Source organism: Aotus nancymaae, unplaced genomic scaffold (assembly GCF_030222135.1).
Source record: "Aotus nancymaae isolate 86718 unplaced genomic scaffold, 86718_ANA_hifiasm-v0.15.2.pri h1tg000029l, whole genome shotgun sequence".
NCBI classification, from domain to species: Eukaryota; Metazoa; Chordata; class Mammalia; order Primates; family Aotidae; genus Aotus; species Aotus nancymaae.
The window spans coordinates 84,666,842-84,728,630 of NW_026988442.1; the positions used below are offsets into that span (position 1 = coordinate 84,666,842).

A 61,789-nucleotide genomic window follows, 5' to 3' on the forward strand; every position below is an offset into this window, starting at 1 on the left:
AGACTGAATATTGTTTCAACATCGTTTCTCACTGGAAGCTCTTTATAAAGCAAGCCTTGCTAGAACTGGTTTAAGTATGATCCAACCTACCAGACTGACTTGCCTCACGACAAAAAAATTCACGGGGCAAACTTTGTCCTACACACTTGCACAGGCACTGGAGAGACAGGGAGAATGGGCTGACCTCACAGGCAGCCAGGTGGACATCTGCACCCACAGAGTGGTGGCAGTACACAGGGACTGGTGGCACTGCACAGGGACTGGTGGCAATGCATACAGCCCTGTACAAGGAGTGGCAACCCTGCATGGGTACCTATGTCCCTGTACAGAGAGTTGTGGCCTTGCGTGAGGGGTGGCAGCCCTGCATAGGACTGGTGGCACTGCACAGGGAGTGTGGCCCTGCACAAAAAGTGGCGCTCTTGCATAGGGACTTATGGCCCTGCACAGTGAGTTGTGGCCTTGCATAAGGAGTAGCAACCCTGCCAGGTACTGGTGGCACTGAACAGGGACTGGTGGCACTGCACAGAGACTGGTGACCCTGAACAGGGACTGGTGGTGACCCTGCACGGGAAGTAGTGGCACTACACAGAGACTGGTGACCCCGCACAGAGACTGATGATGCTGCACAGAGACTGGTGGCACTGCACAGGGACTGGTGGCACTGCACAGAGATTGGTGGCACTGCACAGGAACTGGTGACCCTGCACAGGGACTGGTGGCACTGCACAGAGATTGGTGGCACTGCACAGGGACTGGTGACCCTACACAGAGACTGGTGGCTCTGCACAGGGACTGGTGGCACTGCACAGGAAGTGGTGACCCTACACAGAGACTGGTGACCCTGCACAGGGAGTGGTGGCACTACACAGGGAGTGGTGGCACTGCACAGGGACTGGTGACCCTGCACAGGGACTGGTGACCCTACACAGAGACTGGTGGCCCTGCACAGGGAGTGGTGGCACTGCACAGGGAGTGATGGCACTGCACAGGGACTGGTGACCCTACACAGAGACTGGTGGCCCTGCACAGGGAGTGGTGGCACTGCACAGGGAGTGGTGGCACTGCACAGGGAGTGATGGCACTGCACAGGGACTGGTGACCCTACATAGGGACTGGTGGCCCTGCACAGGGACTGGTGGCACTGCACAGGGAGTGGTGGCACTGCACAGAGATTGGTGGCACTGCACAGAGACTGGGGTCACTGCACAGGGAGTGGGGGCACTGCACAGGGACTGGTGGCACTGCACAGGGATGGGACAGGTATACCCTGACATTTGAGGAGACTGAGGCAAGGATGTAAGTGGGAGAGAGTTAGAATTTAGAATTCTCAGACTCCTTGGGTTTCATGCTGGAACATGGTGGCATGAGAGAGCCAGGCCTTGGCCTGTGGCCCAGCTCCCTCCTCTTCCCACCCCTGCCCTGTCTCACCCCATGAGGGGCTTGCACACACATGGAGACCCTTCAGCTCTCATAGCCAAGCTCCTTGCACGTGGACCCTTTCCACAGTCAGTGCCCTTAGCTCCCCTCAAGCCTCCAGGTGCACACAAAGCCTCTGGGCCCTGTGCCTCTGCTCACCTGCAGGAGGAAGGACCTAGCCAAGAGTCCCAGTAGGGCCTGGAAGCAATCTTGATGTCACCCGGGCAGAAAATCCCAGGTGGAATACAGCCAGATAAAGATCTAGAAGGGAGAGCCTAGGCTTCAGGTTGAAGTGTTACTTGGGCTCTACAGATCCCTCAGGCCCTGGAGAAGGAGATGGCCAGAGGAGGACAGCAAGGCCTTCCAAAGTGCAGGCCCAGGTAACAGCCCCCTGGCCTGGGTCTAAGGACAGTGTCACTGAGGCTCTGGCAGTGGGAGATTCCAAGAAAAGGTGAGGAAGGGGTGGCCAGTGCTAAGACCTGTGGCTGGCCAAGAGGGCTTCCCAGCACTCTGTCAGTATAGAAGAGGCTGGGAAGGCCCTTCCAGGAAGAGGTTGTGGCTGGACAAGAGGCTGTGTGTGGAAGGCAAAGGGGAGAAGGGAGAGAGGGGGCTGGTGGCCAGTCCCTGCTTCCTGCCTCCTTACTTCAGCATCAGCCCTGCTCACATCCCTTGCTGATCTCCCACAGCGCTCCCTGTGTACACCTTCATTGCTCAAAGGATCTCCAAGAGCCAGGCACAGTGACTCTCACAAAGGTGGGAAGATCACTTGAGGCCAGGAGTTTGAGACCACCCCAGGCAACAGAGTGAGACTCTGTCTCTATAAAATAATAATAATTTTTGAGACAAAGTCTTGCTCTGTTACCCAGGGTGGAGTGCAGTGGCATGATCTTGGCTCACTGCAACCTCCTCTTCCCCAGTTCAAGCAATTCTCCTGCCTCAGCCTCCCACGTAGCTAGGATTGCAGGCACCCGCCACTATGCCTGGTTTTGTATTTTTAGTGGAGATATGTTTCACCATGTTGCCCAGGCTGGTCTCGAACTCCTGACCTCAAGCAATCTGCCCACCTTGACCTCCCAAAGTGCTGAGATTATAAGCGTGAGCCACCATACCCAGTCAATAATAGTAATTTTTTAAAGGGTGGTCTAAGATCACTGGAGCCCACCAGGTCAAGGCTGCAGTGAGCTATGATTGCACTCCTACACCCCAGCAATTGCACACCTGGCCCCATATACACATAGTCAAATAGAGATTATACATTAGTGATTGAAGCAAAAGTGTTGTGAGACAAAACTTACCCTGAGGACATGTGATAAGATCTGATATTTTAGAATTTTATTCTTTTTCATTAAAGAAGGAGCCCGTCGATCCTACCCTCTAATAAAACTGAAAGCCAACGTTTGCAAACCCTGCATGTCAGGGTGAGGTGTCACGGATCAGGGTGACAAAGCAAGACCCTGCCTCTAAAATAAATAAAATAAAATAAAATAATACAATATATATATTATATAATTAAACAGAATAATAAAATATTCTCCTGGCCAAATTGGCATCCCCACCCCCAGCAGCAAAGTCAGCAGGGCCAGTGATGGTACCTGGTGTCCACAGCAATGGCCACAGTGTCATGGCCAGGCAGTCTCTGCCCTATGACCTCAGCTGTCTTTCCAGCAGCCTGTGGATTCTGCCTGTTTCCCTGAAGCCTCCCTAGATTCGGAGAGGGGCCAGTGCCCTGCTCCAGGCAAGCAGAGTCCAAGTCTGTTGTGGGCAGAACACTGATGATCACTGCAGGGCTGAAAGGAAGGCTGGAAGGAGCATGATGCTGGCAGACCCTCCATGGCATCTGGGGAATTGAAGGCTGTTTTTAACTCAGTTCTCACTGTCCAAAGCAGCGTGAACAGTTTTCACCACACCTCTGTTCCTGGTACACACCTCTGCTATGACGCTTGTCACCTGGTATTAGCTGAGCATCTGCCTCCTTCATTTGCTGTGGGTATTTAGAAAGCAATCTGTATTTCCTCTCTGCATGCCTCAATTTCCCCATCTTTATTAGAGGAGACTGGATAAGATTATTTCTGAGGCTGTTTCCACGGGTGGTTCTGTGAGCTGGCCTGTGCATTCAACCAGTGAGTTGGCCATGAAACATGCATCTTTGCAAGGAACTAGGAGGGTTACATATAATGGGAAACCGAGACCCAAAGAGAAGAAAGATAAAGTGCCCATGGTTAAGGAGATAAAACCAGAAGTGCAGGTAAGGAAGGGAAGGAGTATTCATATTACTGCAGGAATCCAAATTCTACAAGAATGTATGCTTGTCCTTTAAAGGGAGCCCTCACTTTCTGCATTTAAGCACTTATTTGCCAATCAATAGCCATTAATAATTACAGGACATGGGCAAAGACTCTAGCAAAGGTCCTGAGGTCTTCCCGGATGCACCCAAAATAACAAGGACTCCCCCACCCGCTCCTCCCCTGCACCAAAAGTCAGAGGAGATGTTGAAAGCTGACCTTCCCCACCCTGTCCCTGCCCCGTCCACTCTCACCCACCAGCTCTAGGATGTAACGGTGAATCACTCAATACGTGGGCCACCTTGGGAAGTCACCTGACCTCTCTTCCTTTTCACTGTTAAAATGGGCATAGTCATTGAACAAATGCATAAATGAACCTCAATTTTCTCACCTCTAAGTGAGAAGGTTGGACTAGAATTAACAAGAGGATTCTTGAAGTTCTTCCCAGCTCTGACATCCTCATCCATTGCAAAGAGGCTGTGAAACTGGATTATGTAAGGTCCTGTGGCCTCACCAATTGTTTGTCACGTCCGTTCTTTTTCCCTAGCTAGATAATGATGTGGCTGAGGGCAGAGACTGTGCCCACACTCACCAGGTGCATGTGACTCAGTGTCTGGATTGTGTGGCCCCACTGGGGCTGCTCTGGCTACATTAGATGCCTCTTGTGCCCATCTCACACCCCTCAGCCACCCTCTGACCACAACATTGCCCAGACTGTCCCCTGCAGGCTTGTATTCTCCTGAAGCCCGAGGGCCTCTTTGACACTGTGACGTCAGTCACCTAGAGAAGCCCAGTCCCACAGGCATGCACAACTCAGGAGTGCGGGACTGTCAAGGACTCTTGCAGCAACCCTCAGCCACGAGGCAGATGTGTGGGGTGCAGGGTGGGGAGTCAGGGGCAGACACACTCCCCAGAAGCTTCCAGTGGGATGGAGATCAGCTCAACAGCACACTTCACTCCCTCAGCCCCTCACTCTGCCCCCTGAGCTCTCCTCCCAAATAAACTGCATGCAGGCAGGCACACATGCCCAGGCTATGGCTCTGCTCTTAATGGGATGCCAGGCAAAGACACCTGTCCTGGGGATTGGATCCTGAACCATGAACCAGACAAGGCAGGAGGGTTCAGGGCTACAGCCAAGAAGTGCTTTCCAGATGCTGAGTGAGATCCCGGGTAGGAGAAAGGGCATCTAACATGGAATGAGGAGGAGATAACACAGCGGTAGAGAGAACCAAGAAAGGGGATTTCTCTCAGATGGCTTAGAGATGCTCCCAGCCATCACTGGACTCACATGTCATAATTTTTGCCAACTTGATTTCACTGCCACCTCCCTCAGCCTCCAGTGGCTTGTCCACCCATGGCTCTGGCCTCTAACTGGAGAGGATTTTATAAGCTAGGAAAAATAGTGGGGAAGGTTAAGGGAGAAGGAAATCAAGTTCAACTTGGAACCATCCCAGAATGTCCAACAGGAAAGGCCCATGGATGTTATAGGTCACTACCCTCTCAGTGCTCAGAGGAGGAACTAGGAACAGAGAGGGTGACTAAGTCAAAGGCATCTAGGCCTTGTAGGGAATCCCATGTCCTTGCAGAATGCAAAGTGGATGCTTCTGAACCCTACCATGCCCTCAGGGTACACGTCAGAGCAGGTGTGTGGCTGGGACAATCCTCCATCTATGTTCCTCACTTACACAGGCTCCAGTTGATGAAGCCCAAAAGGCTACGACCAACCCACCACCACAGCGACCACGATGTGCTTGGTGACACCTCACCCTGACATGCAGCCACCTGCCAGTGTTTGCAAACATTGACTTTCAGCTTTATTAGAGGGTAGGATCAACAAGCTCTTTCTTTAATGAAAAAGAATAAAATTTTAAAATATCAGATCTTATCACATGTCCTCAGGGTAAGTTTTGTCTCACAACACTTTTGCTTCAATCACGAGTGTATAACCTCTATTTGGTTATGTGTCTATGGGGTTAGGTGTGCGATGTGCAAAAGCTTGGAAACCATTGCCTTATACCCATTTGACAAACAAAGCACCCAACAAAGACTTGAATACATGAATATGTATTTTTGCCAACCAAAAGGAGGGCTCTTGAGCCTGGAAGAAACATCACGATTCAAGTGCTACAGCACGAAAGAAGTTGAGGCTGGATTTGTATTCAGCTTGACTGTTCATAAAGCACCATGCATCATGCAACTGCCTTCAGTGTTTTTTGTTTTTTGTTTTTTGAGATGGAATTTCACTATTGTTGACCAGGCTGGAGTGCAATGGCACAGTCTCGGCTCACCGCAACCTCTGCCTCCCAGATTCAAGCGATTCTGCCGTCTCAGCCTCACAAGTAGCTGGGATTATAGGCGCCTGCCACTATGCCTGGCTAATTTTTGCATTTTTGGTAGAGACGGTTTTTCAACATGTTGTCCAGGCTGGTCTCGAACTCCTGACCTCAGGTGATCCTCCAACCTCAGCCTCCCAGAGTGCTGGGATTGCAGGCCTGAGCCACCGTGCCCAGCCTGCCTTCAGTTCTTACCACTAAAGGATTCATGTTCTCAACTGAGAAACGAGCATATGGAGGGGCTTCCTGCAGGGGCACTGAAGACATGAGACAGGTGCCTGTGGAGCACCTGGCACACAGGAGCTGCCCTGCAGACTGCAGCACGGCCAGTTCACAAGGGCGAGCCCCGGCATCAGCTGAAGGAGCACGCAGTCTTGCAGCTCCTCCCCCAGCACACTCACCCGCCTCGGCGCATGCAAGACCTCTGCCAGGAGTGCTTACGGCAAGGCTTCTGCCTCAAAAAGAGGGCTTTGGGGGCTGATGGGGAATGTAAGGGTAAAAGGAAAGTGTCCACTAGGCCCCCCCGATTGTTCACTGGAAATGAAGGGACAATAGGAGATTAATTGGAGAAAAAGGCCTAAAATGTATCAACATACAGAAACAAAGGGGGTGTACAAAATATGAGACTCAAAGAAGGGCCAAGTGACTGAGGTTTAAATAGCACCCTCTTCACAGGAGAGAGGGAAATGGGGGTAGGTAATTTTCAGGAGTAGTAAATAGTTTTGAGAGTAATCAAATGGACCCAGAAGGCAGATACTTTCCTGTGAATGTCCTCAGGAATCTGAATGGGACTGCAATTTAAGGGAAAGTGAGGGGTAAAACCGCACTGTGAGCAGAGGTTGTCTTATGTAGATAAAATCTCCCCGGCAATCCCTCAAAGCCGCCCTCAGAAGAATAAATGAAAAGTCTGTCTGGGCTTGGGGACAGCTTTTAGTCTTTTCTCCTTGCAGGTGGGTGGTTAATCTTTCCTAGTTATCTGATGAAATTTCTAGGGAGGGGGCCTTAAGACAGTTGCATTTCTTTTGGAAAGAAGTGTCCTTAGTCAGACGAGGAAATCCGAGAGAGCCCCGTTTTCCGGCACTTGGGCAGAAGACAGAGGAAAAACAAGGGAAGGTTAGAAAATTCTTCGTTCTGAAGCAGCAACTAAGGACTTGCATTTTCTCTCAATTCAAAGTGCTCAGCCTGCCAACGCTTCATACGTTGGGGTTTCATTCTCCGTGACCTCACAGGGGAATGGGGTCTGTCTTCGGAGCAGGGGGAAGGCCGAGGCAGCAGGGCAGAACCCCAGGGTTTTCTGGACCTGAGACTCAGTGGGGTTCAGGCAAGAGTCACCCCAGTCTTCAGGTTCGCTGCCCAAGCACGCACTTGAGGAAGTCTGTGGGGGCAGCTTCGTGTTTGCTCCTCGCTCTCATTTTCCAAAAGGCAGACAAGCTCTGGCCGCCTTATGCCCAGGACTCAGTCCACACCATGCTCCATGAGCACCCACGGGGAGGCTCCGCTCCAAAGTGCATTACCAGAGCCCGTGCTAAATTTTTCAGCAGCCGCTTGCCTCACTAATGGTCCTGGGACATAGACTGAGCCTCCATCCCAGACTAAGTGCTCAGGCCTCTCCCACCTCTGTCCTGCCTGGGCAAGAAGCCCAGCACCGCCCCGCAGCCCAGCTCTCCCTGCAGTCTTAGCTCCCACTGGCCCTCTGCCAAGAACTCGGGCCTCTGCTGTGAGGTGTGGTGCCTCATTTTACCCATAATTGTAGAAGGTCCCTGTGTGATGCCTGGGAAAGTACCAAGTTGTGTCTCATTTCATTTGGGATCCAGTTGAATTCCCAAATGCTGCCACTGAGCAGGAATCTCAGTGCTCAGAGCCCAGCAGTAGGAGGGGTCTGGCAGCTGGGTCTGGACACCGGGCCTCTCCAGCCTCTGGACAGCTCTGGCCATTGGTCCCCACCCTGGCCTTGGTGAGTATTAATTCAACACACTGTCTGGCTGATCCCTGAGTCAGAGCCAGGCTGGGATAAATGGGTCTCAGAGCCCACTAGCCTGTGACTCCCAAAGAGAGAGCACTCTTGCTTTATTTTAATAATTTTTATATATTTTATTGTTATTATTATTTAGAGACAGGGTCTCTCGCTCTATTGCCCAGAGTGAAGTACAGAGGAGCAATCATAGCTCACTGAAACCTTGAACTCTTGGGCTCAAGCAGTCCTCCCATCTCAGCCTCCCAGGTAGCTGGGACCACAGGCTACTTGGGAGGCTTGCCACCACACCTAGCCAGCACTCTTGCTTTCTAAGCTGAAATCATTATAACACAATCCCCTACTACCTTCTACCCAGAAACGTATCCCCTTACAAAGTATACGTTCTTCACCTACCCCAATCCCACCATCGTGATTTCTGAGTACTTCCCAGAAAACTGTCTCCACTGGCTCCCAAGTGCAGAGCGCTTCCTCCAGCCTCTGGAATGTCCACCATGTTGATGGTGCATGGAGGCTAATAACCCCTGGATGAGCTCTCTCCAGTGGGATTGTGAAGGGAGAATGGAGTCCCTGACTGCCCACAGCACAGCTGGGCCCAGCTGTGAGCTTGAGCAAATGCCCTCAAAGCTCAGAGTTAACCCAACTCCAGCGCTCTCCGCTTACACAGATGGCAACCCAATCTCTACTCAGTCCACCTCTGCGTCTACTTAATTCTCTGAAACTAAAATGGGGAATAGGGCCAGGCGAGGTGGCTCACACCTGGAATCCCAGCACTTTGGGAGGCTAAGGTGGGAGGATCACTTGAGGTCAGGAGTTCGAGACCAGCCTGGCTAACATGGTGGAACTCCATCTCTACTAAAAATACAAAGTTAGCCAGGCATGGTAGCACAGGCTTGTAATCCCAGCTACTCCGGAGGCTGAGACGGGAGAATCACTTGAACCCAGAAGGCAGGGGTTGCAGTGAGCGGAGATCGCACCATTGCATTCCAGCCTAGGTGACAAGAGCAAAAGTCCATCTTAAAAAATTAAAATTAAATTAAAATTAAAAAATAAAATAAAATGGAAACTAGGATGGGAAGCAAAGAGGTTCCAGCTCAACCCTCACCAGCAGATATTCTTGCATCCCTTATACCTGAGCCTTCAGGCCAATGCTCCCCAGGCCCAAAGGGGACCTCCCTTTCAAGTATAAGGCTCCACTAATTACTCACCCCAGGATTAACTTCTTTCCCAGATGACTGCCTTAAAGAACTTTTATTCCTTGCAGCAAGAAAACCCTACTCCCAACTCCCCACCGAGTATGGTCTGGCCTAGACAATTCTGCCCTAAGAAAAAGGCAAGAAAGACCCTTAGCAATTGAAACAGACTTTAATAAAGATGGGCATTCAAGCATTAAAAGAAAAAAAAAATTACTGAGCCAGGTACCAGGCCTAGGAACAGAGAGGTGCACCAGGGCTGCCATGTTAGGTAAGCCTGGACCCCACTGCTGGGGTCAGGAGGTATTAGAAAGAGTCTGGTTGGCCGGACTCACACCTGTAATCCCAGCCCTTTAGGAGGCTGAGGTGGACGGATCACCTGAGGTCCACAGTTCGAGACCAGCCTGCCCAACATGGTGAAACCCTGTCTCTACTAAAAATACAAAGTTTAGTTGGGTATGGTGGTGGGTGCCTGTAATTGCAGCTACTCAGGAGGCTGAGGCAGGAGAATTGCCTGAACCCCCCAGGAGGCGGAGGTTGCAGTGAGCCGAGATCATGCTACTGCACTCCAGCCTGGGCGACAGAGTCTGGAAGCTCTAGGTGACCCCATGCCCACATCTATACACACACCTTAGTACATTATTTATAGACCTGTGGCCCACCTATTGACTTTGAAATAACAAGGACCTAGGTTTGAATCTTGAGCCTCAGTTTTCTTACCAGTCAAATGGGAACACCAGGTAGAGTAAACCAAGTGCAGATGGTCCATTGAAGGCCTTGAACACATTGAATTCCCCGCCTCCCCTCACCTCAGGGGACCTCAGGCTCCTTGGATTGTTTGGGATGGAAGCTCAAGGAGGGGAAAGGTCTAGGGTCTCTGCCAAGCTGATGCTCCCCAAGGAATGACAGTGACCACATGGGCTGGAGCAGAAAAGGGAAGAGAACGATCCCCAAGGATGAGGATTTCTGGGGCATCAGGAAAGAGTGTGGAACTGAATGGAAGAGCTAAGGGAAGACTGGGCCTTGCAACCATCCAAATCAGGCCCTCCAGCTGGGTTCAGGGCTGAGGGAGACTGCAGCCTGGAAAAGACAGTGTGGAATCAGTCGGCAGCCTTGTATGGGATTCCGCTTCTGCCACTGCTGGCTGTGTGATGGAAATCTACCACATCAAGCCTCGTTGCCTTGTTTTATCAAATGAGGGCATTGTACAGAATCACGTGGTCTGCACAATGCCCAAGCATGTGCCTGGAATCTTCCCCTGTGGTGTCCCCTCGATGCCCACAGTGCTTTCTGCACAGGGTGCACCATGGCCGCTTACTGTCTCCTGCTGAAGTCTGCTGCGAAGAGGGGCTATGTGGAGGGAAGGCAGTGGGCCTCTCCCTATGAGGTCCTCAGGGGCTGAAGGCAAAGTCAGAAGTAAAAAAAGTGGGGGCACCCCATCCCCAACCAGCTGCCATCCCAGGGCACGCAGCCTAAGGCCACTGCATTTGCATGCTATTTGCATAAATCTGCATATACACTGTATTCCCACTGTGTCTTGTAGGTAATTATTGCATTTAGGCAGCTCTGCATTCTAGGAAGGGGCACAAGCAGAGATGTGACCTCCTGAGCTTCATGACAAGAAGATACTGGAAGCTCCTCTCCCAACTCCAGATGCAATGCCTCCCATGGGGCTGTCCTGTCTTGTGTTTGAACCCTGCTCTGGGGCTCCTGCCCACTGCCTATAGTGGGCACCATCAGAAGTTCCCGTTAATTGGGGATGGCAGAGTCATGATATTGCTACTCCTCTCTCACTTCTCAGCAGTTCTAATTTAAACCAGATTAGAATCTTCCCACTTGGTAGTCCAGTAGGGAAATTAGAGTTAACAATAGTTTATTGGCCAGAAGAGAACTGTAACATTCCCAATACACAAAAAAGATACGTGTTTGAAGTGAAGCACTGAAGTGATGCTCCAGTTACCCTGATGTGATCATCACATATTGTATGCAAGTATCAAACGATCACATGTACCCAAAAATATGTACAACTATGATATATCAATTCATTTTTTAATTGATTTTTTTCTTATTTTCCTGTGCAGTGGCAGAATCACAGCTCACTGCAGCCTCAACCTCCTGGGGCTCAAACAATCCTCCCAGCTCAGCCTCCTGAGTAGCTGGGACTACAGGCCCTTGCCACCATGCCCAGCTAATTTTTCTGCATGTTTTTGTAGAGAGGAGGGTCTCCTTTTGTTACCCGGCTGTCCTGGAACTCTGGGCTTGAGGGATCCTCCTGCCTCAGCTTCTCAAACTGTTGAAATTACAGGCGTGAGCCACTGGTTCTGGCCCATATATCAATTGTTTTTAAAAAGGATCTTTTCCAGGATTCACTGCAACTTCGCCTACATCAGGTGTGAGCGGTCCTCATCTGCAGAGACCTGAGGCTCCTTGGATTGTTTGGGATGGAGGCCCAAGAAGGGGAAGGTCTGGGGTCTCAGCCAAGCTGGTGCTCCCCAAGGAATGAGAGTGACCACATGGGCTGGAGCAGAAAAGGGAGGAGAAGGGTCCCCAAGGATGAGGATTTCTGGGGCTTCAGGAAAGAGTGTGGAACTGAATGGCAGAGCTAAGGGAAGACTGGGCCTTGCATCCATCCAGATCAGGGCCCCCAGCTGGGTTCGGGGCTGAGGGAGACTGCAGCCTGTCTCTGGCCATTCTCCTTTCATCCCCCAGGAGCTTCTGGAATCCAGGGATTTTTTTTTTTTTTTTTTCGCTTCAAATAGCTTCATTTCCATTTGGTCCAAGGCTTGTTAGGGTCATTAGAAAGCTGTCTAGTGGCTGGAGGGAGAGTCTTAGGCAGAAGCCCTGTTATTTTGCAAAGGCCCCTTCAGAAGTCGCTGGGCTCAGCAGGCTCTTAGTCGTGCTTCAGAGTGAGCCTTTCGAAGAGATACTCGCCCAGCCCACCCTGCAGGGCTGGCCAGCCTGCGGAGGTTGGTCAGATGGTCACCCATCTTCTTGATGATTTTCACTTCCTCATCTAGGAAGTGACTCTCCAGGAAGCCACAGAGATGGGGGTCTGTGCGGGCAGAACCCAGGGCATGAAGATCCAAAAGGTCCTGGTTCGGATTTTTCTCCAGGGCCATGGCGGCTTCCACGGCTCCCAGGGTTTTGCCCCACTCATCTTGAGCTGGCTTCTCAATGTCCTGGAAGAGAGCGCGGCGGCCACGCTGGTTTTGCATCTTCGGGAGACGATCACAGCCCTCGCAGTTCTCCTCGGCCGATTCACCGAAGCTCATGCCTTCCAGAGCCACGTCATTGCGGTCCAAATAGCCCAGAGAGAAGCAGGTGTAGGAGGCCTGCAGGTACACATTGACCAGGCGGATGACGGCTGCCTCCACATTGGTGGAATAATTCTGACGAATCTGGGAGCTCATGGTTGGTCGGCAAGAAGGAGCCAACCACAAAAAACGGTGTTAGCAAGTCCCCAGAAGCAGGAGGTGGCTGAGAAGATGGTCCCGGAGGTTGCAAGTGGAGAGGAAATCCGAGGCGGTTGGAGGCTGGAAGAAAGAGTCCCGGGATCTGTTCCGTCCAAACACTGTTGAAGCAAAAGACAGGTCTGCAGGACTGTGGAAGGACAAGGAACCAAGGGCTCATAGGTGAGGGGAGGCGGGGAATTCAATGTGTTCAAGGCCTTCAATGCACCATCTGCACTTGGTTTACTCTACCTGGTGTTCCCATTTGACTGGTAAAAAAACTGAGGCTCAAGATTCAAACCTAAGTCCTTGTCACTTCAAAACCTTGTTCTTTCTAGGTGTCAAAGTCAGTAGGTAGGCCACGGGTCTAGCAGCCACTTCTCTTCCTGGACTTGGCAGGCAAGAGACAGGACCTTGACTAAAATGCCTTTCTGCAGACTTTGCAGCCCCAGCTAGAGGCCTGCTGCAGGCAGCTGTTTGAACTTGATTAAATGTGCAGCCCCTGGCCTGGGTGGCAGGCTCCCAACACACAAGACTTACTGCGTCCCCTACCTAGACTTCAAGATACAGCCCTAAGACTCCACCTGCCAGTTGCCCATTAAGCCCATCCCAACCTGGCATCTTCCTTTGCTGATCCACTCTCCCCACGGCTATCAGGGAGAACGTCTTTCCAGAGATGAATAAGAGCATCCAGACAACAGAGATGTAGCAGTAGAGGGTGGAAGTGAAACAGACCCAGGAGTCTGAATCCTGGCTCTGTCACTTTCTGAGCTACGTCGCATCAGACAGTAACTTAACTTCCTGTGCCTCAGTTTCCAAATTCAAAAGCAGGAAAAATATAATATGACCATCAAATGAGCTAATACAGTCAAAATGCTTAGATCAGCATATGGGATGTATGTAGCAAGCACTCAAAAACATGTTAGCTATTATGATTAAACAGAGACGCATACCTCCTAAAATCTTCCTGGGCTGCTACTGCCAGCATGATAAAGCTTCGCTTCTCACCAAAGGCAAGCCAGGCCTCTCATCATCTGCCACCTCCCTCCCCAGCCCCATCTTCTGAAGTGACTCCTCCCTTGCACAGGTCAAGGCCTATTCCTAGCAACTCTCAAAGCAGCAGGGGAAGTTTCCAACACCAAGATCTCAGACACCTCAAGATGGCAAGAGTGTGAGGTCCAGCAAGAAGAGATTTTATGAGTCGGCCAGCCATGGGGGTGGGGCATAACCAGGTTTCCTGATTCCCAGACCAGGATGCCCACAACACCCATTGTTCATGTGAGAAGAGGAGGAGGAGGAGGGGCAGCTGGCATCTTGTGCCCACCTAGGGTTCCTCCCTGTGGGAGAGGGGAAGGCCAGAGGAAAGCAAGTTCCTTGCAGGTTTCTCAGAGAAGAGGAGGGTTTAGATCATCACATAGGATAAGGAAAAAGACCTTTCCCAAGGGGGAGTAGCAGAGCCTGCCTGGAGGTATATTTCCTTTCGGAACTGGCTTATTTAGTAGTTGCCTTCCTCTCTGAATGCCCTTTCTTGTCCTTTCAGATGATCTGACAGCCTTTTAATGAACACCTACTAAGTGCCCAGCACTTTCCTGGGAACTTAACTCTTACAATCAGCTGAGAGGTCTCAGACTCAGCGGAGAAGTGAAATTTGAACCAGGTCCATGTGGTTTCAAAGCCTGTGCATGTTCCTTTACCCTATGGAGGCCCCCAGAAGCCAAGGTCTCACCTCTCCTCTTCCCTGGAGGCCCCAGACCTGGCTAGCTGTGGCCCAAGACCCTTGAGGGAGGGTCCTGAGCCATTATCTCCCTTATCTTTCCTTGCAGGGAGTTGGCTTCTCCCAGGCTGCTATAACCAGCAAATGCCTAAAGATGGCTCTGAGATGATGGCCCTCTGTGTGTGTGTCCATGAAATCAGGTAATACCCCAGATAGAACCAGACTCTCAGTGACATGCCTGATATTCCACAGACCCGCATCCAGGTAGACACAATCAGTGGTTGGAACAGCTTGTAAGATCTTGCCTAGGCAGGCCAGGGAGCTCTGTGAGGAGGATTTGGGAGAAAATCCCCCAGGTTCATCTCCTTGCATGGATCACCGCTGCTGGGCCCTCACACCAAGCTGGTCCTAGTCCTCAGTACTGAGTGATCACCACAGGTACGTAAGCCAAGCTCACAGGAGCCCTCCACCTAGTGGGTCAGAGGTAGCAGAAGATCTGAGAAGCAGGCAAACCTGGTCCAAATCCCAGATCTGCCATTTCCTCACTGCATGATGCTAAAGAAGTCACTTCCTCATCTGAAAAATGGGGCTGCTCCCACCCATTCTGCAGGGTCTCAGTGGGGATTGAAGGGGGCTGATCTCATTGTAGTGCGGTCCCTGCCCCAAGTGGGACTTCAGCAAACATCACTTCCCTTCCCTCGCCTTGAGGGCCAAGACCCAGGAAACAGAGAACAGGAAACATATCCCAGCTCCACAGGGCGGATTTATCTCCACTTCTGATCACAGTGTGCCTGCGGATGACCTTGAGGCCAGTGACTTTTACACCTTGCCTATGCTGAGCTGGGCTGGGACCTGGCTGCGACCTGCCTCCCCTCAAGCCAAACCTCAGCTAACACTTGTCTTTCCACCACCCCTGCTGTGCTGAGTGAGCGCCAGCCACCTGTCCCATCGTTGCTGCCCCAGGCTGTGTGTGGAGAGTGGCCTGACAGGGAGGACGGCAGCCTGCACTCCAGATGTGTTGAGGTGGGCTCTGGAGGGCAGGGAGGAAGCAGGGAGGGGCATGATGTGAGCATCCTGTGCAGATTTCCCCCCACTGATTGGGTTTTCCTTTCTCAGAAACTCCTGGCAGAAGTCCAAGGAGGCCTCCTTCTCCCAAACCCTCTGTCCTTGGCTCAAGAATCCAGTAGAGGACGTACCACGACCATGAAAGGTGACAGCAGTCAAAGGGAAAGAGGGCTCTCTTACTGGAGTGCACAGAAGTTTCCTATTTATTTCGCTTACACAGTTAGCTTTTTCCAAAGGCTGCTTGGGACAGCTTACAACAAAAAGCTTAGCAATGAGGCTAGCAGTAGATCAGAAAATCATGGACTAGGGGAAAGAAAGTAGCATTTCAATATATTTTTAAAAAATGATTTAGTCGTGAACATGTGCCTGAGTATCCTACCACAGTAAAGGGGGAAATATGATCAGTTATGGGAAAAGAGTGAACATATTAGTCCTGTTCGTTTTTATTTTCTTTCCTGGAGCTTTGTGTAATAGGCACTGAGTATTGAACAGGATAGGGTCATTGACTCCATATTTGTAGAAATTCAGAAGATTATCAGACTATTTGTCTCATAAAGATCTTTTAAGAAAGCAAAGACTATGATATTGTCATGCGCCCGGCTGAGGGGGGTGTCATCCAGTTCTAGGTTGCTGTGGATCTACCTTGATGCAGGTGTTCAGGGAGTAGTGAGTTTCCTCGGTTGTAGCGCAGACCAGCGCTTCTCAAACTGAAGCATGTATACAATCTCCTAGGGGGTCTTGTTAAAATGCCATTCTAACTTGGGAGCTTTGGGTTGGGCCTGATACTCTGCCATTCTAAAACCCTCCCAGGCCGTTTCGATCACCACCTTCCAAGCAGCAAGGGGCTGAAGCCCTGGTGTCTCCCGTGATCTAGTAGTGAGTGCCTTTCTGATCTCCTCCAGCTGAAAGGCAATGCAATGTTATCACAGACAGGCAAGAAGAATCTCTTCCTTGGCTCGGTAAATGCTTCTGGGAGGTGCTGGGTCAGCCTCCCTCCGTTCTGGTTCGCCACCTTGGTCTAGTTACAAGCCAAGACCGTTGATCATACACAAAAGTTTAAGCACCTACTATGTGCCAGGGAGCTCCCTCACAAAGATGGCTGGTCCTGCCCCCTCCACCCCGGCATCTTTTATCCACTCTCCCTTCGACAACTGCCTTTATCAATGCTCCCTTGAGCCAAAATAAACAAATAAAAAGCAACTTCCTTTCACACCTTCTCCATAGTCTTGTGCTGGCCACGGTTACATCTCCCTGTGGATACACAGATTCTCATGACGCAGAGCTCGACCGCGCTTCCTCTCTGGAGGGCTCATGTTTCGAGACAGGACTGGAAGGAGGACAACCTTATGCTGCAGTAGAATTCCAAAATCTGGGGTACAAGGAGATGTGGTGTGTGTATGTGGAAGTGGGTGTCCTAATGCCCCATAAGCCACGCTTTATAATGCTGTGCAATATTGGCTCACAGTCATAGGCCGTGGAAAGTAGAGTCTGTACGTTTCAGTCCCAGGCCCCAGCACCCCTTTGCCAGCTGGCCTCCCCACTCAGTGCTCGCTCTCTCCCGCCACCTGCCCTGCCTCAGCTCTCAGCGCTGCTGATGTGCCTCCACCTAGCAGATCATCATGATGGCAAAGACAATGCCTCCGTTTGCCCGGAAGGCAGCCTCACACAGGGAAGAGCTTCCTACGTGAGGCTTTGCTTTTGCTGGGGGCAGGTGGGGAGTTTTGAGCAGAGAACCACAATCTGGCAAACATCTTGAAAGGTTGGCTCTGACTACTCTGCCCTTAACAGAGGACCCCGGAATTTGGAGAAGCCACGCAACACCTGGTCTAGTCGGGGAGAGCATCAGTGGGGAGCAGCACTTTCCTGGGGCCACGGCCCGCCACGGCCTGGGCAGGACCAGATCCAAGTGGCCTGGCTCCTGGCTAGGGTTGTCAGAACGCATCAGGGCACACATCTCATTTTCGTGAAGAATTTATTTTGTGAAATGGATCTGCTCTGTCCCAGCCTATAAATACTGGATCAATCCAAGAAGCTGAGGGTGAACAACATCCCTCTCCTTTCTGATCAAGTAAGAGATAAATCTAGATTTTTCTTCCTGGATACTGGTCTATTCTTAGCCAAATGGCTAGTCTTGTCTTCAAGGAAAAGGGCAATCCCAGGCGCTTTGTAAAAATTGAATATTCAGCAACTCCAGGTGCAGACATCCCTAAGTGCATGAGTGGAGCACCCCTCTGAATCAGCTTCGCACCAGCTGGGGGGCATACAAAGAAGGAGAGAAGAGTGAGCAGGAGCCGTGGGGACACCTCAGAGACGCTAAAAGAGGCGAGGAAAGCTGAGAACGGGTGTGCGTTCATGCAACAGGTATTTACTGAGCACCTACTATGAGCCAGGCAGTGCTCTAGCCATTAGAGATACAGAACTGAATAAAACATAAAAATCCCTGCCCCAAGAGGAGCTCTCATTTGTATGGGAGAAGACAGTTACTGAAAAACAGACCTAAAAACTCTGTTTTATAGTGTTCAAAGGTAATACAGGCTATGGGGAAAAAAAGAAAAGAAAAGAAATAAAGCAGGTACATGGATGAGGAATGGGGGTGATCAGGGTGGGCGGAACAGAGATGATGACCTTTCAGCAAAGACTTGAAGGAGGTAGGGAGGGTCCCTGGGGATGCCTAGGGTCCAGGCATGGGGAACGGCAAGGGTCGGCATCCTGTCAGATCTATCTGAGGCAGGACTGAGTGTGAGCCGAGAGAGGGAAACAGAAGACGAGGGTGGCGAGCAGGCCAATCACACTGGGCTGTGGCTATTGCAAGGACTTTACTTTTGCTGGGGGAGGGGGTGAGTTTTGAGCAGAGGAGAAATGTGATCTGGCAAACATCTTAAAGGATGGCTCTGACTGCCCTGCCCTTGGCAGAGGACACCAGAGTCTGGCCCATTGAAGGTGCTCAACAAAGCTCAGCACATTGCACTCCCCCACAGAGTAGGAAAAGGCTCGTCTGCTTTGGGGAACTTGGCCCTCTAGTTTCTGGAAACACTGACCCCATGCCAGGTGAGACAAGCTCACACTCCAGGCCCTCTTAGTCCAGGGGGCAGTGGACAGAGCAAGCACAGAAGGCCGATGGCGTGGCTGGTGCTCTCACTGCCAAGGTGTGTGGGTCCATGTAGGGCATTCCCCTCCCTCCCTCCCTCTCTGTGGGAAATTTCAGGCCCCTCAGTTTTTTCCAGCAGGAATTCATGTTCCTTTTAGGATAATCCTTTATAGACCTTTGCCACTCCCCCTCTCTAAAAGCCCCATAAAAAAAAAAAGTCTCCCTCCCTCTCTTTCTCTCTCTCTCTCTCTTACTCATGGAGAGCCCCATAAAAAGACACTGGTTCCCAGGGATTGTTCCAAAGATGCTGGAAGACTTCTCAGTGTTTGCATTTCCCAAGCTTGGTTTCCTCATGCTGTCCCTGGGCATTAAAGGAAGGATATTCAGAGAACCCCATTAGCAGGAGAAGACATCAAAAAAACAGCTACTGTTGGGGGGAGGGGAGCATGCTAGGGGCACCAGAGGGGGCTGGGAACTGGGTCTTGTCTTCTCAAAGTTTACAACCCACTGCAGGGGCCACTCGCCAGCCCTGGCACCCTAAGGGCAGGAACCTCCACTGGGCACCTGTGTCCCCAGCACTGGGAACACTGTCTGGCACCTGGGACACTGTGCACGTTAAATGGATAAAGGACATTGAGAACTGCCACAAGAGGTGTTGCCCTGGGGCAAGGTGGGAGGGAAAGTTCTTGCAAGAGAAAGGAGAGGCTCTGGCCTTGTGCCCTGGAGAGCCGGGAGGTGGGTATCAGGCAGGAGGAAGCTGTGGAGGGGAAAACAAGCAGCGCCTGCTGGTGGGTCTCAGCAGGGTTAGGGGTGGAGGGAGAAGCCCTCACCGCAGCACCCACGCCACAGGGAGACCAGAGCTCTGCCTCTTCCTCCCCACCGAGCTCTCTGGGGTCCAGTGATGGGGCCTTCCCTGAGGCCCAGCCCCTGCCTCTGGCCTCCAGGAGGCTTATCTCCCCAGTAGAGGCTGACTCCCCAGAAAAGAGGATTCTTAGACTTTCTAAAAATAACCTGAAGCTCCTTATCAGAGGCTAACAGAATATGCCTCCCCAGGAATACTCTAGAAAGAGTACCAGGGGTCAGGAACCCCCACTCAGCCTCCAGGAATCTGAACAGAAAAGCCCGGGTCTCCTCACCTGTAAAGAGAATACCTGGGGGCAGCAACTGTGACCATAGGTGAGAAAGGGCTTCAGACCAGGGCGCACATCTAAATAAAGGTGCCGACAGACAGCCTCACCTACTTACAAAGCCCTGCCTCACTGCTGTGCTGTGAAACCATCTGCATTGGAAGTGGAGAGGGCGGCAGGCAGTGCCCCAGGGCAGGGGGATGCCTTGCGGGGAAGGAAGGGACGGGTAGGGTTTCAGAGCCCAGAAGGCCTAGACAAGGAGGCAGCTCCAGGAGAAAGGTGCCTGCCGGTAAGGATAAACAAGCAACAGAGATGGGCGGAATCGCCACGGCCTGGGCGCAACCTTGTTGAGAGGGAAGGGATCCGGACCCAGACTGGCGCCCTGGTCTCTTCCCACCTGCAACTTTGGCTGCTGACCTTGGTTATAAAATGCACGAGGATTCGAGGTGCTCCTCAGGTTGAGGGGGGGCCTAGAGGTCACCCTGGCCTCGGCGCCCTCCCTTGCCGGGTTAAGAGGCTAGTCCCGGAGTTCTGCTCACTTCAGCTGTTTGCTGGGCACTGCAAATCAGGAAGTGGCGGGGCTGGCTGGGGACCTAACGCCTGGGGCCAGGGGAGGAGGGTGGTTGGACGCCGCCAACGCTGCCGGGGCTGCAGGGCTGGACGGGGAGCGAGGGCCTGGCGGCTCCCGATTGCGGCCCGCGGGGAGGTGGCCGAGCAGGATAAGCTGCGGCGGGCTGGCGGGCGGCCACCTAGTCTGCAGGTCCAGCCCTCCCGGGCGGGTGGGGCGCGGGAGAGGAGGAGCCTCGGGCCGAGCCACCGCCTTCGCCCCGGGCCTTCAGCTGCCGCGGTTGCTCTGAGCTGCGGGCCGCAGAGGTGAGTGACCCCTTACCCGGTCGCCGCGGGGCTGCGGGCTGCGCCCGGTCCCCAAGACGCCCGCCCGGTTGCACCCTGCACCCTCGCTGCGCGGAGCCCAGGTGCCGCCACACATCTGGAGACGACCCCCGTCCCCTGGACCGAGACACGTGCGCCAGGCGGCAAAGAAACCGGGTTCTGGCCCCCCCAACCCAGCGTGCTTTCCTTCCCTAGGCGCGGAAACCGCTTGCGCCACGCAGGGTGGGCAGGGCCGGCGGCGACAGTGGCGGGAGCAGGCTCCGGAGCCCCGGGGGAAGATGTGGGCGCCCCTCAGGGCGGCCCGGGCGGAGTCCACAGGTCCCTTGTGCTCCACGGCTGGGACTCTGGCCAGCGGTCCCAAAGGAGAGCTGGCAGTTGTGGGCGGGATCTTCCAGACTCTTCCTCGCCAGACTTCCCAGTGCCTTCGCAGCCGGGCAGGGCAGGGGCAGGGGCTGGGCAGGGGCGCCCGACCTTAGTCCCGAGGAAGAGTTCGGCTTGACCAGTCCCTGCCTCTGCCCGCATAGCTCTTGCCTGGCAAAGTTCCCCCTCCTCCTCACTTCCCCGAAATTTGGAGACAGGCTGCCCGGAGAGGTGTGGTTGGAACTTTGGTCACTCTGTGTAAATGAAAGGGAGGGTGTGCTCGGCTAATATGCCGCTTGGGGGCCAGGAAGCCAAATCTGTGGGGAGAAGCAGGAAAGTCCTGCTGGAGCCCTGGCAGAGGGCACAGAGAGGCCTCCTAGGTATCCAGGGCCACCTCAGAGATGGGCTCCAGAAGTGGGGTTTCTGGAAATATCCCCAGGGAGATATTTCTGTCCATCAGAATGCAGCCATAATTTAATTAACAGCAGACATTCCCATTTATGTGTGTCAGGCATCTTGCTAAGGGCTTTGCACACAGTATCCCTGTTAATCCTCACAACAGGAAGGCACCATGATCTCTTGTTAAAGATGGGGAAACAGCCTCAGAGTGTCCACATATTTTGCAAGGATACACAGCTAGCAAGTTGCAGAAGTAGGATTTGAACCCAGATTTATCTGACTTGGAAGCCAAGAGGAATTTCCCGGCGGGGTGAGACAGGCTATGTCCTCAAGAGGATTCCTGCAGCCCCAAGAATACAGTGTTGGGGGCCAGAATGTCCACAAAACCAAAAGGTCCCACCTGTCACCTGCAAGGTTTGTTAAAAAGAAAGATGCCCAAGTCCCACCCGAGGCTGACTGAATTAGCCCGGAACACCTGGAGGACCCGGACTGCGTCTTCTCATCTCTGTCCCCGGTCGCCCGCACAGGGACTGGCAGAGGCACTTAATCAATGTCTGATGGTTAAATGGCCGGAATGGGGTAGATGGTGTTACTAAGGTCCTGAAGGGGCTTGAATGGAACAGGTGGCCTCAGCCGGGCAATCTGGCAGAAGGTGTGGAAGTGGCACAGGCTGATCCTGGCCTCAGAGCCAGCAGGGAACTCAGGCAGGGCCACCTGCCCACCTGGGGGTTGAACAGTCTTCTCCAGGTTTGCTGAGGTCCCCAGGACCAGCCCAGGTCAAGCTGGACCACATATGTGCCCTCTCTAGCCTAGAGATATCAAACAGGTAGGTTCCTCTCCCATTTCTATCTCCGTTCCTTGGCCCACAGCCCTTCCCTCCTTGGATTTATCAGAGACCAGGGTGCTGGGTAGGGCTTCAAGTGGTTAAAAAGTGAAAGTTCCTGAGTGAAGTCCAAAGGCGCACACCTGAGCACTGGGTGGGGAGACTGCTGCTGGCTGCGTGTCAGGGAGAGTCTGGCTTTGGAGTCAGATGGACGCGTCCAAATCTCAGCTCCTTACTCCATGGCATGAAGCCCTCAGCTCTCCAAACCTCTGTTCATCTGTAAAACCTTTCCAAGGGCTTCGAACAGGATATCCCCATAAAACAAGGCTGCCTGCCTTGGGGTCTAAGTGTGTGAAGTGCTGAGTTTGAGGAGTGAAGTAAATATCAGATCCCTTTCGTCACCTCAGGTTTGTGCGTTAACCAGGCCCAGTGCACCACCAGACCGAACCACTGGGCATTTTACAGAAGGTAACTGAGGCCCAGAGAGTGGCCTCCAGGTTCCGTGTTCTGTGGCAGAGCTGGCCTTAGCTCCAAGCCCCGGGGTTCCCAGCTCAGTCTCAGCTGATGCCTCCCAGCGTCTCGGTCTATGCTGCCTGCTGCATTCCTTGTCCAGCTGCAAATGAACAACTGAGTGGGCTGGGGCGAGGTTCAGGCAGGCTGGGGCAGGGGTAGGAAGCAGCTGTTCAGGGAGTCGGGCTCCCTGGTCTTCCAGCTGAGGCTGGGTCCACTCTTTCCTGTCCACCCATTGTGCATGGTGCCCAGGTCTTCCCGGGCTGGGCAGGCCTGAGCTGAATGGGTTGAGCACTCTATGAAACTGCTTTCTAGCATCTAGACCAGGGAGGTGCCTCTTGATTTAAAGTGAGGATGTTTACCAGTTTAAGTAGTTATTACAACCAAAGGCCAGCTTGGCTCCTTTCCTCCCTCTAGGGGTTGGAGGGGTGTGTGCCTCTTTTTCCCATCCTACCCTACCCCTGCCAACTCTGTTCCAATTTGGATGGCTGTGGAGATTACAGAGCTTGAAGAGGAGAGGGGAAGGGATCTAGGTGGTTTTCAAACATTGGGCTGCAGAAGTCCTACTTCCTCCCATCTGTCTCCTGCAGCCAGGCCCACCCACCTGTCCAACACAGGCTTCCACGGGTCCCAGGCCTCTGTGCCATGCCACACCACCACCATCTCGCCTGAAATGCCAGTCCTCATACCTCACATTCAGCCTCCCATGTGCCAGCTCCCAGCCAAGCACTTTATCTACAGGAGCTCATTTGTACCTGGAGACTCTTAGGAGGTTGATAGTGTTATTCTTCCAACCATGTGACTTTCCAAGTACATATGGACCCCAACCTCTTTTTTCTACCCCTAACCTGAGATTCCTAGCCACTAACTAATAGCCACATTCGCCTGTCTAAATTCTGTCTCATTGTTTATTCATTCAACAAACACTTACTGAGCACTAACTTTGAGCCAGGCACTCTAAGACCAGCTGAAAGGACCTGCTTCTGGCAGGATGAGTGTCACTGTCATTAACCACCACACAAACACCCATGCTCTCTGCGTACTTGTGAATCTGAGTGAGGAGACACAATGGGGGTGACGCCCAGGACCTATAGCTCATGTGAGCCAGGATGCAAAACCAGAGACACGCCTCCCCTCGCCCACTAAGCTGGAGGGATCAACCACTGTGCCTGCCGTCAGGGCCGACGTGCGACTGCTTGTGGATCAGAAACTCTTGCGTTGCCACTTCAACCCAGGGGCAGAGTGTGTTCCTCTTCAGATGTGGCCGGGTCTCATGAGCACTGCTCTGAATGGGCCAGGCGTTGGTTGCTTCAGCACTAAGAACACTGTCACTGGAGAACTGTCCCATACTCAATTCTTCCCAATCAGTCTGTCTTCCGCATGCCCACAGTTACCCGGCAGCGTGGGCAACAGGTGAGCACTGAGTGTTCCGCAACCAGCCGGTGACTTACTCTATCCTTCCGCTTAATGAGAGCCAGGTGGGAGTTCAGCAAAGAGCACATGTTTAAGCCTTCTTATTAAACACATTAAAAAATACTGCCCCAAGATTATAAAGCAGACCTCGGCACATGTAGATTTGGGGCTGGTGTCAGCTGTCCCAGTTCATGTGTAGACAGCAGGACTCCCAAAGCCAGCATGCTGGAGTCTGTGAGGGAACAAGCGTCCCATTTCTTTCATTTATTTATTTGTGACAGAATCTCACTCTGTCACCCAGGCTGGAGTGCAGTGGTGCCATCTCGGCTCACTGCAACCTTTGCCTTCTGAGTTCAAGCTATTCTCCTGCCTCAGCCTCCAGAGTAGCTGGGATTACAGGTGTGCACCACCACGCCTGGCTAATTTTTGTATTTTTATTAGAGACGGGGTTTTGCCGTATTGGCCAGGCTGGTTTTGAACTCCTGACCTCAGATAATCAACCCTCCTTGGCCTCCCAAAGTGCTGTGATTACAGGTGTGAGCCACCGTGCCTGATGGCTTCTCGTTTCTATAAGCATCCAACTGGTGGGGTGGCTGGTAGACTGTGGGGAGCAGTGTGTGATTTTCCTGGTGGGCTTGAGAAGGTAACAGTATACCCCCAGTCAGGGTGAAGGTCTCTGAAGGTGAACTCTGGGTGCACAGCTGGAGGATGCAGTGGCTGTGAGCTGGACCCTCCCAGTGAGGTCTGGCCTACAGATTGCCACAGCGAGCTTGCTGGCATCTGAGGGGGCTTTCTGGGTGACTGCCCAGGCCTGCATGTGGGTCAGTACTACAGTGGATGCAGTGGGTCTTGAGGGGACCCACTACTGTCCATCGAATTGCCCCAACCTGGGTGTGAGGCCAGAGCAACTGTGGGAAGCCACACCAGGCCCTCTGGAGATGGCCCTCTGGCCCTTGGAGATGTCTCCGGATTGGCCAAAAAGAAGGTGGTGTCTGGAACTGGAAGGGAAGGAAGCAAGACAGTGCTGGGACCGGCAGCCAGAGATCGGGGTGATGGGCCAGTGAAGGGGCGGGTACTGGAGAAAGCCCTGCCCTCCTGGTGTTGCCAGATCTGAAGGGTGGAGGTTAGAAACCGTGCATCACTCATGCTGGTGTGAGTTCCAGTGGGGCTTCTGCTTGTCCTCCCGTGACTTCTAACATCTGGTGTGGCTGTGGGGCGGTGCTGAGAGGAGGGGAAGTCCTGCGGTTAAGGAAGCTCAGGGTGCAGCTAAGGTCTGAGCACGCCAGGGCGCAGGTGTCACAGCCTACCTGGAGCCCTCCAGGAACACGTACTCTCCAGCTCCTGTCGCTCAAACGTAACAGAAAGGTTTGCTTTCCCCAGATGTGGTTTCCTCACAGAGCAGCTTCTCCAAGGGGATCTGGAGATCCCCCCACCCCAGCAGCTTTGATAGGGAAACAGAGTCCCATCTACCCCACACCAATACACTGAACCAGAGACTCTGGGCCTGGGGCTTCCCAGAAACCCACCCACTTAAACTGCCCGGGCGATTCTGGTGTTGACGAACATTTGAAAGCACTGCCTGAGACCCGCTGGCTCAACAGGTGTCTACCAGCTTCACCTAAGCAGAGCGCGATGTGAGGGGCTGTGAGGACATGCAGGGGTGGAAGGCACGTAGGTCCCTCCCTCGGCTAGCATGCCTGAGTGACCACGGAGCACCCAGAGTAGCAGAGGAGCCACTTGCAGTGAGTGGCCACAGCAGAGCAAGGAAAGGTGCACACAAGAGCAGTCCTAAGGAAGACATGTGTTTGGGTTTCACATTCAGTGTTTAATCATCAGGACAGAGAGGGAAAGCAACCTGCCCAAGGTCACACAGCTAGCACGTGGCTGGACCGGAATTCACACACGGCTCTGTCCAGCTAGGTCCACCAACTAACAGCTGCCTCTCTGAATTCGAAGCAGGGAGAGATTGTTGGGGACGGGGCGCAGGGAGGATGGCAGGTGCCTTAAGTGCCCAAGGGCTTGGGCTGGATCTTAAAGGAAGGGGAATTGGGATGGACCAGGAGGATGTCAAGATTTGAGATGGAAGGAATGCCATTGGCTTTGTGAGGGCTGGAGTAGGCAGGGACTGGAAGGAGGGGTAGTGGAAGTCAGTTCCTGCCTACTGGCCTGTGCTGGACTCCTCAGAGATTCAGGAATCTAGCCCTGCCTACAGGAGCTTTCACTCTAGCGGGAGACAGGACACCCAGGGAGCCACAGCAGTCAGAGAACAAGGCTCTGTCCTAGTGTTTGGTGATGATATAGGAAACCTGCCCAGAACCTGTTTACCAGATGCTCAGGGATACTTAGATGTGCCCTATTCCAGGAACACTAGGTTCCAAACAAGTTGAAAAACAGAATATGTTTGTCCCTAGGAACGGACTTGGCATAATTCACTTTAACAATACAAAAGCCTCCAAACCTCCAGCCTCCTTTGAGGTGCTGATGGGCCTCTGGGGCCCGCTGAAAAGCCATCCCCAGCCAGGAGAAACATGCCTGTGTCTTCTTCAGCCCCCATCCATGCTTCGCCCTAGAGACAAGTGTTGTCATCTGTTTGTGGGTCTGTCTGTCTCCCCAGTGTGAGCACTGACAAGCAAGTAAAGATGACAATGAAGCCTTTGTGGGCACCAAATGCTGAGAGCATTATTACTAAGCCAGTGGCAGCCACAGTGACTGCAGTAAATTTCCCCCACAGAAATTGATAAATTGCCACTTTCTGCAGCCATTGTTTGCCTTTGTATCCCGAAGAGTAAACACCTCTCTCCCTTTCTTTCTCTCTCTCACGTGTGTGCGCACATTAGATGACATTTATTCATTTTATGCATCCTGGGTTCTACTGGTCGTCCCACCTCAGTTCCTGTAGCAAAGAGACTTGAGTCTGAGCCACTAATTATCACCAGTGAGGTTTCCTCCCCGAGCAGGAAACAGCAGGCCAGAGCTGCGCTCTCTCAGTGCACTCTCCAACCAAGCATCAGTCACCACTCCCAGGCCAGTCCCTGTGGCCAAGAGCTGGCGTGCAGGCTGGGGGAGGCAGCCGGCTGTGCAAGCCCCTGGCAGGCCCCTCGCCTTCTGAAAAACCAAAAATCGGAACCAAAGCCAGGCTGTCCTGGTTGTCCAGGTTGGAGACTGAGCCAGAAGGGGTACTTGCCTCACAGTGAGACTGTCCAGTGACCGGAGAGCCTCAGACCCTCCCGTCAGCCAGATGTCGCACCAGCCTGCTGTTGGTAAGTCTGTCTAGGACGCAGATCCAAGGTGGCAGGGGTCCTGTTCAAGCCCCTCCCACCAGCTCCCCAATCCCCTGACCCCTGGCCTGCTGGAGGGTGCCCCTCGAATCTCCAGGAGGTCCGAGGAACTCACATCTCCCAGAGATCTGTACCGCCTTGGGTTGCCCTGCACATTTTTATACTGCAAAAAGTGCAATGTAAAATGGGAAATATGTATCATCTGCACATTTTTGTGGACCCCTTTTGAAGAAGGGGAGTCCAGGTTATTAAGTCAGGAGGCTTTTAAAAGTAAAGGGTTCAAGGATTTGTCACACACAGTTGCCTTTGTGTGTGTGTGTGTGTGTGTTTAAAGATGTTAATGTTTCTGATGCATTTCTGTGGAATGCAGGCCTATGGGGAATTGTAAATTTTTCTTATGTAACCATTTCTGCATTGGTTTATCACGGAACTGCTGCTGCAAGTAATTGAACCGGATTTTTCTAGAATGATTTGAAAATCTAGATGTTTGTAAAAAGCTCTCTAAATTATTCATTCACTTTTATTTTGCAAAGTGGTGTGATGATAAACTCTTTTCCATCAGACCAAGCTTGCGTGCATGTGTATTTCTGTGGGGACTGGCTCGAGTGTGATTGAGCTTTCTGTATTCTCTTTTGTAGGAACTTCTCAGCCTTCCTTTTAAAAATACAATAATTTTTTAATGATGTCTAAATAATGATTCCAGGCAGTATTACAAGAAATATAACAGTAAAATGTTTGTAAGAGTCCATCAGAAAGGGAAAATGGCCACAGAGAAAATAGAAATGTACCAGTTAGATGTGTGTGGCTATAACTGAGCTTTTCAACTATGATTTCAGACTGGTGTCCTCTGTCCTCTCTCCCCTCAGGTCAGCTGTGGGAGGCTAGGGGTGGGATAGCAAGAGGGACCTGGGGTCAGCTGGGGAAAGCCCAGTGGGAATGAGGCCTGGGGGTTCTGGCGTAGGGGGCAGCCCTGGATTTGCAGAAACAGCCTGAGAAGGAGAGGCTGGAAAGTGTGAGTTGGGGCAGCTCAGTGAGGAGACAGAAAACCTATGAGGAAGAAAGCAGAAGACACCAGAGCCTTGTCCCGGCCAGGTGACCAGCTGTTACTCATGTCCTGAGCAACGAGCTGCAGGCCTTTGCCATCCCAGAGGCAGCTCAAATGCAGGGACTGGATGGGACCAGGGCACAGTAGATCTGGGGCAGGCAAGATTGGGGCCCAGAGAAGGTCCTTTAATCTGTCTGGACCTTAGTTTTCTCCTCTGCAAAGTAGAAGTAATGATAGCCTTCTGCAGGTCAAACCCTGTGCGAACATCCGCAGGCAGGATCCCTGACCTCGCCTCACCGGCACTTTGCTGCATTTGACTCCTGATTATTGCAGCTGTGCCCATGCCAGGCACTTGCTAGGTGCTGGGATGTGCCTGCCCAGCCCCTCTCTGTTGGGGAAGATGGAATTCATGCTGTAGGGGAGGCCCGGAGTTTCTACATGAGGCAGTCACCGGGTAGGGGACTTCCTGAAAACTTCTTATTTGCATAACATGTGCCCTGCTTTTAACTTATATTGTAAATTTCAGACCCATAAAATGGGAAGGACCTTGTAGAAGCTGTTATTCACTTTACCTGCCTGGGAAATGTAGACTGTTCCTATCTAAGGGTGTTAGTTTTAATATTAATATTAGCATGGGGAGGGGTGATGGAGATGATGGGGAGTACCCCCGGGACCTCTAAGGGAAAGTACACGCCATATGCTAGTTGCATCCTGTTACCTGTGCTGCAGAGCCAAGAGGGCCAGAGGTGGGAAAATTAATTCTACCTTATAGAGGCACTGGGCCTTCCTGTTGAATTTCACTAGTTGCAGGGAAGGCACTTTTCAGGCACAAAGATTAAGCCTGTGACCTAAGCAGAAAGAAAGCGAGAGCTCTAGGTGAGGAGTAGCCAGAGGCATAGACCAGGCAGGCCCAGGTTTGGAAGGGCCAAGCACGCAGCACATCTGCCAATGGTAGCAGCTGGGCCTCACCTGCTCTGACACCCCCACCTAATGGGAGACTGGGCAGACCCCTCCAAATGGTTGCTATGCCCTGACCCAGAAGCCTCCAGAAACCCTGAGGCCATTGACTCGGCATCCCTGAAGCCTCCTTCCATGAGTACCTCCATAGCAGCCTGCCCCTCAGTGCACCTTAGATCTGATGCTTGGTTTTCACCTTGACCAGAGCTGTAGCAGTCTCTTTCTTAATATTTATTTCCAGTGTTTAAAGTCATCTGTGCCTAAGTCCTCAGTGTTACTAAGTTTATCAAATAGTGAAATGCTTGGCCAGGTCTAACAATGTCACCAAGCTGCAGAAAGGATTAGAAATTCATAGTATTATTATATCATCACCACTGGGCACAGGAGAGCCCCAGCTAGGTTCTAGGGAGAACAGCTATTACTCACAAATACTCCCCTCCCAACTCACAAATACTCTCTTCATTCAAACCACAAAAATTTATTGAGCACTTACTGTGTGCCAGGCCCTGGTAGGTGCTAGAGGCACAGAAATGAGTTTTCTATTGGCCCCCATCCAATGAGGTGACACACAAGAGAACTAGTGTATGCAGCCAATGGTAATGTGACAAAAAGTGCAAAGTGAGTCCCAGAGTGTGAAGTCCTCCCTGTCCTAGGCCCAGGTAGAAGCCAGGAGCTGCTCACCAGGCTGCCTGGACCAGGCCTTTGAGCTCTTGGACTCTTGCCAACATCAAAGCTGTTGTGAAAGTCAGAGCTCTTGCAAAAGTTGGAGCTGGCCCGTGGCGAGTGGTTGGGAAGTGGCTGCATGACTTTCCCCATGCAGAGCAGTTAGAGGGTGGAGACCAACTTCCAGTATCTCTGGAAATCCAAAGAAAGAGGTCACTGAGGGGCAGGGGAGGGTCTCGCAGAGGCTTCCAGGAAAAGGCAATGCAGCAGCTGGACAGACCAGGAGAAAGTGTGCATCTCCAAGCCCAAGAATCAGGAGATGTGAGGCAGGCTGGGCTCCGTGGCAGACACCCTGAGCTGCCTCTGTGTCTTGACTAGCTCTCCCCTTTCCTTACCCCCATAGCTCGCCCTGCCCAGGAGCAGTGCTGAGGCCCATCCCTGATTCAGCAAATCCTATGCCATAACAAGGGGAGTGGTGGGGGCAGCCACAGCCCACAAGACCCACTAGTCCCAGGATTGGCAGCTCCAGGTCTCCCTGGAAAGCAAGAAACCACCCAGCTCCAGATGCTGAGACTGCAGATTCAGCTGCCTGATGGCCTCCAACCTGGCTGGATTAACAGGCCCATAGGGAGCTGGCTGCCCCCGCAAGTCCTGGGCAAAGTGAAGCCCTCCTCCCTGGCTCCACAGTGCCTGGTCGTGACCTCATTCCAGCATTTTGCTCCTTCCTGCATTGTGTAGCTGGCCTTTCTCCTAAGAGCCTCAAGAAGGCAGGTCATCTTTGGCCACCTGCATGGCCCCGGCACCTTGCTCGATGCTGGGTACACAGCAGGTACTCTGGGAAAAATGAATAAGAGAATTTCTCAGAGGAGGTTTGGCAGGACAGACCATTGCATAAAATTGCACAGCCAGAGGGCACTTTCCATAGGGATTACTATGTGAATGGCACCCCCTAAAGTTGTGCAGCATGGGGACCCTAGGGCTTAAGCATGCCCCATCCTCCTACACCGCTGCTTCAAGCCCCTGGCCTTGGTGCTGACTGCTGGGCTTTCCTCTTCCCCTTCCCAACTAGCGCTGACCACCATCTTTCCCATACGCTGGCAGTGGGTCGTAATGAACTGTCCCAGTGAGCAGTTCTCCCAGGTTGAGCTGTCAAAGCATGATAGTGAAAGATTCCTAGATGGCAGGCAGGCCATCTGGATTCTCGGTCAGCAGGAAACTCTGTCCTCTGAGAATGTCCTCCCAGTCAGGGTGTTAGGGGGCTCCTGGATCCCCAAGATTTTTACGATTCCCTAGAACTGCTCTTCTCCCTGTGGTGGGCCTAATGACCCACTTGTAGCTGGGAAGTGGTCCCCATGGGGTTTGTTTCATTGGCTCAGCTGACAAATGCCACAATGACTCTGACTGCCTTCTTCTCACCTGAAAGACCTAGCTCTGGGCGGCCAAAGGGTGTGCAGGGACAGGGCATATACATGTGACCCTCAAGACCTAGAGGAGTGCAGAGAGAGAGCATGGAAGCCCCCATTAGCAAGGAGGGCTTTCTAGAGGAAGTGGGCTGGGAGCTGGGCCAACTGTAAAGACCCAGTAAAAAAAGTCAAAACTGAGTTGCTCTTGCATGCAAATGATTGATTAGTTCATTCGCCCCTTCCATAGCGCTTTCCTGAGCACCTAGTGCAGTGGTTTTCAAAGTGTGGTCCCCACACCAGCAGCACCAGAAATTCTGGAGGTAGAGCCCAGCAATATGTTTTCATAGGTCCTCCAGGTGACCCTGATGCAGCTCAAATTTGATCTGATGTGTCCTAAGTGCTGGGGTTTGCAACAGTGAGTTTTACTCAATTCTCACCCTGAGGAGCTTGGAGTTGGGGAGAAGGTAGACAGGAAAGAAAAAAGTGCTGTCAAGTGAGACGGATTGCTCTGGAAGGCCATGCAGGCAGAGGGGCAGCTGGTGTGGGCTTGATCCTTGCAAGGGAAAGTGGCCCAGGTACCCCAATGGCATGAGGACTATCCCTGGCAGGGAGCCAGATGTTGGGACCAGCATCCCTAGAGGGCTAAAAGAACCCAGTGCCCCAGTCCCCAAACCCTAAGCAGTGGCCCTTAGCAGCAGACCCTCCTACTCTTCCCTCTACCCCAGATTTCCTGCTCTGCTCTTCCCCATTCTTCTTCCCATTCTTCTTCCCATTCCCGAGTCCCAAATAGCAGCAGGTCTTTTCCTCCAATTGTCTTGGGGAGAAATGGGTGTGTGCCTCCAGGCCATTATCTTGGAGCACATTTTTAGAAAATTTTAAAGTAAATTTTTCCATTAGGCAGAAAACACCATGTATTGATTCGGGTGCATCTATTTCTGCTTTACCCAGACAAAACGATTTACAAAAAAATCCTAGAGAGGAATAAAATGAAAAATGAGTAAATTTAACAGGCCCAGAGCACAGCACTTTGTCTCATGTAATCCTTGCTATCCCTCATTAAAGTGAGGAACATCACCCCATGGTGCAGATGAGGAAATGGGACTCAGGAAGGTGAAGTGACTTGGCCAGGCCACCAGCTAGCAAGTGGTCAGGTGGGATATGAAAGTCCACCCCTCTGCTGGGCCCTTGCTGGCTGACCTTGCAGTTTACTAAAGTGACTGAGCCTGAATAAATCCAGAGTGTTCTAACGTTTTCCTGAGCCCACGTCCTGATGGCTGCATTGGGAGTGGCCTGGCCTGGTTTGGGAAGCTCTCAGTGACCAATTATGGCTTCAGCTGTGTTAGAGAGTTCCAGGGGCTGATATGATCCCCCGCCTACTTAGGGAAGGGATGACTTTGGGAGGAAGAGAGACCTCATGCCCCACGTAGCAGATTTGCAGCTTTGTACATATTTCCACATGCACATCCTTCTATAAACCCTCAGCCATGTGGATGAGTAGCAGATGGTACCTCCTCCACCCCCACTGAAACACATCTGACCCAGGAGCTGGTGGGGTAGACCTCAGACCCCAGCACTTGGCACACACACGTTATCCCACAAACCCTGGAACGGCTCTCTGCTTGCATAGATGGCAAAGAAATAGCTGTGTGAGCAAAGGCCAAGAGGACCGTTTAGCCCAAGGCACCATCTTTACTACAACAGGTGACGGTACTGATGATATAAGCCTTGCTTGTCCAGAGGTCATGGGGCTTAGGAACCTCAATTATGTGGAAAACAAACAGGAAATAACTTCAGAAGGCTGCAGAGCCACTGTGTTAGTGCTGTCTTTGTGTTGCTTTAAAGGAATACCTGAGGCTGGGGAATTTGTAAAGAAAAAAGTTTTTTTTGGTCCATGACTCTGATGGTTGGAAAGTTCAAGATGAAGCATCTGCATCTGGGGAGGGCCCAGCCTGCTTCCACTCATGATGGAGGCAAAAGGAAGGCAAACATTTGAACACTCTGGATTTATTCAGGATCAGTCACCTTAGTAAACTGCAAGGTCAGCCAGCAAGGGCCCAGCAGAGGGGTGGATTCGCATCCTACCTGACCACTTGATAGCTGGTGGCCTGACCAAGTCACTTCAGCTTCCTGAGCCCTATTTCTTCATCTGCACCATGTGTGCAAAAATCACTGGAGAGAGAGGAAGCAAAGAAAGAGAGAGTGGAGGGAGGTGTCAGGCTCTTTTCAACAAGCTACTCTCAAGGAAACTAATAGATTGAGACCTAACAGAGTTCTCACTTGCTCCTCTGCCCTCCCCCTGCCAGGGAGGGAATCCATTCCCATGCCCTAAACAACTCTTATTAGGTGCACCTCCACTATTGGAGATCAGATTTCAACATGAGGTTTTGGGGGAACAAACCTCCAAACCACAGCAGCCACCAACATTAGTGTCACAATATCCACGCGATGACTGGGCTCATGGAGTCCTTAAGCTCGCCTCCAAAACACGTTTACTCTTAGTTTACACACCCACTAGCAGTCTGCTGTATCTCAGTTTCCTTTTATATTTTAAGTAACAACATTTTAAATAACTTTATTGAGCTATACCTCACTTACCGTGCTACTCGCCCATTTAAAGTATACAATTCATTGGTTTTTAGTGTATTCAGAGCTGTGTAACCATCAGTATAATCAACTGTAGAATATTTCCATCACCCCAAAAAGAAACCCTGTACCCGTGAGCGGTCACTCCCCATTTTCTCCAAATCCCCCATTCTGGGAACCACTAATCTACTTTCTGTGTCTACTGATTTGCTTATTCTAGACATTGATATAAGTGTAATTATGTCATGTCTGGCCTTTTGCAACTGGCTTCTTTCACTTAGCGTAACACTTCCAAGGTTCGTCCCTGTTGGAGCATGGATGTGCACTTAGTACTTAGTTTCTCTTTATGGCTGAATATTATTCCATCGGATGGATAGGCCACATTTTCTTTAACCACTTCTCAGTTGATGGATGTTTGGCTTGTTTCCACTTTTTGGGTATTCTGCATAATGGGTGAAAATGTTTTTGAGTGGATATACATTTTTCCTTCTTTTGGATAGACCTAGGAGTCAAGTTGTTAGGTCATACAGAAACTCTGTTTAACCTTTTGAAGAATTCCCAGGCTGTTTTCCACAGCGCCTGCACAATTTTACATTCCCAGCAGCAGTGTAGGAGGGTTCTGATTTCTCCACATCCTCCCTGTCTTTTAAAAAGAATTATCATTGTAGCCATCCTAGTGGGTGTGAAGTGGGATCTCATTGTGGTTTTCATTTGCATTTCCCTGAGGGCTAATGATGCTGAACATCTTCTCATGTGCATTTGTATACCTTTTTTGGAGAAGTATCTTTTCCAGTCTTTTGCCCACTTTATACTGAGGTGTAAGAGTTCTTCAGAAATTTATAAACAAATCCCTTATCAGATATATGATTTGCAAAACTCTTCTCCATTCTGAGTTGGCATTTCACTTTCTTGATGTTGCTCTCTCTTGATGGCTTGTCAGGAGCAAATTAGAAGGACCTGGGGGCTTTAAGAGGCAAGGAGGCGGCCGGGCGCGGTGGCTCACGCCTGTAATCCCAGCACTTTGGGAGGCCGAGGCGGGTGGATCACGAGGTCAAGAGATCGAGACCATCCTGGTCAACATGGTGAAACCCCGTCTCTACTAATACAAAAAAAAAAATTAGCTGGGCACGGTGGCGTGTGCCTGTAATCCCAGCTACTCAGGAGGCTGAGGCAGGAGAATTGCCTGAACCCAGGAGGCGGAGGTTGCGGTGAGTCGAGATCGTGCCATTGCACTCCAGCCTGGGTATCAAGAGCGAAACTCTGTCTCAAAAAAAAAAAAAAAAAAAAAAAAAAAAATGAGGCAACGAGGCAGACGGATGGTGAAGGCAAAGTCCTGATGATGAGAAAAGAGGCGGAGAGCCTATTCAAAGGCTCTGTGAAAACATAACATGAAGCCCAGGCTGGTTGGAGTGATCCCTGGGGTGCCAGATGAGCATCTGATTCTGTACTGCATTTTGGAAGGATTTCTGCCCCCAGAGGCAAGATAGTCTTCAGTGATGTACAGTCAGTCAGAGAGATGCACAGAACCTCTGCAGCGTGCTAGGCATGGCGTAGGGTTCTGGGTGCAGGTCGAACAAAACACAACCATCTTGCCCTCCCAAAGCTCAGGGAAGTGGGGTGGGGGGTGGACAATGAGCACATGAAAAGAAAGACCACAGGGGAGGAACTCCCAGAAACATCCCAGCCACAGAGCAGTGCCTTGGGTGTATACAGCCCTTGGCTACTTCATGCCCTTGAGGGAAAATTGGTATTTTCATTTTACAGATGAAGAAACAGGCTAGAGAGAGGACTGACTGACGTGTCCAGTACTTCTCACTGATGTGAGAAGATACTCAGGGTAGACCCCAGACCCAGGTCTTTCCTTCTTCCCTCTCTACACTTTTTCAGTCTAGAAAAGAGTTCCGTGCAACAATTTATTTTTTGTTTTTGTTTGTTTGTTTGAGATGGAGTCTCACTCTGTCGCCCAGGCTGGAGTGCAGTGGCGCGATCTTGGCTCACTGCAATCTCCACCTCCAGTGTTCAAGTGATTCTCCTGCCTCAGACTCCGGAGTAGCTGGGATTACAGGCATGTGCCATCACACCCTGCTAATTTTTGTATTTTTAGTAGAGATGGGTACCACCATGTCGGCCAGGCTGTGTGCAAGAATTTGTGTTTTCACTTGTGGCTTGCTCAGCCCTGGTGCTGGCTGTGGGCACATGTCATTCACCCAGGGACACGCACTGTTGACGGGTCTCTGCACTCCGGGCCGTCTTGGCTCCCCTCTGCTCAATACGGGCCCCTCTTTCTGAAGTGCTTTTCTTAGACTCACTCAATCTGTCAAGGCTCAGCTCAGGCCCACCTCCTGCAGGAATCCTCCCAGTCCCCGCTGTCTCTGAAGTCCGTGTCCTTGTCAGGAGACCTTGAACACTTTGGTCTGCTGCCTGGCCTGCCCACGAGTCAATGGTCTCCAGGGTGTGTGTGGACCTCCCCCGGGGCTTGTAAAGGCTCATTCTCTGGGAGCAGGGAGGACATACAGAGCCTCCTCCCTTGCATCTACATATGTTTGCACGTAATTTATACCACACACAACATTATAGGGCACTACTGCATAACTGTACATTTTAAATGTATTTTACTTATAAAGAAATAGAGCAGTAATAGGAATGTGTGCCCCCAAGTGTAATTTTACTGACCAGATTAAAAAAATTGTTTTTAATTGACGATAATTAGCCAATTTAATTAACATGGTGGCATGCACCTGTAGTCCCAGCTACTTGGTAGGCTGAGACAGGAGAATTGCTTGAACCCAGGAGGCGGAGGTTTCAGTGAGCCAAGATTGCACCACTGCACTCCTGGTAACAGAGCGAGACTCTATCTCGAAAAATAAATAAATACATATTTTTAAAAATTGAAGATAATTGTGGGCCGCTTGAGAACAAGAACTGGGTTATTTTCTCTCTCCTTGCTCAGTCAGCCCCCACATGGGGGGCGTCCGAGGGACCCCGTTCTTGGCCTGCAGGCTGCCCCTCCTCCATCTGGCTGCAGGGCGCCACAGCCAGCCTCTAATTGCCGGTGACCCCAGCACCCCCACCCATACCAACCTCACAGCAAACTCTCCGTAGCCACAGCTTTCCCTGGCCACCCATGTCTGAAAGATGGTCGGTGTCCATGAAGAAGAGGCCACATGGCTGTGGATGTCATGCCACTAACCATTAGTGGCCTGCACAATAGCAGACATGAGCTGGCAGGCAGGCCCATGGGCCAGGCGTGGCTCCCAGCCATAAACACAGGCTGTAGCCCTGCCGGGAAGAGGGAGGTGACAGACAACCCTGGGCAGAGACCCAGAGCGGGCCGGGACACCTGAGCCTCCATGCAGTTCTGTGCACAGCTTTGCGGGGAGGTGGGCAGGTCTGCGTACAGGAGACAGGCCTCAGTCCACAGAGCCGCAATCTGATCCCCGTCTGCTCCCTCTCCAGTTCTATAAATAGAACCCCCGGAGAACCAGGGCCTAAACAGGGTTAGTCACACCCTCACCTCAGCCCACAGGGACGGGCCTCTGGGACTTCCAGAACGTGTACCTCCTGTCCTGCCCCCAGCCCCTGCCAGCCCTCAGCAGTAGGGTTCATGCAGAGCACCAGGAGGCAGGAGGGCAGAAGACTTGAACATGGCCACTGTCCACGAAGAAGTTAGAGAATAGTACACACAACACACATGTGCACAAGAATAGGACACGTGCACACACATGCGTGTGCATACAAGATTAGGAAACACAAGTGCATACATACCAGTCAAAAAAGAGCCCTGAGTTTCTACACATATTATCTCATTTCATCCTCAAACAGCCTTTAGAGAGGTGTAGTTAGAGTCCTCATTTTACCCAGCCAGTGTGGTCCCAGCCCTGCTGCTATCGGGGTCATCTCCGCACAGCTCACTGTTCTGTCTGTGCAGTAAGAGGAGTGAAGTGCTGATTGCAGAGGCAGACACACCTGCGTCCTGCTCTTCCTTCCCTCAATTATCTGTGCTGCCTGAGGCAAGTTCCTCAGCCTCTCTGAGTCTCAGTTCACTCCTCTGTAAAATGGGGATGATAACTGGATCTACTTCCTGGGGTTCTTGTGGGGCCCAGAGGCCCATCACCGGAGAAAAGGCCTGACAGCAGCGATGGTGCCTGGTAGGCATCCCGCTGATAGGAGCTGCCACTGCTGCCTTGTAAAAGGAACAATCACAGTTTCGAAAACCTTTTAAGATTGCATTATTTGTCATCTGAGAGCAGAGATTGTGATCTCCATTGACAAAGATGGAAGCTGGAGCCCAGAGAGGCACACAGACTTGTCTGAAGAAACACAGCTGGTTCATAGCAGAGCCGGGTCCAACCTCCTGGACCCCCTGCCCTGCCTTTTCATCAGTCCCTGGACTCACTCCCTCACCTGGTCAGGTGTCCAGAGGTTCCAGGAGAGTGTTGTGGAAAAGTGGGAAGAGGCAGACACCTATGCAGGGTGTTGAAAGCCATCCCAGCTGCTCCACTGCTTCAGGATAGGAGTTACTGAGTCCTGTGGAACTCTAGGCTAGTAGAACCTGTGGACTTCTGCTCAGAATAATCTTCTTACATGCATCGAATAAAATAACCTAGGGTTACAGAGAAAACATGGTATGTGGAAGCACAGTGAAAATATTTTTCAAAAAAGATTATAGTAGCAGTATGTATGCCTCTTTATTAGCATATTAAACGACAAGATCTAGTGGCAGGTCTAATGTCTACCATAATTTTATCTTTACATTATTTTTATTATTGTTTTGAGACAGTCTTGCTCTGTCACCCAAGCTGGAGTTCAGTGGTACAATCACTGCAGTCTTCAACTCCTGGGCTCAAGCAATAATCCTGCCTCAGTCTCCTGAGTAGCTGGGACTACAAGCATGTGCCACTGTACTTGGCTAATTTTTTAAATTATTTTTTTAGAGACAGAACCTACCTATGTGGCGTAGGCTGGTCTTGAACTCCTGACCTCAAGCAATTCTCCTGCCTTGATCTAAAATGCTAAGATTACAGGTGTGAGCCACTGCATCTGACTAGCATGGTTTTAAATTTGTGCTGAATTTAAACAGCATTAGGATAAATTATTTACAGGTAAATTCATGATATGATCTTGAACAGTATTAACGAAAAATTATGTTGCCTACAAGGAAATAGCAAATTTTGGTTAGAAGTTTGTAATAATATATAATAATTTTCCCATCCAAGTTTACTGTAGACTCCTGGCCCCAGTCCAGGATTTCTTCCATATCCACTCATATCTCGGGTTCTGCAAAGAAGATCGCAGGGCATCCTCCTATCTCAGGGGCCCATTCATTGTCATGTCTCTCCAGTCCTGCCCTCAGAGAGCCAGGCTCAGTGTTCATTCATTCATTCATTCATTCAGTAAACACTGAGCACCCCTTCTGTGCCAGGCTATGATACACAGTGAGGTCCAAAGTCAGATGAGATGAGGTCCTGCCCTCGAGCTGTTCTCCATCGTTCAGGAAGAACAGAAGAAGAGCTGTTCCAAGATGCAAAATGTAGACAAGCATAGACACATGCTCACCCTTCCTGGTCGTCAAAGATAACACCCATCGATGGTGAGGTTGGGGTTACACAGTCACTCCTGGCTAGTGACACTGTCCGCTGCATAATCCTTTTAAAAAGAAGTAAGGCACTGCATCACATTAGTCATGGGAATTTCAGAGTCCCCTTTCCCAGCACTCAACTCTGCCAGTTTTTCCTGAGGAAATAATTCAGCATGAGGGACAATGAATGGAGGGCAGAAGTCCTTCTCCCTGCTCTTCCCCAGGAAGGGGCTGGGTCGTGGTCAGCTTGTACCCCTGGCGCTGACACATGGTAGCACTTGGGGAACACCTGCTGGGTGAATGTCTGACTGCCATGTTGTTACAATGTACAAGAGGAGGGGGGTGGCAGAAGGGGCAGTCCAGAAGCCCTCCGCTGACCACGTTCCTGACTTCTCTTGCAGCCACCAAAATGTCAAGAGAGATGGACAAGCCACTGATCAGCCTCCACCTGGTGGACAGCGATACCAGCCTTGCCAAGGTCCCCGACGAGGCCCCTAAAGTGGGCATCCTGGGTAGTGGGGACTTTGCCCGCTCCCTGGCCACACGCCTGGTGAGCTCTGGCTTCAAAGTGGTGGTGGGGAGCCGCAACCCCAAACGCACAGCTGGGCTGTTCCCCTCAGCTGCCCAAGTGACTTTCCAGGAGGAGGCAGTGAACTCTCCGGAGATCATCTTTGTGGCCGTGTTCCGGGAGCACTACTCTTCACTGTGCAGTCTCAGCGACCAGCTAACTGGCAAGATCCTGGTGGATGTGAGCAACCCCACAGAGCAAGAGCACCTTCAGCATCGTGAGTCCAATGCTGAGTACCTGGCCTCCCTCTTCCCCACCTGCACAGTGGTCAAGGCCTTCAATGTCATCTCCGCCTGGACCCTGCAAGCTGGCCCGAGGGATGGTAACAGGCAGGTAGGTCCTGGGGGAATAATATCCATCATGACAATAAATATAAATGGCTAATTTTCACTGAGGGCTGCCAGCATACCAGGCCTTTTTTTGGTATATTATCGTAGTTAATCTTGCATGACTGCAAACTTCCATTTTATGGAACAGGAAACTGAGGCTCAAAGATATTAATGATCTTACTCAAAATCCCATTGCTGGTGAGTTGGGGTTTGAACCCAGTTCATACGGATCTGAAACCTATGTTCTTTCTGGTAAATAACTGGGTTTCCTAGAAGGAAAGCAGGAAAATCTTGTTGACTTTTTGCTATTTGGAGCCAAGAAAGAAAGAGACTTGGGTCTCAGAATTGGACTCAGAAGGAGAAAAGTAACACAGTTATGTGCCAGGCCCTGAGGAAGGCAGTCATGTCTCAAACTTTATCTTATTTATTCTAAGGGCTTCCAAGAACTGATTTCTCAGAAAAGTCAACAGGTTTTTCTGGGGCTGGCTAATGGCTCCATGGAACAGCTAAGAGCTGCATACATTTCTTGACACGATGAGCTCTTACCAAGATAAGGTGGTTTTTAATGCTAAAAGGCCACCTGCATCTTCTTGGTGAAAAGAATGCCAGACTCCATGTGTGTAAGAACTCCCACCAATAAGTCCAGCCCAGGTGCCAGGCTCTATGAGACAGTTTAAAGGTGCCCAGCCGCACCTGACTACAGGGCCATAAATGCAGGCTGCATCATGGGGCGACCAGGAGGAACAGTGGGGAGTGTTGGGTGCAGGGCCTGGAGGGAACAGAGCAAGCAGGCTGGCTGGAGAAGACTTCAAGGAGGGCTTTGACCTGGGCCCACCTCATGCTGTCAGGCTCAGGGAGCCGGGAGTGCATTCCAGACTGAGGGAACAATCTGAAAAGGTGCAGAGATAAGAAACAATGCTCCTAGACCTCTGTTTTCTCATCTGAAAAATGAGGACAATAGTACCTACCTGCAGGCTCATGGCAAGGCTGAGAGATCATGTATGTTAAGCCCAGCGCAGAGTAGTGTTCAGTCTGTGTTTCGAGACTAGACTGACCAATGCAGTGTCAGCAAAGCCCACGAGTGCTTTAGGATCTGAAAACTCCCATGTGCCTGCAGTGGGACCTCATGGGCCAGAGCAGTGGCTTCAAAGTGGAGAGGGCAGGCTGTGACTGGCTTGTGGAAGAAGGCCTTATGCGCTGGCTCAGGGCCCTATGGAGCTGAGGGACATCATCAAGGGGCACAATTCCTAACTGAGGGATGGGGCTGCAGCCACGGCTGCACATCCTGCACCAAACACAAAACTTTTTTGCTGAGCAGCTCTCAGGGCAGGCCACAGCCTTGGAGGCAGCCATTCCAGGGGCCCATGGGGGCTGCCTGGATGACCATTTTGCTTGTGGCTGCTGATGTCCATGAGCTGGGCAAGATGCTTACTGTTCGCAGCTTCTCTCCTTGAGTAGTTGGCCTGGCTGGGCAGCTGGGTCAGAGGCTAGGAGACCCGGGAGGCAGAGAAAAGACCCCTGGCCTGGGAGCCAGAGCCCCATTGGCTCCCACCTATACCATTGACTGGCAGCTCACTTGGACAAGTCCCCGCCCCTCTGGCCCTCGGTTTCCCCAGCTGCTCATGAGGCCCTGCCCACTCCGGTGGTCTGTGACCCCATCTGACTGCCCCGCTCTTCCTCCCACAGGTGCCCATCTGCAGTGACCAGCCAGAAGCCAAGCGTGCTGTCTCGGAGATGGCAATCGCCATGGGCTTCATGCCCGTGGACATGGGATCCCTGGCATCAGCCCGGGAGATGGAGGCCATGCCCCTGCGCCTCCTCCCGGCCTGGAAGGTGCCCACCCTGCTGGCCCTGGGGCTCTTCATCTGCTTCTATGCCTACAACTTTGTCCGGGACGTGCTGCAGCCCTATGTGCAGGAGAGCAAGAACAAGTTCTTCAAGCTGCCCGTGTCCGTGGTCAACACCACGCTGCCGTGCGTGGCCTATGTGCTGCTGTCGCTGGTGTACTTGCCCGGCGTGCTGGCGGCCACCCTGCAGCTGCGGCGCGGCACCAAGTACCACCGCTTCCCCGACTGGCTGGACCACTGGCTGCAGCACCGCAAGCAGATCGGGCTGCTCAGCTTCTTCTGCGCTGCCCTGCACGCGCTCTACAGCTTCTGCTTGCCGCTGCGCCGCTCTCACCGCTACGACCTGGTCAACCTGGCGGTCAAGCAGGTACCAACCCCATGCCCTTCCTCCCTCTGGCACTCAGCACGTGCCTGTCCAGGGCCCTCCACCAACCAGGTGTAGCCGATACCCACGGGTGCAGTCTCACCAGTTGCCAACTGCAGATTCTGTTCTGATGGGGCAGCACCCGTGTCCTGCCCAAGAATTTGAGTATCAGTGAACAAAGCAGATGAAATTCCTGCCCCCGAAGGTACAGCCCAGTTGGGGCAGACTTAAGCAAAATACAGCAGTGAGTTATAGCGGGCATTGAAGAGGGTCAGGAGTGCTAAGGGGCAAAGAAAAGCAGGGATGGACAGTGGGGGTGCAGTTTTGAAGATGGCCCGGGAGGCCTTGCAGAGTGAGTGCTATGTGAGCAGAGCAGGAAGGAGGGAAGAGCGGCTGGTGGCCCACTGGGGAGGTGTTGCAGGCCACGGGGCAGACTCCTTGGGCAGAAGTGTGCCTGGCACATTGGAGGAGCAGCCAAGTTGCCCATGTGGCTGGAGCTGAACAAGGAGTAGGTGGCAGGTGAGGCCCGCGAGGTCAAAGCCAGTCCAGAAAGGGCTTCAGCCTTAGGCTCTGAGTGAAATAGGGAGCCAGCGAAGGTTTGAATTTAGGCGTTGATCTGCCTGACATTTTAAGCAGTTCTCTCTGGTTTTTGGATGAGAATAGACTGTAGGGGGGTCAAAGGCAGCTGCTGGGACCAGCGAGGAGGCCGTGCCAGCGCCCAGATTTGAGGCAGTAGAGGCTGAAGGCGGTGGGAGCAGTGGAGGAGCAAGGAGGTCCTGAAGGCACATGTGAAGCTGGAGTGCAAGAAATTGCTGCTGGGACAGGCCTAGGGTTTTGGAGCGTGGTCAAGGATGACTCTGAGGTTTGGGTCAGAGCACCTGAGATGGGAAAGGCTGCAGGAGCGAGCGCTCCGGGTTTGGGTTTGCTGTTGCTATTGGTTTTGTCTTTTACTGGGGGTGGCATTAATCATTCATTTAGAAAATCCATATGGCAGTTGTTTGCCAGCAGGATTCCTGCAACGTGGGGACCCAAGCATCAGCTGGCGCCTGTGCCCACAGAAACAGGCCCCTGATGCTCCCTCCTGGTCCACGAGCTCACGGGGCTTGATTCTTAGTCCCAAGCTTATGTCTTCAAGCAACACTGCCGTTCTTTACTTTCTCCAATTAAATTCCACCTCCAGTGCCCAGCCCTGGGGCTGGTTGGTGCATAGGTCCCGCCCACTCTAGGATGCTAGTAACCCAACATGGTTCGGCCCAGGTGCTTGTGAAATACTTCTCATCCACCCCTTGTTCCAGCCTGGAGGCCCCTACAGCTCCTGCTCCTGCTCAGGATGCAGGGACTTTGCTGAGGCTGGGCCCTCCCCTAATCACCTAGCACAGCACCATCCCCTCCGAGGATGGGGGATTGGCAGGACTGGGAAGCAGGGCTGGGCACCTCCCAAGAACCACAGACCTCAGCCCCTACCAACTGTCAGGGTTGCTGCTTCTCTGCCGGCAGCTACTCAACTGCTCTCATCCTTCGCAACCCACAGACACCAGCGTCATTGCATCTGTGGCCTCGGACTTTCCTAAGACAAAGGAAGAACCCCAGACTTCAGGCGGAAAAGCAAGATGCTTGACAGAAATGAGAGGAAGGGAAGAAATCATAGTCATGAACCCTTAACAAGAGCTTGCTGTGTTCCAGGAACCATTCTAAGAGCTTCATACATCACTGTGAAATCATTTAACTCTATCTCATCCGTGTAGGGCAGGTGCTATTCTATCCTTATTTCATAGATGAGAAATCTGAGGCACAGAGGGGTTAAGTAATTTAGCCAAGGTCACAAAGCCAGTAAGTAGCAGAGCCGGGATTCAGATCCAGCTAGTCTCCAGATCCATGCTTATACCCACGCTGCTTTCTACAGATTAACAGTTGAGTACATGATTTCAGAACTAGGTCATTCATTCACTCATTCACTGAGCACCTACTCTGCAAGGCCTTGGGGCCACAGAAAGGAGTAAGAAAGACCAGACAGTCTGGTTCCTTGCCTCAGCTGGTGTGGGGTGGTGTGAAGACCTCAAAGCCGGCTGTCAGTGACTGGAACGAAGATCCTGACCCTGAGCCAGTCACTGCCCCTCTTTTGTCCTCAGGGTCCTGATGTTAGATCAAGCTCTCTCCTAGTGCTAATGTTTGCGATGCTCTTTGATGATATTTTCTTACTGACTTCTACAAAGAGCCAGCCCCTTGGCAGGAGGCTTTGCCAGCTCCTTGGGGACTAGTACAATGTTGCTGCCCAGGAGGGGGCAGATCTGCGTGGAGAAACCCTCTCGCTGTATGTGGGAGCCCTCTCCCCTGAGCTGGCAGGTGTTTCCAGTGGCAGTGGGAAAAAACGGTAATGATGCCTAGTACCCCCCAGGGCACAAGACACACCACTGCTCCCTCCCTCCGCTGCCACCCTCCAACTGCCTTTGTCTAAATTCTCCACCCTGCCAAGGCTCTCCCTGATAATTCTGTTAACCCAATTTTTCCCTGATGCAAATACCAGGGCACAGAGGGGCTCATGCAAGGTAATTTTCCCCAAGTCCCAAAGCTCTTTAGGTCTGCAGACCCTGGTGAGGTTGCCAGGCAACCATCCCTCCCGCACGATGAGATCAGTCAGAGACACAGAAGGCCTCTCACGCAAAGGGGCTTACACTTGTTCTGCAGAGTTCTTGAGGGCAGAACCAGGGCTGATGTGGGTATATCAGGGGGATGGTCAGAGGGAGGCAGGGGCTTGATACACAGTGGCCCAGATATGGGGAGGTGGCCACACCTGGAGACATCCAAGCAGATACTGGATGGTCTGTGGTAAGCCGTGCCCTCGGTTCTGGGCCTGGGTACCTCAGGCTGTTCTGTCTTCAGCCCCCAACAGCAGGGCCTCCTGGGCAGCTCAGGCCCACTGCCAGCCTGTGGGCACTTCACCACAGTCTCCCCACATGGCCACTCACCACCCCGGCTGCCCACTGGGCCCTTTGGGTCAATGGAGCACATTAGTTCAGCCACAAGAAATTCCTCCAAGATTTCCTTATAGCCCTGAGTCTGCAGATTAGGAGGCAACACTGTATCCCAGCTATAGAGAAAACGTTTGAGACCATGTTAACAGACAGTACTATTACCAACGATAACTGATATTTGTATAGGGCGATTGGATTTGCTTGTGTATTCCCTAGAGATACACATTTCAAGATCAAAATCAAAGATCAAGATCAAAGAAATGTTTAACCTACACACTGTTCTCCTATTGCCTTCACTCCAAGCTACATCTGCACATGGCTGGCCTGGGATGGTCTGAAACTCTCATCTGACCATGTCACTGCTGAAAAGATTCAGTGACTCCCATGTCCTTGGGATAATGTAGAACCCTCACTATGTGGCTATACTCCCTCCGAAGCCTCACCATCTCCCCTTCTCCTTTGACGTGTCAACACTTGGGTCCCGTACTATCCTCTAAATAGACAGAGCTCATTCCTCTTGGCTTGGAATACCCACCCTGGAACACCTTGACAGCCTGCACACTCCTATTTCTCCTTCCAAACCCTACTTCTCTTAAGCTCCCCCAGCCTTACTTCTCCATACCTGCCTCTGTAATCTGTTGTATTTTGTAAACACGTCTATTATTTTTCTTACACACCACTTCATACCCGACTCAGAGGTCCCTGACTGGGTCTTCCACACCTTGGGGTCCATGATTCCTAACACAGGTTCACAGTCCATGTTCACTGAGTGACTGATTTTTAAATTGGTCCCCATAAAGCCAATACCAGGCATCTTAAGAGGAGTGCACGTAGAGCTTGGAGCAAGAACCAGTCTAACTGCCTCATCGCCACTAAGAACAACAGCCATTCATTACATTAAGTGCCCACTGTGGACCAGTCTCCTGCTACTCATTCTACAAAAGTAATCCGTTTAGTCCTTCAGTAACACAGCAAGACACAATGATGCTATGAGCCAGGAAAGGGACTGTCCAGGGTCTCATGACTTCCCACCAGTGGCAGCATTGGCATCAGAATCCAGGCCTGTGGTCTCTGTGCCCCCAGATTGCCCTTCCACACCCTGCCATGCCTCCTCTAGTCTGGCAGGCAGCGGGTCAGTACCACTCTCTTCCCATCCATCACCTGCTGTGAAGTCACGGAGAGGGGCTGATGCTGCAGCCTCACTGGTCCTTCAGTGTCTGGCCTACAACCTAGAGGGAAATCCCACACCTGAATGCTGTCTTTTCATCTCTTGTTGATGACCATTCTCGTTGGCCTTCTCGAGGTGGTGAACTTGTTCATCTCTAAACATAGAGACTTATTAGGGGAGCTGTTACACCTCCGTTCCAGTCAGCCATGTGCGGCACTGTCACCAGGGAGCTCTGAGCACAGGCTGTGGTTTAACAGGCTGGCCAAGAATCTCATGGACTCCTAAGGCTGACTTAGTTTCAATCCTCATGCGGGTCTTTGCCATCCACTTCTCCGTTGCCCACATCATCCCTCCCTTCCCACCGTCACTGCAGAGTGGAAATATTAGAGGAAAAAAACAAGACATTTTGCAAGCAAATGTGGTATGTGGGTAATCATCCAAACTCTGACTTGTGACATTAACTGCCTGATCTTCCCGAGACACAGAGAGGAATGACTAATGAAGAACAAACAACTTCCAGCGCGGAGATGACTTACTCAATTCATGCTGTGAGGTGTGAGTAAGACTTCTTTGGGCAGAGGTACGGAGGAGACCTCTCTGCCCCCTGCATGTCTTTCCAGTTAATGGTGACTTCAACCACAGCAGGCACACAAGCAAAATCAAGAGAATTTCAGACGTGATCTCATCCAAACCTCCTAGGTAGAGAAACTGAGGCCCAGAGACAGACTTATCAGAGTCACATGCCACTGGTGGTCAAAACAAGAGGCTGGGTCCCCAGACTCCTGGTCTCTTAGTGGCTTAAAGTCACCAAAGTGAGCCAGACCTGCCCTAACAGAGGCAATCGTTTTTCACAAATTGCAGGAAAAGTGCCCAATGGATGGCATTTTCTCTGTTTCTTTGAACCTTCTTTTACAAGCTTTACAACCGTTTTGCTCAGCCCGGTGGATCCACTTTTAATATTTTATCTGGTAACTGAGCTCATGTTATTTTTTTTTCTGCTGCGGAAGTTGTTTCTCAAAAAACCTGTATGAGTCATTCTGTTTTGAGAGGCTGCCTATTAAAGTGTAGTCACATTTTCTAATGGAAATACTGTTCCTTGTTCTGCTGATATTATAGAATTAAAGCATTTCAGTGTTTCACAGAGAACACCTTGACTTCCAGGAACTCTGATACCTGGTCTAGTTGCACCTTGATAAAAGTTTTTCCTCGTGAGGGCACTATGTGAGTGAGTAGCTAGGAGGGGGCTCAACTGCAAGGTGGGGACAGAAGGGGTAGAAATCTCCAGATTCATGAGGGCTCCCCAGTTTATGTGTCCTGGAGCTTGGTGAGAGCCTCAGATCTCTGTGAGGGCAGGATGAGGGCCGGTATCTTTATTTTCTGTAGCCCAGGCCCTGGCACACAGTAGGTGCTTCCTAAGTGCTCGCTGAACTGCTTGGTGAATGGCCGTCAGTCTCTCTTACCTGGCAAAGTTGAGCCCAGGCTGTGTGCCCCAGGCAGAAGCAGAGAACTGGGTAGGAAGAGGGGAGGCTGAGAGCTTTGGGTCAGGAAATGCTGGGGGGTCAGTGTCTGCATGTGTCTTTGTATGTCCTGAGTGTGAGCCAGTGACAGGGGCAGCATGGGGGCCCAGGAAGACAGAGGGCTCAGGGTGAGACAGGCTGGAAAGGGAAGCAGCCAGTGTGAGTTCATCGGCTGGGGGGATTCAGAGCTCGGAGAGCTCCTCTCTCCTGTCCTGGGATTTTGGGGCCAGAAAACCCTGCGACGGAGCCATGCCTATGAGCCGTATTTCTGGTTGACTCCTTATTCTGCTGCAGTGACTGTTCTGATTGGCTGATGTGTGAAAGACCCAGGGGCCCCGGTCATTGGCGCCAGACTGCGTAGGTCGTGATCCCAGCTCTGCATCTGTTAGCTACATGTGACCTTGGAAAAGTGACTTGATCTGTGTGTCTCATTTCCTCCATCTCTGAAGCGGAATAATAGCGATCTCTACTTCATGGGGTGGTTTTGAGGATTCGATTAGTTAGTGCCTGAGAAACGCTCATCACAGAGCCGGGTAGTGGCAGGTGGAGTGTGAGCGCCCGCCGTATTGTCTTTCTCGTGTCCTTCATCGTTGCCCGACCAGAGCACCAGCCTTTGCCACAGTGTTCATGGTTTTCCTTCCATCCATGTCAGGTCTTGGCCAACAAGAGCCACCTCTGGGTGGAGGAGGAGGTCTGGCGGATGGAGATCTACCTCTCCCTGGGAGTGCTGGCCCTCGGCACACTGTCCCTGCTGGCTGTGACCTCACTGCCGTCCATTGCAAACTCACTCAACTGGAGGGAGTTCAGCTTCGTTCAGGTAAAGTAGTCTCTCGTCTGTCAGGGAGCTTCAGCTTGGCCCTGGCCCACCTCTCATGAGCAAGTACTCTGCCTTCAAGACCTGTCTGAGCGCTGATCATCCACACAGCAGCCACTCAGTCAGATGCCAGGCCTTCCTGGCGTAGAGGGCCTATCCCAGCCTTCTGATAGGAGGCTGCCCACTACAAGCTTAACCTCCCAGCACATGAGGAAGCCAGACACAGGCATGTGAAAAAATTACAGACCAGAACATTGAGTCCTGGGTCCACCATTCTCAGCTTCTAGAATTCTTGAGCTTTCCAAACAAAATTGAATGACATGAAGTCATTGGACATTTTGCTGGTCTAGGTAGGAGTCAGTGCCTAGTGAATGAAAGAGCCTAGCCCACCACCCTCTATCCCTCATCTCAACCTGGCTCTGTTGTTCCCCTTAACCCCTTGATTCACGCAGGGTGGATGGGAGATGAGCAGTAGGACCCCAGTTTATAGGGGATGTGACACAGCTTTTTCCCAAAGACATCATTCGTATGAAAAAAATCCAGAAAAAAAGGTCTGTCGGCCAGGTGCAGTGGCTCACGCCTGTAATCCCAGCACTTTTGGAGGCCAAGGTAGGTGGATCACCTGAGGTCAGGAGTTTAAGACCAGCCCGGGCAACATGGTGAAATCCTGTCTCTACTAAAAATACAAAAATTAGCTAAGTGTGGTGACAGGCACCTGTAATTCCACCTACTCAGGAGGCTGAGGCAGGAGAACCTCTTGAACCTGGGAGGCGGAGGTTGCAGTGAGCCAAGATCGTGCCATTGCACTCCAGCATGGGGGACAAGAGGGAGACTTCCTCTCAAAGGAAAAGAAAAAAGGGAAAAAAAAAAGGAAGTCTGTCATCAAATAAACTTGAGAAAAGATTTGCTTCCCCCTAGGAGATCATAATGCACTTTGGCACATCAAAGATTCTAATAACATCTACAACAAACAAACCTTTGTCAACCAGGCCTATTGGAGCGTTAGCACCCTCCCCCTCCTTTTTTCCAAATAACAACTAACAACACTTCACAAGCTGGGCGCTGTGGCACATGGCTGGGATCCCAGCTACTAACAGAGGCTGAGGTGGGAGGAACCTTGAGCTTGAGCAATCCTTCCAGGAGTCAGAAGTTCAAGTATCTAGCCTGGACATCATAGCAAGACCTCGTCTCTCAAAAAAAAAAAAGAACACTCCACAGAACAGACTCTGGGAAATGCTGCTAGTGGCAAGAGTTTCTTTATGCATTTGTTCATTCAACAAACATTTATTGAGTGCTTACTGCATGCCAGGCATCCTGCTAGGCCTGTGATGCAATAGAGAACAAGACAGGCAGAGCCATCTTTCCATGATAAAGGGAACGGAGGCAGGGACATTGTTTACATTTCTTTGGCATCTCCCACTGTTCTCCACACAGAATCTGCAGTCAGTGTTGGCGGATTAACTCCTCCCCTCCCATGGGTGGGAGCTGACTAATGCTATATCCTGTCATCGTATCAGGGCAGAGAACAGCCATCCTATCCACCCCCACCATCAACAGAAATCTGTGCAGGGAGGACATGGTACAGGACTCAGGGACAGTGACAGCGTAATGCTCTTATGTAATCCAAATTAATTGCGCCTGACCAGGGATGCTTCGCATCCATTGGAACAACACCAAGTTGTAGCCGTATGTTTTTTAAAGTGTGTCTGTCTCCGAATCTCCCTGGCTCTGCTCATCTCGGAAGGTCCCTGGAGGAGTGCTCAGGGCTGACGCATGCTAGCATACGAGAGAGGAAGAATTTTAGTTATCTGCCACTAATCCCCATGTGTCTCACACCCAAATCTAGGATTTTCCTCTTCCCACCTGGAGTATCCGGAGTGCATGGTTTATCCACAATTAAAACGGACTGCAGGTTGCTCTCCTCACCAGAAACTGCTCCCTTAAGCAGCCATAGATTACATGCCCTGGCTCTGGCTGCCAGAGAAAGCCGGTGGATTTGATTTTGTTAGCAAGAGCTGACTGAGACCCTAGCAGCTGCGTTCTACTTTACATATTAAAGAGTCGAAATACAAATAGGACAGTCCTTTTGTCACTGCAAGAGCAGGGAGGGGCTTAGGTGGGTAGAAAGGCAGGATTTTACTTGTGGAAATCAAATCTTGCCTTCCATCCACAAAAAACAGATGCCAATATGGAAGAGGCACTGTCAGTGCCAGGGAAGCCTGGGTTCTAGCTTTTCCTCCCCACAACCCTGCTCTGTAACTGTGGGCAGAGCAGGTCTGCTCCAAGAGCCTCAGTTTACACCCCTGAAAAATGGAGTTAATGCCCTACAGGGATTTTATGAGCCACAGTGAGATACTATGCATAAAAGAAAAATAAAAAGCATTTTGCTATTATTCTTAGGGTATCTGGTCACATTTCCATTATCCCCGACTAAGCTGCCAACCATCCATTTCTGAGTACAGTGGGAGACAGTGTGATGGAGGCCAGGGAACTCCAGCCCTGGGCCTCAAAGTGGTCCAGGTCAGTGTTTGCAAACTGGTGGACACTCACTAGTGGGTCATGCCATTGATTCAGTGGATCACAACCAGCATTTTAAAAATGAAATAAAATAGAACAACAAAGAAAAGAGTGGAGTGTTTTGCATGTTGTAGGGATATTTTTTCAGTTACCTGGGTTTGCTAGTTATATTTGCAAATGTAGCATATCTGGCTGTCTACCACGCAGCAGAGTAAAACATTCTTACTGTGAGTCCCTGCCAAATAGGTTGAAGCCAGAGCTCTCTTGGAGAAATAGAGATACCCAGGCTGCCTCCCATCTATGGACTCAGATGCTGAGGGATGGCTCTGGCAGTCTGTTTTTGCAGCTCCCTGGGTGACCGATAGGTGCGCGTGCTGTGGTATGTGGCAACCTCCAGTGGAGGGAAAATGGGCAGTGGAAGTGTAATACCTGAATTTCAGTCCCAAGACCCCCACTTACCTGATCAGACAAGCGTCCTAGGTTCTCGGAGCTTCTGTTGCTCACTTGTGTCTGTGTCCACCCCATACGGTCATCGAGAGGATTTGAGCTGGACACGTTAAATGCAGGATGCGTGCAGCCATCAGTGGCATGCTGGCTTTTGAGGTAAGCTGCAACCCTCTCCTGTAAAGTTAGCACGGCCAGTGAGAAGTCACCTGAGCACCATCACCCTCCCCTACCATACGTGACCGCAGCAGACACCAGGCTATGGGGACAACCATGGTTCTTGAGGGGCCTTGGCTGACCGCTAGATCCAGATCCGTAATGTTTTTGTTACCAGAAAGGGGTCCCGATCCAGACCCCAAGAGAGGGTTCTTGGACCTCACGCAAGAAAGAATTCGGGGCCTCTCCATACTCTCCGTAAAGTGCAAGCAAGTTTATTAAGAAAGCGAAGGAATAAAAGGAAGGCCACTCCACAGAGCAACTGCAGGCTGCTCGGCTGCTTCTGCTTACTGTTGCTTCTTGATTATGCTAAACGAGGGGCGGATTATTCATGAGGTTTCCAGGAAAGTGATGGCAATTCCCAGAAATAAGCGTTCCTTACCTTTTTAGAACATAGAGGGTAAATTCCTGACATTGCCATGACATTTGTAAACTGTCATGGCGCTAGTGGGAATATCTTTTAGCATGCTAATGCATTATAATTAGCGGATAACGAGCAACGAGGATGACCAGAGGTCACTCTCGTTGCCGTGTTGGTTCTGGTCCGTTTTGGCTGGCTTCTTTGCCGCAACCTACTTTATCAGCAAGGGATCTGAAGCCGACCTCTTATCTCATTCTGTGACCAGCAATGTTTAACCTCCTGGGAAGGCAGCCCAGTAGGTCTCAGCCTCATTTTACCCAGCCCCCATTCGCAGTGAAGCCGCTCTGGTATGAGCATCTCAGACACTTTGTTCAGCCAAAAACCACTGAAACAGTGTGTTGATTCCACAAAGAGACGACTTATGCATGCATTTATGCTTTCCTTCCCAAGGCTGTTTTCACAGTTTTACATTTTGTTTTGTGTTTCTTTGGGTACTTTTTGTTATTGTTATGGTTTGGGTTGTTCTAAGTGTTCCAATTCAGCCAGCTAAATATTGTTAGATATTAGATTGCAAAATACCCCAGTCAGAGCAGCTCACCTGTGCAGAAAAATGAGGGTTCAGCTTTTAGAACCTACGTTCTCTCCCAGAGCTAGAGGAACTGCCTGTGACCTTGCCCACTGCAGCCACCTGCCTGAAATAATGACAAGACCAGCCTGACCCCAGCTTCGTGAGCCATTGTCCAGGGCCCCTTCGCGCCATAGTAATTGAGCACCAGCAGGAGCTACAACAACCTGGCTGTTTCTTTTTTACTAACAGGCTTACGTATAATAAAAACGGCCCTAGCTTGGGGGTCTTATTAATTGCTTCATGACAGTCCCTCTCCTTCTTGTGGGCTTCTTTGGGTTCTGGGATTTTTAAATTGTTCCCAAGGAGAGAGAGTTTTCAGAAACAAACTCTCTGGAATCATGCAGGCTTCCCACTGGGACTGGAAAGTCAAAGGCCCTTTGTTATTGGCTGGCCTTTGACTGTCAGCCCTTGCTATGAACCACTAGCCTGAGGCTGGAGCTTCTTGCTGTCTGCACCATGGGATCTTGGATGGCACAAGCATGAGGCTATATGAACAGGAGGAGCTGACTGCCGCTGGTGGGCCCGGGAATAGTGTCTCCACACTGTCCCCGAGCAAAGCCCAGAGTGTCCAGCAAAATTCATCACTCTCCAGGTCAGGGGCTAGGGACAGTGGCCGACACAGACCACTGGAGCTACAGGGTATATCACCCGAAGGAGATGCGAAGGTCTTGCTGGGGCCACTGAGGCTGGCTTTCCCGGTCTGCATGGGCTCCCATTGCCGCACCTTCTGGGAAAGCCGCACAACACAGAGGTGGACAGCAAAGGCTCTCAGTGTGGCTCTGTCTAAGGAACAGATAGGTCCAGACCCTCCCCAGTCAAGTGACCTGGGCAGAGGAGCCCATGTGGACTTTTCGACCTGAAGCTAGCCGGGTGTGGTGACGAGAGTCTCCTGAATGAGAGGTTTAGTCCTGGCTGCACATCAGCCTTCTCTGCTGAACCTTAAAAAGCAACAGATGCCATGTCCTGCCCCAAACCAATTTCACATGAATTTCTGGGAGTGGGGCTTGGGCACTAATATTTTACCCAAGCTCCCCAGGTGATTCTAATGTGTAGCAAGGTTTGAAAAACGCAGCCTGATAGCCACAGACTGATAAACTCTCCAGGATAAAGCGCATTTCCCAGCCATCTTGGCAACACCTGTAAGTCCACAAGGAGGAGGGGTGGGAGGGCCCACAGTTAGTTAGGGCTGCGCACCTGGCTGGGGAACAACAGGGTGATTGACTTCAAGACCTATTCCTGATGGTCAGTGCTGGGGACCTTTTTAACCACAGTCTTCCACACCAAGAGGTTAGCATTTAGAAAAGTTGGAGTGGCTCAAAAGTTGCAGGGGATTTGGAATTCTTGATGGACACTTCTGGAAATGGCAAGGATTTGTTTATGTGTGACTAACAGTCAAGGAGGGTTTTCTTTGGGCGGTGACCAATTAAAATGATATAAATTCACTGGGGGTGACAGCACAAAGCCAACCATGGCTTCTTCACGCTTCGTGGTGAACCAGGAAGTTGTTAAAGACAGGCCAAGAAGATTCCGGAAGTGGACACAAAGCCAAGAAGAATCAGAGAGGGTGACGAAGGATAGAGAAGGTTTTATTTGGTTATTATACCTGGGCCCAAGAATGTTGTATGTGAGAATCTGTCTGTGAAATTTTGTGCAGCCATTGGAAAATGTTTATTATGTTTGGCAAAAGCATTACAAGCAATTCTCCCATACCATGTTCTTTCACTCACTGACGTTCACCATCCTCGTGTCTGTCCTGGAGCAGGTGCAAACAAAGGGCCACACACACACCAGGGGGGAGCAAGAACGAGGCCCCATATGGAATCAGACCCACTTAGAAACACTTCTGAGGGGAGTGCAAATGAGACAGTGTCTCTCAGCCAAGCCTCTGGATTGACGCTGACAAGCTGGTTTGAAGAGAATCCAGGAGGCTCAATCCATACAGAGGACCCAGAGGTCTCAGTGTGCCGCCACATTTAAATTAAACCCTCGCAATGTCTCCTTGGAGAAAATGCCTATGTGTTCATTGCTTGGTGGGTCACTGCTATTTCCATCCCTGTGTAATAGACATGGAAGGGCTCTCCTGCCCCAAATCTCTCAGTGGCTCCCTGGTGCTCCAAAATTCAGTCAGAGCCCCCCTGTGCCACTCCTCCCTCGCCCTCGGTACCCTCTGCTGTGTCACTGACTGCCCTGTCTAGGGGACTGGATGGAGGCCGCTGCATCTACTCAGCACTCCCCCCACCTCTAGCTTTAGCTTTGGGAATTACTTACCTCCCTGAAGTTGACTAAGTGGCTTGCCCAGAGTTCATATCAGTTGAACCAGCACCAACAGTAGAACCTGGATCTCTTCCTTGAAAGTCCATAAAAACTCGTACATGCCAAGAGGCTGGAGCCACAGAGCAGCACTTTCCAGCCAATTCCACATTGTAGCTCCTACAGAAAGTCATGATTTGGGTGGTGCATGAGCTGTTCTTGGCTGGAAGTGACCCACAAAAGCCCACACACGGTTCAAGGGGTGGGAAGCTCCATTGTAAAAGGGCTGGGACCATTTCCATTTGGAGTTGGGGTGGTATCTTCTCCCCACGGTCACTAATCTCCTCCAGATGGAAGAGGATGCCTGGTGGGGTTTCCCCCTGGGATGTTTATAACCCAGCCTGGGGCAGGAGGTGAAGATCTGGTGTGCATAGAGAGCATCTGTGTGGTGTTCTGGGGCTTTCTATACGGTGCCAGTTCACGCAGACTGCAGGCCCTGTGAGTCCCCCTCGCTACTGGTGCCAAATCCATGTGCCATCTGTAAATTATTCACTCTGCATTTATCTTCAAGTTGATTTAAAATCAATCCACTTTTTATCTGATCTTAACTTAGGCCAAATGTTATCTGTGAAATGATTTTGGCAGACACCCGTTACTCTAATATACATTAAAATACACACTAAACTAGTAATAAATAAATATGTATGTATAGGTGTGTGTATATATATATATTTAGAGACAGGGTCTTGCCCTGTCACCCAGGCTGGAGTGCAGTAGTGCAGTGGTACGATCTTGGCTCATTGCAGCCCTGACCTCTTGGGCTCAAACGATCCTCCCATCTCAGCCTCCCAAGTAGCTGGGACAACAGGCACATGCCATCACAACCTGGCTAATTTTTTTGTATTTTTTGTAGAAACAGGATCTCACTATGTTGCCCAGGCTGGTCTCGAAACCCTGGGCTCAAGCAGTCCGCCCGCCTAGGCCTCCCAAAGTGTTGGGATTACAGGCAAGAACCACCGCAGCAGGCCTTAAATGTTTTTGAAACTTCTTGGAACTTAATTCCATCTGAAATCATCCAGCATCCTCCAGAAATACAAATAACAAAGTTAAGGAAAAAGCATGGTTACTGAACAGAATCCACATGAATTGCTCAGTCCTTAGACACCTTCAGCACAGAAGCATTATTCCCATTTTCCTGTTATGGAAGCTGAGGCACAGAGTGCTGAGATAGTTATCATAAGATCACACAAAGAGAGTGATAGAGCTGGGGTTCCAACCCATCACCGTATTAAAGCCACCCTCCTTCCCCTCTGCCAGGCCGGCAATGAGTCCTTGGCAGGATCGCTGCATCTGTCATCCTCGCCCTCACTGCAGCCTTCTTTTGCCTCCACAGTCCTCGCTGGGCTTCGTGGCCCTGGTGCTGAGCACGCTGCACACGCTCACCTATGGCTGGACCCGTGCCTTCGAGGAGAGCCGCTACAAATTCTACCTGCCTCCCACCTTCACGCTCACGCTGCTGGTGCCCTGCGTCGTCATCCTGGCCAAAGCCCTGTTTCTCCTGCCCTGCATCAGCCGCAGACTCGCCAGGATCCGGAGGGGCTGGGAGAGGGACGGTGCCATCAAGTTCATGCTGCCCACGGACAACGCCCTGGCCGAAAAGACGAGCCACGTGTGAGGTGCTTGCCTTGGGCTCTGAAAACTAGGCACACGAGGGGTGGTGCCCTGAGCCTGTTAGGTTTTCTTTTCTTGGTGGTGCAAAGCAGTATAACTGTGTACAAATAGGAGGTTTGAGGTCCAAATTCCTGGGACTCAAATGTATGCAGAATGACATACACACATATGTGATATGTGTGTGATATGTATTTACATATATTCCACATATATAACAGGATTTGCAATTATACATAGCTAGTTAAAAAGTTGGATCTCTGAGATTTCAACGTGTAGATTTAAAAGCAAGTGCTGTAAGTTAAGAGAAGAGCAGATCATGCTATTGTGACATTTGCAGAGATATACACACACTCTTTATACAGGAGAGGCTTGTGTTGTGGTAGGTTCGATTTATCCCCGCGTTCCCCACCCCCGCAACTCCCCTTTTGCTACTTCCCCAAGGCTCTTGCAGAGCTGGGGCTCTAAGGGGGAGGGAAGACAACAGCTCTACCCAGAGCCACACTCCTGCAGCCATGCACAGGACTGAAGAGCCACCAGTGAGCAGGGGCTATGGAGGCCTGGGGGGAGCAAAAGCAGGGAGTCAGCCTGGAGTCTGTGCCTGGTCCTTTCCCCCATGGTAGGAGGATGAGGGGGTTGGGCTGAAGCTGCTCCACCTCATCCTCGCTGAGTGGGGGAGACTTTTTCCCTCAAAGTCAGCAGTCACCATGGAGCCTGCAAATTGATCCTCCTGTGAGAGTGAAGTCACCTCCCTGCCAGAGCCGTTAGTGAACCCTGGCTTGAGAACAAGTGTTAATTTCCTTCCCTCCTTTAAGCTGGTGATGAGCTCCCTTTAAACCACTGTGCCTTCTCACCCTTCCCATCTTTTGTTTGAACGTCTCCCAGGAAGGCCTAGAACAGACCCTTTAGAAATCAGCCCAAGGAGGAGAGAGAGAGAAAACAGTCTAGGGAGTAAAGCTCCCTGGGCGTCAGAGTTGAGCCCTTCCAGGGACCCCGCCTGGGCTGAAGGACTGTCTTCATTAAGTCGGTCCTGGGGAAAAATACTGGGGACTCCAAGTGTTCTCTGGCAGAGGACCCAGAAAACCACACTGGCTCCAAATTCCTCCTCATGGAGCATTACATTTGAAAACAGTGGGGAGCAACTTTTCCACCAAAGCTACAAACCTAAAACGCTGCTGTCCCAAAGCACAAGAGGAGGGAGCACCACTGGAGCCACAGGGCATCTGCCATCCAGTCACATGCCATCCTCTCTGCTTCCTCCTGACTCTGGCTTACTTCCCCTGTGGAGAAGCAGGTGTTCTCAGCTGAGCCCCAACCCCCTGCAGAACCAGGTGATCTTCCATCAAAAACAGCATCTTTGAACACAAAGCGGGTGAGGTCTTGGTGAGTCTCCTGGGCCTGAAGGCATCTTCTGATGGAAGGAAGAGAGTAGGGCCGGTGAAGGCTGCCCAGAGAGAGTGTCACAAATGAGGCTGCCCCTGCCCCCCAGGGAGGCTTCACGAGCTCATGTCTATGGAGCACATGAGGGTCCGTCAGTAAAAAGAGGGGGAAGCCCACTGCAAGGTTAGCTCATTAGGCACATGACTGATGGAGGAAAGACCATGCCGGGGAAGCTCTTCCTGCAGGTATTCTCCATCCGCCGCGCCAAGGCTGAGCAACAGAAGCTTGTCTCATAAATTGGCACTGATGGAGCATCAGCTGTGGCCCACAGAGAGCCTCGCCAAGAAGAGGGCAGGTGATGCAGAGATTTTAGCATTGCCTTGGCATAACGAGGGTCCGTTGATTCCTACTAAAGAGAGGCAGGGAAAGCATGGGCAATGGAGACCCACCAATGATCCCCAACCACGGTGAGTACCGGCTGCCTGCCCTGGGCCAGGGAATGGCTCCTTATACCAAAGCTGCTGACACAGAGCAGAGCCCAGTGCACGTCCTCCCTGTCCCACCCACCTCTGGCTGAAGGTGCTCATCAAGAGGGACGCGATTCCAAGGTGGGTGGCAGGAGGGAACAGGTGCCACCTGCTGGACAATCTGCTCACGATAGGCAGGCGGGCTGTGTGCTGAGCCCTGAGTGTGCGTCCACTGCTGTCCTCCCTACCTCACCAGGCCACTGGCAGCAGCAGCCCCTGAGAGCACATCACTCCCTACAGCCTAGTAAATTCCATGTGCCTCTGGGTACAAAAGTGCCTCAACAACGTGCTCTGGAAATCCCAAATGCCACGGTCTGAGGTTCATGTCTAATATCTATGCCTTGGAAAGAGTCTGTGTACTTTTTTTTTAGCCTGGTAGATGGTCTAAAAAGCAGTGCAAATAAACACCTAACCTTCTGCGAACTTCAGGCTTTTATTTCTGCCATGTAGATCACATATCCATTCGTTCACTGATTTGAGAAGCCTTCAGCTTGGAGCCGGCTCTCAGTCAGGCACTGGCAAGGTCTTGGGACTGGCAAGGTGAACATAGTGATCTGTGCTACAGCTGGCCAATGAGGAAGGGCAGACATGCCAGGGAGGAATGGGCAAGATCCAGGCGACAGAGTGTGGGGTGGGGGCGAGGGGATGTGAAAGGAAGGCTTCCTGGACTGGTCTCAAGGGTGAGGGCTGAGTCTAGGTAAAAGCAGCAGTGCTTGTCCAATTACAATGTCCCTGGGAGTCACCTAGGAATGTGGTTCAAACACAGGTTCTGATTCATGGTCTGGGGTGAGGCCTGAGATTGTGCACTTCTAATAAGCTCCTGGGTGACCTGGATGGTGATGATCCTCAGATACTCTGAGTAACAAGAGCTTAGATGGCTTTCTTTGCCTCTGCTGTGCTGTAGTCTAAGGCATACTAATCAGTGCATACACATCTCTGCCCCCTCTATCCTCCCCATGAGCCTGCATCCCCTGGCAGCCCTGGCAAGGTACACATCTGCACACTGCTAGGACCCCTGTGTTCTCTTAAAGGCAGAGGGAGAAGCACTCCCTCCCAGAGCCACAGCCTCACACTTGGTGTGCTTCAGAGGGGCTGCAGCACATTGGCCCTGGGTCCATCAGGAAAACAAGAGGCGCTCTCTTCAGAGACCACCCACCTGTCATGCAGCTGAGCCTTCCTGCTGAAGCAACCAGACTGTCTTACTGTACAGGGCGAGGGGACAAGAAACCCAGGATAGAAAGTGGTCTAGTGGCTAAAACCATTTCTTGGGAACAATAACCAAAAGATGGCCCTGCCATTTTGAGTTCATGATAAGGATTTTCCAAAGAAAGAACCATGGCAGGAAGTACACTCACGACAATTTTCAAGGTGAAAAGCATCTCGTGCTTGGAGGTTTCCTTTTGCACTGTGTCCTCCCATGCATAAAGCTGGAAGAGTTTACTTTACAAAGAAGCAATCAAATAGATGAAAAATACCCCCTACTAAGGTAGCCCATGTAAGAACTAAGGAACAACCAAAATAACTCATATCACTCCAGGAAAGAAAGTTAGTCAACTTCTGACATGTCGAATCTTTTCTAAAAGCAATGAAGCTGGCTCTTGGAGTACAGAAGCTCTCTCGCGCTGGGTCACTTCCCTGGTCTCAACCAAGAGACAGTTGGCTCCACTACAGCAGAAATGCTCAGTCCCGTCGACCATCACTGACTTCTTCTAACACATATTTTGAAAATCTCTTTACTAATATCTGAAATGAAATTCAGAAATAATATAACCTACCCATGCATATAATTTTTTTTTCAGACAGTCTCACCCTGTCTCCCAGGCTAGAGTGCATTGGCACAACCTTGCCTCACTGCAACCTCCACCTCCCAGGTGCAAGTGATTCTCCTCCCTCAGCCTCCCGCGTAGCTGGGATTACAGGTGTCCACCACCAAACCAGGCTAATTTTTGTATCTTTCGTAGAGATGGGGCTTCACCATGTTGCCCAGGCTGGTCTCGAACTTCTGACCTTGTGATACACCCACCTTGACCTCCCAAAGTGCTGGGATTACAGGTGTGAGCCACCGCACCTGGCCTATGCATATAACTTTAAAAATCAATGTAAGGTCTAAACTGAAACACAAAGTAGAAATAATTTATACTAAAACATATATATATAAAAAAACAGTAATTATGAATAATTATTATATTAATAGTCTTACAATAAATAAATTGGTTTTTAAATACAGTGATATTTAACTAAACATTGTTGACTCTTTTGTAGCTGACATTTTAAGATAAACAATAAAGGTATGTGCGTGTGTGTGTGTGTGTGTGTATCTGTGTGTGTGTGTATCTGTATTGTGTCCACTGTGTTAGAAATTGTGTTGAATGCTATAAAGAAATCACATATGGTGAAGACCAATAAATGTCAACTAGATTTGGAAACATGAAAACTTAATGGTGAGAATTTCAGTGGGATGTTGAGGGTAAAATCCAGATTGAGTATGAATAAGAAGCAAATTGAGACAGTAATTCTGGACAACTCTTCTAAGATTTGGCTGTAAAGCAGAGGAAAGAGAAAGGATTGGTAATGGGAGGGATATGAGGGGTTGAAGGAGGGCTGGTTATTTGGTTGTTTTTTCTCATAGTTCTGACCTGAACATGTTTTAAATGCTTCTGGGGAATAAACTAGGTGA

General features: G+C 51.1%; 1 protein-coding gene and 1 pseudogene across 2 annotated transcripts; one reads left to right on the top strand and one right to left on the bottom strand.

The window, feature by feature from the left end:
* Positions 1-12,086: 12,086 nt before the first annotated feature.
* On the bottom strand, positions 12,087-12,606 carry LOC105728145 (ferritin light chain-like; annotated as a pseudogene).
* Positions 12,607-20,439: 7,833 nt separating this feature from the next.
* Positions 20,440-59,535, top strand: STEAP3 (STEAP3 metalloreductase). Of its 2 annotated transcripts, none has more exons than XM_012468394.2 (5): positions 20,440-20,512; positions 39,944-40,443; positions 42,126-42,653; positions 48,960-49,124; positions 56,931-59,535. In XM_012468394.2, the coding sequence occupies exons 2-5, from the start codon at positions 39,952-39,954 to the stop codon at positions 57,210-57,212; spliced, it is 1,467 nt and encodes a 488-aa protein (XP_012323817.2). In that variant the 5' UTR covers positions 20,440-20,512; positions 39,944-39,951; the 3' UTR covers positions 57,213-59,535. The 2 variants fall into 2 exon arrangements, with proteins under 2 accessions (XP_012323817.2, XP_012323816.2); XM_012468393.2 differs by lacking the exon at positions 20,440-20,512 and adding an exon at positions 25,712-27,295.
* The last annotated feature ends 2,254 nt before the right edge of the window (positions 59,536-61,789 follow it).

What these genes read in the sequence shown, in the direction of transcription:
- STEAP3 (XM_012468393.2), top strand. Translation starts at nt 27,274, where the DNA reads ATGTCGCACCAGCCTGCTGTTG. An exon ending in GTCGCACCAGCCTGCTGTTG is followed by an intron (nt 27,296 to 39,943) that starts GTAAGTCTGTCT and finishes CTTCTCTTGCAG; the next exon opens with CCACCAAAATGTCAAGAGAG. An exon ending in TCAACCTGGCGGTCAAGCAG is followed by an intron (nt 42,654 to 48,959) that starts GTACCAACCCCA and finishes CATCCATGTCAG; the next exon opens with GTCTTGGCCAACAAGAGCCA.